A 72,089-nucleotide genomic window follows, 5' to 3' on the forward strand; every position below is an offset into this window, starting at 1 on the left:
TGCAAAAACTATAACTAATAAAGTGTCAGTATCTTGCTTGTCATATTAACCTTAAACTTCTCCTTGTTTATTTCTAAAGAACAATAACCTAAATTAACCAAAGCAGAATTATTAGGAGCATATATATCAGAGACATCTTACAACATTTATTTTAAAATTAAGCATCTTGAGCTTGTTGAATGTATTTTCATTAAGCTTGCAAAGAAAAAAAAATAAAACAAAAAATTTAAAAAATGTTACCTACATTTTCTAAAAATTTCTAACACCCCCCTTTTTCAAATTTTTTTTAATTTTTTTTTTATATACTCTTTAAACCTTCTAACAGTTTTTCTTCGACCTAATGTCACAAATTAATTTTTCAGCTAACAGAATTTCTTCAACCTTGTGTCATCTAACAAGATTTCTTCAGCCTTATGCCAAAAACAGAAAACCCTAAAAAAATTCAACAGGTATGTACTTCAATCATTGTCACTATTCTTTTCAATCTCCTTCTGACTTTCATCATTTACCTCCATTACAGGTATCACTTCTATTTTCTTTCCTACCTCACTTTTCTTTTCAGAATCCTTTTGATTTGATGTTTCATCAATCTGTTCCTTTGATCTGTATCTCAATTTCAATTTTAGGCCTTCATTTTCTTCTGGCCAGTTATCACTTTTTCTTGGTAATTTCTTCTTTTGCTTGGTCACATTACATTCTGTTTTCCAAGCTCCTTTTCTGAATTTTCTTATTTGAGAATCTTCATCACTGTCATCAGTTTCAGTGTCAGAAATTTTCATTCTGGACTCAGGTACTTCTTTACTCAGCAACTTCACTCCGTTTGGAATTTCATCTTCATAGCTGGTACTTGGCAATTCATCTTATTCTTCTTCAATTACCTTCAACTTCCCAGTTTCAGAATTCTTGTTCCTACTTTCAGAGCTACTTTTCTGCTTTTCAATACTCTCCTGGTCTTGAATCACAATCTGATCACATTCTTCTTCTGCTTCTTTTTCTGGCAGATTTCCATCATTTTCTGAGTCTTCAGTCACAACTTTCAAGTCTTCTTCAATCAAGGCTTGTTTTCTTTTCGTGTTCTCCAGATATCGACCAACTTGTCGATCTTCAAGATCTGGATTCTCTTCAGGCTCTTCTTCAGAATCTGAATCAGCAGTTGTGACACTATCCCCATCAGGATTTTCAGGTGTAGATACACAGAAAGTATGGCCAGTGTCAATCCACCTCTTCAGTCTTTTGCACTTCTCTGCATTTGTTGTGACAAGACTGACTGACCTCCTTTTCTGCCACCTTGGCACTAGACAATTTCTTTTTAGACGAACCTTTTTCCTGATCCTTTTTCCTGGTAACAGATCAAGTACTTGCTCTTTTTCTCTTGTTTGCACTTCAGTTTCATCTTCATCAAACACGGAAATCATTTCATCTGATAAATTCATGCAGTTCTCCAAATTGATGCTATCATTGATAGTCATCTTTCTTTTCTCTGGTATGAATGTCTGTCTCATGACCTTGTCCATCATAATATCATGTGGTCTTAATTTTGTCTTTTTATCAGTAGTGTTTCTCAGAAACATCAAAACAAGTGGAAGGATATCTGTCCACTTTGTACCTGCAGCTAGGCACATTTTTGCATCTCTGTCTTTTATAGTAACATTCTCATGCTCCGCAACACCTGAAATTTCTATTATATCTGTACAATGGAGCAGTCTGTTTTCAATATGTCTTTTGCCATCTGATAACTTTTCAACAGTAATTTCATCATTATCTCGCATCTGAAATGTTTCAACCCAATTTGAAATCAAACAGATAATCACAAAAATGTAGCACAGTTTGTCATGCAGTGCCATCTCACAGAAATCCATTTGTGATCTAGTCAATGAATCACTCTCTTGTCCTTCTGTTCCCAATCTCACAACTGTTCTCTTAATTGAGTTCACTTGCTGGCAAGCCAGACACCTCTGGTAAAGAAATTCTGCAATTTTATGGTACATTCTGTCCATGTCAGTAATCATGCTATTCAGCAAAACTACTCTGTCATCTTTGTGTATCCAAATCTCATCCTCATCTCGTGGTCTAAAATCTGCACTCAACCATGTGTTTCTCTCCTCATGAATTGCATCATCTTGTAAGTCTTAGACTACCTGCCATGTTTCAACTACAGATGTTAGTATTAGTGAACTCAAAACATGTTCATCATTCATTTTGTATGCTGCACATATCACGACAGCAAACCTTTCTGCCAATTGAATATCATCAATCAACCTTTTAATTAAATTTGCATTTCTGAAAAGTGAACCTGCAGAAGTCAATGTTTCAATCTGTTGATCAATTGTATCCTTTACTTTCATGTCTTCACTCAAAAGACCATCATTTTCATTCCAAAATACTGGAAGTGCATTTATTTTTTTCGGACTGTTTTCTTGTTCTTTATTTAATCCTGTATCTGTTTTGTCTGTCTGTTCATTAACAAAAATTTGCAATGGCAATGAAGCCATCTCAATATGCTGAATCATTACCTGTCGCTGTATTTGTAGCTCCTTATTTAGCTCATTTATTTCAGTTTCCTTTCTCTTTGACCATAATTTTGACTCATCAGGCTGTGTTAATTCAATTAGGTCAATGTCAGACTTCTCACTTACTAAAACTGAAGTCATCTCTGTTTCTTGCTGAGTTGCAATCCCTACTAGTTCAATTTCAAGTATAATAGAATAAACCCTTTCAGTAAATGGGACCTTTAAAACTGCGGAACTAATTTCATCTTTTCCAAGCACATGGACTATCTCTGTTTCCATAATTTTCATGGACTCCTTTATATCATTTGATAAATTCACATGATCAGGAATATTAATTCCAGAAGTACTAGGCATTTCATCATGCTTTTCTGTTGCATCACTTTTAGTAGAAGTCTGAGCTGGAACTCTATCAATCTGATCTGGAACTTTTGACGTTACCTGCTCTGGGGGTCTTCTTGAATTTCTGTTCGGATCCATATTTACAACATCAATTTTACACTGATCAATATTTTCTACTCTGACACTTTTATTATTCACATTCGCTAATTTTGGAATCTTTAATTTACTCTCACATTTAGCAACAACCTTTTTCATTTTCTTATACAAGGAAGACATTTTCTTTAATTAATTTGGTAAATGTACTCTCTAAATTTGCCTTGCAACGCTTGCTGATCAATTAATTAATTAATTTAACACTATCAGGTGTAGAAAACTTTATAACTCGGTCAATTTAATATATTTCCTAATTTACCTGCATCACTAAATTTTTATAAACCTGGAAAGGAAAATATTAATTTGCAAAAACACAATGTAAAATATTTAATTTACAACAACAAAACACCTAAATGTCATTAGCTATTTTCAAATTGTATTTATTTGCACTTACACACCTTCTGCATCTACACCTGTGAAAAAAGAAATCCTAATCTAATTGCTTTTAATTTAAATAAAATGTCTAGCTACAAAAACCTTCAAACTCCTTTTGTAAATTTCTTTAAACCAATAATTTAATATTTTATATAGAAATCATAAATCACAAATTTTTATTTATGAAAAATGTTTGTTTGATACTATAACATACATCAACAACACAGGGAATAACATTTAGCGTGTTAATATCACTTCTTTATAACACACTCAGTTTTCAAATTAAAGCTCTGGGCATTAGCGCTAATAAGATGAAAGTTAATTTAGTTTCTTTAAGAAACTCTAAACACAAACAGCGTCAGACCATTTAAAACCTGACACTCGAAGCACAACAAACGTTTGAGCCAATCATTGCACGTCTGCCAAAACACTTAGCCAACCACAATACCCACTGAGCCTCAACCAATCCGGTCGCGGCCTTTCTATGATGCTGTGGCGTCCCCAACCAACCAGGACACAGCTCTTCTCGAGCAATAAACAAATCAACCTCAATTAAGCCAGCTCCCCTAATCAGAAATTAAACATTCTTGAAGTGTAGCGCAATTTCACTATCACTCCAAAGCCAGCGCTCGGCACCAAGTCCAACAATAACACGAAGCTTTGACCAATCAGGTCGCGGCTCCTCTTGTGACACCACGCGTCACCAACCAATAGGTGCACAGCTCCTCCGTGACACTCAGGACCAAGCAATTGAGCCTCGGCCAATCAGAGCGCAGCAATGAGTGCGCGTCACCAGCCAATGGGTGCGCAACTCGTGTATGACGCGACGGCGTTTTAGCCAATGGCAGCGCGGCGGCTGACGTAGACAGCCGCTGCAAGCAGCTTTCTCTCCCACTCGCTCTTTTGCAGCCCCCCTCCTTTCTCTACATAAATTTTGCTCAACACGTTGCTCCGCAAAGCTTAACTAATCACAGTGCTCTGTTACCAAAGCCTCAGACAATCAAAGCACGGCTTCGCTGTTATTCGCTGAACCTTTCAGCCAATTAGAGCTCTCCCTTCAATGCCTCCTCCAATCAGAGCGCGGTTCACGGAGCCTCGCCCAATCAGAGCGCGGCTCTGCTTATGACGCGCTGGTCACTTTCTACTAATCAGAGCGTAGCGACTCTAACACACCCTGCCGCTGTAGCTCCAAGCTCTCTCCCCTCGCGCTCTAATCAGTAGCCTCTCTTGTAAATTTAATTCAGCCCTCAAAGTTCGTCACACTAATCAGCTGTTACATACTTCAATTCCAACAACAGGACCACTATAGCGGGGAAAAACTAAATCGAGGTCTTAATTTTATTTTCAAGTATGTTCCTGCTAAGTATCGCAGATCAGTCCATGCAAACTATCAATCTACTAGGATGTACTATTTAATGTTTAATTTAATTTTTGGGGTTACTTACTAAAATTTAATTATTTCGGCAGGCAGTGACACGCATTATTTAATTGAAACGTAATCACTTTAATACAGAAACGCTGTCAGCGAATCACCGCGCAGCTCTGCTATGACACCACGGCTATTATAACCAATCATAGTGCAGCTCTGCTCTGACGCTGTAATACGATATTTCAGCCAACCAGAGAGCGGCTCTGCTCTTTTTCTCTGACACCTTGACCAATGAGAACGTGGCGATGAGGTAACATATAGAGCATCAGCCTTTAGCTTTCCCACTCGCTCAGAAATTGTCAAAATACAAACTTTTATTCAATAGCGAGGAAACAGGAACATGTACAACCTTGCATTACAGCGCAGCTCCGCTGTAACACACACTACGGCCCTTCAACCAATCAGGGAGCGGCCCTGCTATGATGCAGCGGCACCTGGACCAATGGGAGCGCGGCGGCTGACGTAGACAGCCGCTGCAGCTGGCAGCTCTCCCCTTCGCTCCTCACTCAGCAAACGGCCCCTCCCTCACCAAATTAGAACTTTTAATAAAGCGCACTATGCATTTCCTTTTAAATAATAACGTTTGGGAAGAAGTAATTTTAAAATAAAGCGGGCATTTATTTCGAGGACGCTTATTCAAACAAAAATTTCCGGCAGAAGACACTCCAAACACTTTAATTAATCGGAGTGTAACTTTGAATTTTATTACTTGACAGCTGTTTTTATTCTTTATTACAGCGCGCTTTTTACACCCATCAATGTTTCATTCAACAGTATTATTTAAACGAAGGGAACAAAAGTGGACGTTTAGCTTGTTACAGCATAGCGACGCCTCAGCCAATCAGGGGGCAGCTTTTCATTATTAAACCAGACGCTCTAGCCAATCCGAGCGCGGCAATTCTGACGTAAGCAGCTGCTGCAGCTTCTGTCTCTCCTCACACGCTCTCACTCTTAAAACAGCCCCTCCCTTACAATTTTCGATCGGGGCACTTTTCTAATTGTTTTAAACTACGGAGAACAATTTATTATTATATTTAATGCGAGGAATGTTTTTAAAATTAATACTGATCACTTTTTACTTACTTAAAAATGTTTAACAACGTTGAATTGAATTTTATTAGCGTGCAGAGCTTTTAAATGTATTTAAACACTGCACAACATCATAAAAAGTCTTAGAATGGTACAGACTTTATCCCGAACTTTCCTAAGTACCTTACTTCTGGTACAATTTAGTGAATACATAAAACGAACTCATCTGCCTGCTTCTTCTAATTAGGATAGTTTACATACATTCAAGTATTCACACCTCGGAATAGTCGGCGCTATTGTCATAAGAATAATTTCCAATTGCCAGTAGAGCAACTCTTACTCTACCCTTCTAACAAGTAACATATGAACTCATTTCCCTCAGAACGCACAACTAAGTGACTGTTCGAAAGTTCCACTTGAACATACCTTACAAAACAATCACGCACTTTCACACGGAAAAAATCCCTAAATTCAAATACACATGAAACGCCTACAGGACTCTCACCTGTTTATAGATATCATGCACCGTTAGCAAAATAACGACGTTATCCGTACAGGACTCTCACCTGTTTATAGATATAAAACATGTACCCCTACAGGACTCTCACCTGTTTATAGATAATCATGCACCGACATTACCCTACCCTTCACTCAAGCTCGAATATAACTAATACTCTTATCACAGTGAGTTTTACAACAGGCGCTTTGTCCCTATTCTCATGCTGTTCAAATTTCTTAGATAATCCTCACTATACAAGATTCACACCTAGCCCTAAAACTGTGTTGCACGACCACAACACTGTGTTGCACGACCACAACACGTGATACACGGCGATATCACTTGTGATACACGACGATATCACAAACAGATCAGATGTCTTGCGTGACTACCTTCTCATCACACAATCTGTACCGGTACAACTCACATATAGCACAAAACAAACAAACTTAACATGTGTTAAAATTGAATCCTATGAATGTACCAACATATATGTATCATGCATGTAACATGTATGTCAAAAACAGCATATATAAACCGTCCGATGGCTACCATGAAATTGATCCAGCGCTCTCACCAAAATATTGCACAAATGACACTATCTACTACCACCAAACTTACATTACAACACTAGGCCCATATCAACAATAGAGCGACTGAATCATGAGGCGATAAGATCTAAATATGTTGTTTAAACTATCCACAATAATCAAGACCAGCTTGTCATTTTAGAAAGTTTATTTAAACACATCTAGAAAAACTTAGGTTTTGGTATTTTATTAAACAAGCATTAGAAAATGTCATAAAGAAAGATTTATTCAGTATTAATAAAAAGAGCATAAATCAAGAATTATTATTCATTAGCAGGAATAAGTAAAATTAAGCATTTCCAAAATCCTAACTATCTCTCTGTCTCTACCCTCATCACCTAGTAATAAAGTAATTAATAAAAAACTCCTTTCCTCACGTGTAAAGTCCATCAGCATAACACGTCCTCCAGAATTTCTCGAGCGTAAGCCAACTATCTGTTCTCTGAACCCATTCTTATACCCTAAATTAAGCTGAGCTAACTATTTTTCACATTCCAGCAGACGAGTTCTAGTTCTCCATTGGCTGAGCCACCTCGTACCACAGTAAACTGTGACACCTCCTTCTTACATGCCCGGGCAAATTCACTAGTTCATTGTTCATGTAGAAGTCTTGGCAGCTCTTCCTTAGGCTGCTACATTTTGTAGCGAAAGCACGATTCTTCCTTTCAACCTTGAGCCTGTCCGCTCTGAACTACCGTGGCACGTTAGCAAACGTTAGCAAATTTCTCCATAGAGTCATCTTTTTAGCAGTTCATTCCAAAACCTTTCAAAATAAAAGCTCAGAGGCCTTTTCCATCCTTCTCAGAATTATTTTCACTTGAGCCATTTTCATCAATAGGCCTCTTTTCAAAGAGCGTCAATTTTCTGCGCCACTTCTCCTGCGCCACTTTTAAAAGTGTACTATTTTCCTGCAGCCATCTCTAAGCTGCATTTGTAACACTATTATATAAACAAACACAAAGAATAATTAATGAAAGAAATACAGTTTGTTCTGTTGCCTCCCATCATTGCTAATAATTAACCCATTAGTCTAAATTACCTAGCAGTAAAGCACAAATAAAGCAGCATTTTATATCTACCATTCTTCATTGAATCCAGCAGGGTTCCTTATGCACCTATAAAGAATATAGTGACACCACATAGACAAGGGAAGCAAAATAAGCACACGCCATTATATAAAAACAGCTGCTATTAGTTATGACATGACAATAGACAAGATTAATTTATTATTTTCCACATACATGAGAATGCAACATAATGCACATTTATGAGCACACATGTTAGTTTCCCGCGTGTTCTGTGAAAATGCAACTTTAAACTAGATTGAATTAGTACACACACAGCACAAATTGTTAGCATTATTAATTTATTTATGGAAGTGTGACTTCACAAGTTTAAACAGATTTCTGTTTTCTATCTCACTCCATCACCTCCTACCTGAACACTGTGCATCCCTCATTCCCCTGCCTCCCTGCTGCCCTTGATTCCTCCTACCTGAACCCCATGCATCCCTCACTCCCCTGCCTCCCTGCTGCCCTTGATGCCTCCTACCTGAACCCCATGCATCCCTCACTCCCCTGCCTCCCTGCTGCCCTTGATGCCTCCTACCTGAACCCCATGCATCCCTCACTCCCCTGCCTCCCTGCTGCCCTTGACGCCTCCTACATGAACCCTGTGCATCCCTCACTCCCCTGCCTCCCTGCTGCCCTTGATGCCTCCTACCTGAACCCCGTGCATCCCTCACTCCCCTGCCTCCCTGCTGCCCTTGATGCTTCATACCTGAAACCTGTGCATCCCTCACTCCCCTGCCTCCCTGCTGCTCTTGATGCCTCCTACCTGAACCTGTGCATCCCTCACTCCCCTGCCTCCCTGCTGCTCTTGATGCTTCATACCTGAAACCTGTGCATCCCTCACTCCCCTGCTTCCCTGCTGCCATTGATGCCTCCTACCTGAACCCCGTGCATCCCTCACCCCCTGCCTCCCTGCTGCCATTGATGCCTCCTACCTGAACCCCATGCATCCCTCACTCCCCTGCCTCCCTGCTGCCCTTGATGCCTCCTACCGGAACCCCATGCATCCCTCACTCCCCTGCCTCCCTGCTGCCCTTGATGCCTCCGACCTGAACCCCATGCATCCTTGACGCCTCCTACCTGAACCCTGTGCCTCCCTCACTCCCCTGCCTCCCTGCTGCCCTTGATGCCTCCTACCTGAACCCCGTGCATCCCTCACTCCCCTGCCTCCCTGCTGTCATTGATGCCTCCTACCTGAACCCAGTGCTTACCTCACTCCCCTGCCTCCCTGCTGCCCTTGACGCCTCCTACCTGAACCCCGTGCATCCCTCACTCCCCTGCCTCCCTGCTGCCCTTGACGCCTCGTACCTGAACCCTGTGCATCCCTCACTCCCCTGCCTCCCTGCTGCCCTTGATGCCTCCTACCTGAACGCCGTGCATCCCTCACTCCCCTGCCTCCCTACTGCCCTTGATGCCTCCTACTTAACCCCGTACATCCCTCACCCCTGCCTCCCTGCTGCCATTGATTCCTCCTACCTGAACCCCGTGATCCCTCACTCCCCTGCCTCCCTGCTGCCCTTAATACCTCCTACCTGAACCCGTGCATCCCTCACTCCCCTGCCTCCCTGCTGCCCTTAATGCCTCCTACCTGAACCCTGTGCATCCCTCACTCCCCTGCCTCCCTGCTGCCCTTGATGCCTCCTACCTGAACCCCGTGCATCCCTCACTCCCCTGCCTCCCTGCTGCCCTTGATGCCTCCTACTTAAACCCCGTACATCCCTCACCCCTGCCTCCCTGCTGCCATTGATTCCTCCTACCTGAACCCCGTGCATCCCTCACTCCCCTGCCTCCCTGCTGCCCTTAATACCTCCTACCTGAACCCCGTGCATCCCCCACTCCCCGCTGCCATTGATGCCTCCTACCTGAACCTCGTGCATCCCCCACTCCCCGCTGCCCTTCATGCCTCCTACCTGAACCCAGTGCTTACCTCACTCCCCTGCCTCCCTGCTGCCCTTGACGCCTCCTACCTGAACCCCGTGCATCCCTCACTCCCCTGCCTCCCTGCTGCCCTTGACGCCTCCTACCTGAACCCTGTGCATCCCTCACTCCCCTGTCTCCCTGCTGCCCTTGATGCCTCCTACCTGAACCCCTTGCATCCCTCACTCCCCTGCCTCCCCGCTGCCCTTGATGCCTCCTACTTAAACCCCGTGCATCCCTCACCCCAGCCTCCCTGCTGCCCTTGATGCCTCCTACCTGAACCCCGTGCATCCCTCACTCCCCTGCCTCCCTGGTGCCCTTGATGCCTCCTACTTAAACCCTCTGCATCCCTCACCCCTGCCTCCCAGCTGCCATTGATTCCTCCTACCTGAACCCCGTGCATCCCTCACTCCCCTGCCTCCCTGCTGCCCTTAATACCTCCTACCTGAACCTGTGCATCCCTCACTCCCCTGCCTCCCTGCTGCCCTTAATGCCTCCTACCTGAACCCCGTGCATCCCCCACTCCCCGCTGCCATTGATGCCTCCTACCTGAACCCCCTGCATCCCCCACTCCCCGCTGCCCTTCATGCCTCCTACCTGAACCCTGTGCATCCCTCACTCCACTGCCTCCCTGCTGCCCTTGACGCCTCCTACCTGAACCCCGTGCATCCCTCACTCCCCTGCCTCCCTGCTGCCCTTGACGCCTCCTACCTGAACCCTGTGCATCCCTCACTCCCCTGCCTCCCTGCTGCCCTTGATGCCTCCTACCTGAACCCCGTGCATCCCTCACTCCCCTGCCTCCCTGCTGCCCTTGATGCCTCCTACCTGAACCCCGTGCATCCCTCACTCCCCTGCCTCCCTGCTGCCCTTAATACCTCCTACCTGAACCCGTGCATCCCTCACTCCACTGCCTCCATGCTGCCATTGATGCTTCGTACCTGAACCCCGTGCATACCTCACTGCCCTGCCTCCCTGCTGCCATTGTTGCCTCATACCTAAACCCCATGCATCCCTCACTCCCCTGCCTCCCTGCTGCCCTTGATGCCTCATACCTAAACCCCGTGCATCCCTCACTCCCCTGCCTCCCTGCTGCCATTGATGCCTCCTACCTGAACCCCATGCATCCCTCACTCCCCTGCCTCCCTGCTGCCATTGATGCCTCATACCTAAACCCCGTGCATCCCTCACTCCCCTGCCTCCCTGCTGCCCTTGATGGCTCATACCTAAACCCCGTGCATCCCTCACTCCCCTGCCTCCCTGCTGCCCTTGATGCCTCCTACCTGAACCCCATGCATCCCTCGCTCCCCTGCCTCCCTGCTGCCCTTGATGCCTCCTACCTGAACCCCATACATCCCTCTCCCCCTGCCTCCCTGCTGCCATTGATGCCTCCTACCTGAACACTGTGCATCCCTCATTCCCCTGCCTCCCTGCTGCCCTTGATTCCTCCTACCTGAACCCCATGCAACCCTCACTCCCCTGCCTCCCTGCTGCCCTTGATGCCTCCTACCTGAACCCCATGCATCCCTCACTCCCCTGCCTCCCTGCTGCCCTTGATGCCTCCTACCTGAACCCCATGCATCCCTCACTCCCCTGCCTCCCTGCTGCCCTTGACGCCTCCTACATGAACCCTGTGCATCCCTCACTCCCCTGCCTCCTTGCTGCCCTTGATGCCTCCTACCTGAACCCCGTGCATCCCTCACTCCCCTGCCTCCCTGCTGCCCATGATGCTTCATACCTGAAACCTGTGCATCCCTCACTCCCCTGCCTCCCTGCTGCTCTTGATGCCTCCTACCTGAACCTGTGCATCCCTCACTCCCCTGCCTCCCTGCTGCTCTTGATGCTTCATACCTGAAACCTGTGCATCCCTCACTCCCCTGCTTCCCTGCTGCCATTGATGCCTCCTACCTGAACCCAGTGCTTACCTCACTCCCCTGCCTCCCTGCTGCCCTTGACGCCTCCTACCTGAACCCCGTGCATCCCTCACTCCCCTGCCTCCCTGCTGCCCTTGACGCCTCGTACCTGAACCCTGTGCATCCCTCACTCCCCTGCCTCCCTGCTGCCCTTGATGCCTCCTACCTGAACCCCATGCATCCCTCCCTCCCCTGCCTCCCTGCTGCCCTTGATGCCTCCTACCTGAACCCCATGCATCCCTCACTCCCCTGCCTCCCTGCTGCCCTTGATGCCTCCGACCTGAACCCCATGCATCCCTCACTCCCCTGCCTCCCTGCTGCCCTTGACGCCTCCTACCTGAACCCTGTGCCTCCCTCACTCCCCTGCCTCCCTGCTGCCCTTGATGCCTCCTACCTGAACCCCGTGCATCCCTCACTCCCCTGCCTCCCTGCTGTCATTGATGCCTCCTACCTGAACCCAGTGCTTACCTCACTCTCCTGCCTCCCTGCTGCCCTTGACGCCTCCTACCTGAACCCCGTTCATCCCTCACTCCCCTGCCTCCCTGCTGCCCTTGACGCCTCGTACCTGAACCCTGTGCATCCCTCACTCCCCTGCCTCCCTGCTACCCTTGATGCCTCCTACCTGAACCCCGTGCATCCCTCACTCCCCTGCCTCCCTACTGCCCTTGATGCCTCCTACTTAACCCCGTACATCCCTCACCCCTGCCTCCCTGCTGCCATTGATTCCTCCTACCTGAACCCCGTGCATCCCTCACTCCCCTGCCTCCCTGCTGCCCTTAATACCTCCTACCTGAACCCGTGCATCCCTCACTCCCCTGCCTCCCTGCTGCCCTTAATGCCTCCTACCTGAACCCTGTGCATCCCCCACTCCCCTGCCTCCCTGCTGCCCTTGATGCCTCCTACCTGAACCCCGTGCATCCCTCACTCCCCTGCCTCCCTGCTGCCCTTGATGCCTCCTACTTAAACCCCGTACATCCCTCACCCCTGCCTCCCTGCTGCCATTGATTCCTCCTACCTGAACCCCGTGCATCCCTCACTCCCCTGCCTCCCTGCTGCCCTTAATACCTCCTACCTGAACCCCATGCATCCCCCACTCCCCGCTGCCATTGATGCCTCCTACCTGAACCTCGTGCATCCCCCACTCCCTGCTGCCCTTGACGCCTCCTACCTGAACCCTGTGCCTCCCTCACTCCCCTGCCTCCCTGCTGCCCTTGACGCCTCCTACCTGAACCCCGTGCATCCCTCACTCCCCTGCCTCCCTGCTGCCCTTGACGCCTCCTACCTGAACCCTGTGCATCCCTCACTCCCCTGTCTCCCTGCTGCCCTTGATGCCTCCTACCTGAACCCCGTGCATCCCTCACTCCCCTGCCTCCCTGCTGCCCTTAATGCCTCCTACCTGAACCCTGTGCATCCCTCACTCCCCTGCCTCCCTGCTGCCCTTGATGCCTCCTACCTGAACCCCGTGCATCCCTCACTCCCCTGCCTCCCTGCCTCCCTTGATGCCTCCTACTTAACCCCGTACATCCCTCACCCCTGCCTCCCTGCTGCCATTGATTCCTCCTACCTGAACCCCGTGCATCCCTCACTCCCCTGCCTCCCTGCTGCCCTTAATACCTCCTACCTGAACCCGTGCATCCCTCACTCCCCTGCCTCCCTGCTGCCCTTAATGCCTCCTACCTGAACCCTGTGCATCCCTCACTCCCCTGCCTCCCTGTTGCCCTTGATGCCTCCTACCTGAACCCCGTGCATCCCTCACTCCCCTGCCTCCCTGCTGCCCTTGATGCCTCCTACTTAAACCCCGTACATCCCTCACCCCTGCCTCCCTGCTGCCATTGATTCCTCCTACCTGAACCCCGTGCATCCCTCACTCCCCTGCCTCCCTGCTGCCCTTAATACCTCCTACCTGAACCCCGTGCATCCCCCACTCCCCGCTGCCATTGATGCCTCCTACCTGAACCTCGTGCATCCCCCACTCCCCGCTGCCCTTCATGCCTCCTACCTGAACCCAGTGCTTACCTCACTCCCCTGCCTCCCTGCTGCCCTTGACGCCTCCTACCTGAACCCCGTGCATCCCTCACTCCCCTGCCTCCCTGCTGCCCTTGACGCCTCCTACCTGAACCCTGTGCATCCCTCACTCCCCTGTCTCCCTGCTGCCCTTGATGCCTCCTACCTGAACCCCCTGCATCCCTCACTCCCCTGCCTCCCTGCTGCCCTTGATGCCTCCTACTTAAACCCTGTGCATCCCTCACCCCTGCCTCCCTGCTGCCCTTGATTCCTCCTACCTGAACCCCGTGCATCCCTCACTCCCCTGCCTCCCTGCTGCCCTTAATACCTCCTACCTCAACCCGTGCATCCTCACTCCCCTGCCTCCCTGCTGCCCTTGACGTCTCCTACCTGAACCCCGTGCATCCCTCACTACCCTGCCTCCCTGCTGCCCTTGACGCCTCCTACCTGAACCCTGTGCATCCCTCACTCCCCTGCCTCCCTGCTGCCCTTGATGCCTCCTACCTGAACCCTGTGCATCCCTCACTCCCCTGCCTCCCTGCTGCCCTTGATGCCTTCTACTTAAACCCGTGCATCCCTCACCCCTGCCTCCCTGCTGCCATTGATTCCTCCTACCTGAACCCCGTGCATCCCTCACTCCCCTGCCTCCCTGCTGCCCTTAATACCTCCTACCTGAACCCGTGCATCCCTCACTCCACTGCCTCCATGCTGCCATTGATGCTTCATACCTGAACCTGTGCATCCCTCACTCCCCTGCCTCCCTGCTGCTCTTGATGCTTCATAGCTGAAACCTGTGCATCCCTCACTCCCCTGCCTCCCTACTCCCATTGAGGCCTCATACCAGAACCCCGTGCATCCCTCACCCCCTGCCTCCCTGCTGCCATTGATGCCTCCTACCTGAACCCCATGCATCCCTCACTCCCCTGCCTCCCTGCTGCCCTTGATGCCTCCTACCTGAACCCCATGTATCCCTCACTCTCCTGCCTCCCTGCTGCCCTTGATGCCTCCTACCTGAACCCCATGCATCCCTCACTCCCCTGCCTCCCTGCTGCCCTTGATGCCTCCTATCTGAACCCCATGCATCCCTCACTCCCCTGCCTCCCTGCTGTCATTGATGCCTCCTACCTGAACCCCATGCATCCCTCACTCACCTGCCTCCCTGCTGCTCTTGATGCCTCCTACCTGAACCCCATGCATACCTCACTGCCCTGCCTCCCTGCTGCCATTGATGCCTCATACCTAAACCCCGTGCATCCCTCACTCCCCTGCCTCCCTGCTGCCATTGATGCCTCATACCTAAACCCCGTGCATCCCTCACTCCCCTGCCTCCCTGCTGCCATTGATGCCTCCTACCTGAACCCCATGCATCCCTCACTCCCCTGCCTCCCTGCTGCCCTTGATGCCTCCTACCTGAACCCTATGCATCCCTCACTCCCCTGCCTCCCTGCTGCCATTGATGCCTCATACCTAAACCCCGTGCATCCCTCACTCCCCTGCCTCCCTGCTGCCCTTGATGCCTCATACCAAAAACCCAGTGCATCCCTCACTCCCCTGCCTCCCTGCTGCCATTGATGCCTCCTACCTGAACCCCATGCATCCCTCACTCCCCTGCCTCCCTGCTGCCCTTGATGCCTCCTACCTGAACCCCATGCATCCCTCACTCCCCTGCCTCCCTGCTGCCATTGATGCCTCATACCTAAACCCTGTGCATCCCTCACTCCCCTGCCTCCCTGCTGCCATTGATGCCTCATACCTAAACCCCGTGCAGCCCTCACTCCCCTGCCTCCCTGCTGCCATTGATGCCTCCTACCTGAACCCCATGCATCCCTCACTCCCCTGCCTCCCTGCTGCCCTTGATGCCTCCTACCTGAACCCCATGCATCCCTCACTCCCCTGCTTCCCTGCTGTCATTGATGCCTCCTACCTTAACCCCATGCATCCCTCACTCACCTGCCTCCCTGCTGCTCTTGATGCCTCCTACCTGAACCCCATGCATACCTCATTGCCCTGCCTCCCTGCTGCCATTGATGCCTCATACCTAAACCCCGTGCATCCCTCACTCCCCTGCCTCCCTGCTGCCATTGATGCCTCATACCTGAACCCAGTGCATCCCTCACTCCCCTGCCTCCCTGCTGCCATTGATGCCTCCTACCTGAACACTGTGCATCCCTCACTCCCCTGCCTCCTTGATACCTCCTACCTGAACCCCGTGCATCCCTCACTCCCCTGCCTCCCTGCTGCCCTTGATGCCTCCTACCTGAACCCCATGCATCCCTCACTCCCCTGCCTCCCTGCTGCCCTTGATGCCTCCTACCTGAACCCCATGCATCCCTCACTCCCCTGCCTCCCTGCTGCCCTTGATGCCTCCTACCTGAACCCCGTGCATCCCTCACCCCTGTTCCTCCCTGTCCATGATTTTGCCTTCTTATACCTCGTGCATCCTTCACCCCTGTGCCCCCCTGCTGCCCTTGATGGCTCCATGCTGTACCCCATGCATCCTTCACTTCCATGCCCCCCTGCTGCCCTTCATACCTCCTTGTAGTACCTCATAGATCCTTCACCCCAGTGCCTCCCTGCTGCCCTTCTTCTTCATTCCTGTACCCCTTGCATCCCTGTACTCTAATGCTTCCTTGCTGCTCTTGAAGCCTCCTTCCTTGCAACACTTACATCCTTTCATCCTGTGCGCCTCTACAGCCCTTGATGAGTTCTTCCTTGTACCCCATGCATCCTTGCACCCTTGTGCCTCCCTGCTGCCATTAATGCCTCTTTCCTGTACCCTCTACTACCCTTGATGCTTCTTTCCTGTTCCTCGTGCATCCTTCATCTCCATGCATCCCTGCGGCCCTTGATGCCTCCTTCCTGCATCATTTCACCCAGTTTCTCCCTGCTGCCCTTAATGCCTCCTTGCTGTACCCCCTGCATGCTTTCACCATTGTGCTTCCCTGCTGCCCTTGATGCTTCCTTCCTCTACCCCGTGCATCATTTCACTCTTGTGCCTCCCTGCTGCCATTGATGCCTCCTTCCTCTACCAAGTTCGTCCTTTCTGCCCTGTCCCTCCCTGCTGCCCTTGGTGCCTCCTTCCTGTCCCCCTTTCATCCTTTCACCCTGTCCGTGATGCGCTTGATGTTGCTTTCCTGTACCCCCTGCATCCTGACACCCATGTGCCTCCTTGCGGCCTTGGTGCCTCCTTCCGGAACCCCCTGCATCCTGAAAACCCTGTACCCCCCCCTGCTGCCCTTGGTGCTCCCTTCCTGCACCCTGTGCATCCCTTCACCATGTGCCCCCCAATTGCCCTTGGAGCCTCCTTCCTGCCCCCTCTGCATCTTTCACCCATGTGCCTCTCTTCTGCCCTTGGTGCCTCCTTCCTGTACCCCCTGCATCCTGACTCCCCTGTACCTCCCTGCTGCCATTGGGGCCTTCTTCCCGCACCCCATGCATCCTTCTCCCCTGTGCCTCCCTGCTGCCCTTTGTGCCTGTATCCTCTGCATCCTGACACCCCATGCCTCCCTTCTGCCCTTGGTGCACCATGCCTGTACACCCTGCATCCTGACACCCCTGTGCCTCTCTTCTACCCTTGGTGCCTTCTTCCAGCCAAGGACCCTCCATCAGGCCAGTGCCTGGCAAACATGAAAAGCCAGCAGCACATGGCATCCCCAGACGGTCCCATATCCAGGTAGAAACCAAGCCAGACGCTGCTTAACATTGGAGATCAGACAAGACCAGGTGCCACCAGGGTGGAATGGCCGCAATGCAGGAAAGACCACACTGGTCAGCCAGGAACTCCAGGGGCACCACCAAGACCGTCCCGAGTCGCCTCACAGCATCAATAACACGTCCTCCTGATCAGCCCAGCAACAGGAAGATGGGCCGGGACGACCGGTGCCCCAGCCACAAGGGGTCATCTGCCAACAAACGCGGCTCCCAGCAGGCCAGGAGACTGCGCAGCCGGACGTTGGACAGAGGACAGCCCAGTAGCCCGACTGTATCCAGAGAACACTGCAGCAAGCAGCAGCAGGTAAGTCAACCAGCACCCACGTCCCATTCTGTCAGCAGACAAAAACAAGCATTAAAAATGCAATAGGTCTCTGCTTTCATTAAGTTAAAGCTATTTGCTTTGCTATACAATACCATTAGCAAAGCAAATGGCTTTAACTTAATCAAAGGCGAGACCTATTGCATTTTCAATGCTTGTTCTAAATAGGTGTGGGATTTTTCTTGTGCTATGTTTTCACTTTATTACTGTTTGAAGTGCTACCTAAATACCTTACACATTGCCTCCAAAGTAAGCTTTACTGCCTTTGTGCCAAGATATCAGCGGGTTCGATCAGCAACGCCCCCCCCAGCGCCTTGAGACCCTTGTGGATATGTAGTGTGCTTTACAAATGATTGATTGATTTGGTTAATATGCAGTTTGCCTGTGTTTCACCCCGACAGAGATTATGGTTGCTATTTGAGTAGAGTTCAATCTCCCTCAACCAGAAGCCCAATTCCATACAGAAGGTAAAAACACATGTTTTTGGGGGGGAAGATCCATATCAAGGATGTCAGGTCTAATAGTCATAAACAAACATCTATAATTCTATTTACCATTGTATCACTCATAAGTACAATGTAGAGGCACACTATATTTGTTTATAAATCCAAAATTAGTGGATTATCCTCTTATATGAAGGTTCCATGTACACTTCGCCCAAACTTGAGTTTATATGAGTGGCAAAATATGGTTCATACCTTAAAAATTCAATAAAGTGCTTCCTTGTTAAATCACATCAAGGTCATTTGTTTGAATTTCAAATCAATGTATGATGTATTTGATGTCATTTGATGGTCGTCTTGGATATAATTCCGACATGAATTATTTCACTGATTTGGACACAATGTGAGTTTTCTCCCTGCAGCCATTGAACATGTTAATGCTCTCTGGTCGGTGACTTTCAATGTGTGCATCTCAGCTCCAGGCTTGAAAAAACATGATTGGAAAATTGAGAAGAACATCAAAGGGGACTTCCCTAATGGAAGTCCCCTCCATCGCCATTATAATCGGCAGAACATAAGAAGTGATGATGTTTACGACAGTGGGGCCAGCAGCAGCTCACATCCCTTCTTGCATCCCTGCCACCTTATGCCTCCCTATTAATGTGTCACTTTGCGTCAGTCATCCCCTTGTGTCACCTTACCCATGACATATTTTCCTCCTGTGGTCCTATTGTCCCCAGTGTCCCCATACCACCCTTACTTCCAGATATCTATTACATCAGCATCTCCCTGCTCTTTGGTCCCCCTGTATATTCATGCCCCCTGGGATCAAGACATCTTTTCTTACAGCTCCTGTGCTCTCGAACCCTTGTCCTGTCTCCTGGCCTCCTGTGCATCCCCGCTTGAAGTTTCCAGCCATGCTCCCTGAATTTCTGTGCCCTCTGAGTCTTTTTGCCAATACCTTCGAACATCGTCTGCACCTCCTGTGTCTCTGGCGTATCTTGCCCAACATCCTGCATCTGCGTGTCCCCTGCACATTCCTTGCCCAGGCAGGGCGCGTGAAAGTCACGTTTGAACAAGTACGTTTTCCTCAACATTAACTGAAGCAAGTGTCCCACTTATTCCGTTTGTATGGTTAAAACTTGCCTTGCTACTGGCAATGGCGCAAATAGTGTGATGTTGTTGAAACTTCAATCGCCACTACCATCTGATACCTTATCTGCGTGTCTTACTAGCTAAAATGATTGCCAGTGCTTGTTGTGTTACCTCCGGGTCATTTAGCACTGAAGACCACACGAATGCAAGTGTGGCTAAACGTCCGTTCTTGGGGATATATGCCGACATTCATATAGGGCACGCCCACTCCAAATATTTCCTGCATTTTACAGGCCGGAGTCATCTAAGAAAACTTAATTAATTGCATAAGAGCACTCAATCTCATGAAGTGAGAAGAAGTTACAGAGTCTGTTTACTCCCCCCCCACCCCCCCACCACCATACACCACTCTGCCCTGCACCAGCCGTCACTGGACTCCACACATAAAAAGATAAGTAGTCGTAAAGATACTACTTGTAAAATGTCTTTGTGAATTGCAAAAAATCTTTATCTTTCAGGAATGCTTAAGTTTACCTTTGTGAACCAGACCCAAAGTGTTTAGTCAATGGAGCAGTTATGCCTCTTTATTTTGGGAATCCAACATAAAGGGCTAAGAGCAAAATTACATTATAAATTAACCTAACATATACAGAAAGGCGATTAATATTGCTCCAACTAAACCCGACTACAGAAGTATGTGCAGATAACTGGTGAACAACTTTGATAGGTCAAAGTGGTACAAAGGACCTAATCTACAAATGCAAATACCTCAACCAGCAGTAGACCGTAACAGTGCATATTGGGAGATTAGGGGACTGAATTACAAACTTTTGACTCACAGCAGCGCAGCAGGCCTTCCTGCTGCGCTCCTGTGCGTGAAAGGAAAAGGGCAGGAATGCGCCAAATCTACAAGATCCAGGGCATTTTTGTCCTCCCTGCGCTCACTCACAAACAGCAGCAGTGTGCCAGTGCAGACACCCATGTGTCATGTGCAAGGGTGATTGAGTTGCGGGGATTGAACCTTCCTGCACAAAAACAATAATTGGTGGCATTTTCCTCTTTCTATGTGTGCTGCAAAAATGAGGAAAAAAGGAGGAGGAGTAAAAATATATCTCCTCGTTACGCTAATCCTTCGCCTCTGCCAGGGAGGACTACGAATCTGACATAGTCCCAGGTTTATGATTCCTCCTAAATCTGGAATAGCTGCAGATTCCATGGGTGTTGCGTGGGAACACCCACAGTAACACCCGTGGAATACCCTTCTCACACAGTGTTCTGCGTGAAAGGAGCACCTATTTACAAGGACATGAAAAGCCATGTAAAGTGGCTTTGCATGGCCCTGTAAATATGGTGCGGCACAATGCACCACCGGAGCATCAAAAAAAGGGACGCTAGGGCCTCGTAAATGAGACCCTACATTTCTGGCTACATTTGTTATACATATCATATTGCAAAGAATGTCACAAAGGCAGACTATTGTGTGTTTCTAGAATAGCTCAAAATATGCATTTTGAGAGACGGTGTGCATTTTGAGACTTTTAATTGAAGAATACTGCTATATTATTGCACAGCAACTGTGTTGGGAAATTGTTAGTTACGATTATTAAGATGATTAACAATATGAAGGAGTGATTTAAGGAGGATCATTAGAATAGGGAATGACATTGGTGTAATAATTGACTAGTTACATTTATAGATGCTTTATATTGATACTGGCTTTCTTTGTAGTTATCTTTTGCTTTCTCTGCATAGATTCTCCTGAATTTTCGTGCCGCTTTTATACACTGCGTTTTATGTTCTCAAAACTCTTTAGGAATACTAAGGGGCAGTGTGTTGTCTCTTAAAGGTAACTGCTTTAAGCAGGACACTTCTGTTTAAAGTTTCAGTGATCCAATTGTTGAAATTAGAAATGTCCGTTTCCGGGCCAGACTGGAAACTGAAAGCAGTCCAGGCAATTTTGTTTGACCAGACCAAGAGAGGGGTGGCGGGGGAGGGGGGAGGGGGGAGAGACTTCATGGTGCAAGTTGAAGCACTGCTGCTTTTGTTACTGGGGGCTGACATTGCAGCACTGCTGCAAAACCAGCCCCCACCTCTGCAAAACGGGCCCAACTCTTCCCTGCCTCCTGGGGAAACGCCCATGGCCTCTACAGCCACTCCGGCCCTGATCCATTTCTATGTTTGTAACATTAGGAGGGTGATTCAAGGCTGAGGAAAGGATGGTTTGGGTTACATTCACCTAAGGTCTGACACATTCTGTTTTCAAGGGGGTAGTGTTTGGTAGGTTTCACGTGGTAGCTGGAGATCAAATGGAATGGCCATATGATCAGACCAGACTAATAGAATGGGAGGTAAAGAGTAAGGGGAAAGCATATTGCGGTTCACAAATGTCGCATAGAATGTAAATCCTGCCTTGTGTGGGTCCCTATCTTTTGCTTCGAGAATAGCATGCTTAAAGAGTTAAGGTGTTTGACTTTTTCAGAAATGGAATAGTCATCCAGATGGAAGGTGAAGTCACCTAACAGCATATAATTGGCAGCTTTTAAAGAAAAATGTGCTAGAGTGGAGTAGTGCAAAGTCCCCAAATAGGATTATGGATTACATACCTTAAGCTTTCATAAATTGCTCAGAGGTCCAGTGGCAATACTTTAAGTATAGAGGTCATGTGTCAGTAGAATTGTGTCGCTGTATCTGCATTTTCAAATTGCTAAAATGTTGAAATTCCCTCATTATGAGTGGTAGAATGCTGCACCTGATAACATCGGACTTTAAAGATTTAGGAGTTTATGTGGTTTAATAAATAGCTCTTATTTCAAGCTTTTGGGGAATACCATGTGGAATATGGTCCTTGTCAATCCAAAATCCACATGTTCTGGTAATTTGTGATCAATTTCCCCTTCAAATTTCAGCAAGTTTAACCTGCTGAAGTCAACCTGAGGAAAGTTGAAGGTATGCAGTGCTAGACGTTAAACTTTTAATTCCAGTTTGAGTGGTAACAGAATTTAACATTCCACTAGTAATGAGGACCTATGCATTCACCATGTTTTTCAAATGAGTGGGTGTACAAAATGGGGTCATTGGTGGAGGAGGGTGAACCACAATCCTTGTCAGTGTGAATTTACAAGCAAATTAACTTGTGTTCAACCCTCGGGTAGCTTGGCACAGAGCAGTAATGCTTACCTCACGGCAATGTGTAATGTATTTGTGCACACTACAAACAGTAACAAATTGAAAGCACACCACAAAAAAGGTCCCGCACAAGATTAGAAAAAGAGTAAACTTTAATAAATAAAACAAAACCAAAATGACTAAAACCTTATCAGAATAACCAAGATTTCAGTGAAAACAGCACCAAAAAGCACTAAACGCCAACCTTGGACATCTGATTGCACCAGACCGGGACAAAGTCACAAGTTCAGCTCGACAGTGATGGCACATGAGCCACTTAAAGAGACCCAGTTAGACCCAATGAAACAGTACCTTAAAACCTTGCAGAGTGTTGTGAGGTTCCATGTCGAGACTGCATTGTTCAGTTAGATCAATGCATCATTTTCAAGGAGCTGCGAGGTTGCGATGCAAGGTCCTGTGTCATCATCAATGATCCCATCAACAAGGGCTGGTGATGTGAAGCTCGGCATTGAGGATGCATGGGAAACATCCTTTACATCTCGGTGATTACACCGTGATGCATTTAGAACGCAGCCGTTACAACGCAAGCGTTACATCGACTTGCGCTGGATGGCGCTATACCCTAAGGAATAGTAAGATTTACTATTCCAACACCTTCCCTGCTGTACGTAGACTGGCGTTGGAATATTAAATTTTACTATTCCTAAGTCCGCCGCAAGTTGTCGTAATGACTTGCCAAGGTGATCCGTCGGTTCCGAGGAGCTGCAAGGGTGCAATGCGAGGTCCTCCATCATCCTCGAGGATTCCATCAACGAGGGCTTGCGATGTAAAGTCTGGCATTGAGGATGCATAACACAACAGCGGAGATCTGTCGGTTCTGATGGATTCACAGATGGACAGGCATTGCAACTTCAGTCCCATTTCCAAGGGTCCAGGAGTGGGGAGGCATCACTTGTCAGGGTAGGATTCACAGCTGTCCAGGTGCTGGTTACAAGAGAGAAGCCCATGGAGCTACTCTGGTGGTCCTGGGTCCAATTTTCAGGTCTAGCCCTTGTTCCCCAGTCAAGAGGTCAGTAGGCAGCAGGTCAGCACCGCAGTCCAGCTGAGTGGCAGTCCTTTCAGCAGCATAGCGGTCCTTCTTTTGGTAGAGTCTTCCACAAGTCCTGAAATGTACTGAAGAGTTGGTGTCTGAGGTCCAATGTTTATACCTGGTGGCTCCCTTGAAGTAAGAGAAGGTTCTTGAGCATGGGTGCTCACTATCATTTTCCCAGAGGCCAAAATGTTTTGTCTGTGATGTGACTGAGCGTCACATTGATGTCAGCAGGGTGCGTAGTTAGGAGGAGGGGGGTTGAGGGTCGTGCCAGTAAGTTGGATGTACAGGAAGGAAAGCATATACATCTGCTGAATTGCTCAATGTGAAACCAAAAAACCTGGATTTAATCCCAGCTTCTCCACTTTACCAAATTATGTGATCCTAGGCAATTGTTTTATTTCACTTTCCCTCATTTTTCCTGCATTATCACATATAAAAGGATGTCCAAATACATGACTTCAGGATGTGCAATGTGCAACACCTTCTCCTATGTTTGATTTAATAGGCTATCATGTTGTTCATGTATAATAGAAACCCATCCCAAAGAGTGCACTTAAAAACTGACTTACGTCTTAGTTCACTATTGACATCATTGTCAGGGTGTGTGAAGAATGAATGTAAATTTCATGTTTGAAAACTATTGCTTTAAAAAAAATGCTTCTCTATGCAATGATGTAATGTACTAAGGTGAAAAGGTTCTGTATGTTAATGAAACACACTTTTAGAATTTTGAAGAGATTCCATCATATTTTTACACTTTTGCTGCAAGATGTCTTTAAAAATAATGGTGATTCTAAAGTTAAGTAGTGCAAGATAACCTAGTTACTTCCTCTCTTTAACTTCAATTAACCTTTACATTAAAATATTGCCTGGTTATTTAACTTCTTAATCAGTGTTAGTGCAGAGTCGAGAAAACAGCTGCCCAGTTCTGCTTTTGAACAGGGGGATACATGTAAATGTCAGAAGGGCCGTATGCGGCCCCCGAGACATGCTTTGAGTATCACTGTTCTGAAGATTTCCCCTTGAAGTCCTCAGGTTTCCTGCCTTCCCTGCCCTGGCTCCAGACTAACTACAGGGTGTATGCAATCCTTTGTCTTAAGTCAGGACACAGCCTATTCAAGCGTAAGTAGGGCTGTGCACAGCGCCATCCTCCCATCCTGCCAGTGATGCCTATCCTGGCACATCTAAGCTCTCTATTGTGTGTGAATTTCTAGGAGGAATGCACAAAGTCCAACTATCAGCTGCACCCAGTCATGTGACCCAGGGACAGGTTAAAGTCACTAAGTGGCCAAGGCAGAAAAATACCAACTTTCCAAAAGTGGCATTTTCAAAATTGTAATTTAAAATCAGACTTTACCATACAATTGAAAGACACCAAACATTATCGTTTTACCCTCTCCCATTTGGAAGGTACACCTTATTAAATGTAATAAGGTGACTTCAATGTTATACTGTAGGAGAGGTAGGCTTGAAATAGTGAAACATGAATGTATGAGTGTATCACTATGAGGTTATGTGAAACTTAAAAGTACATGCCCTACTTTTTAAATATATTGCACCCTACCATTAGGGATGTTCAGGGCCTACAATAGAGGTACCTCATATGTACTAAAAAGAAAGGTTTAGGCCTTGCAAAAGGTTTATTTTGCAAGGTCGAACTGCCAGTTTAAAATTGCACACACAGGCTGCAATGGCAGGCCTGAGATATGCTTAACAGGCATACTTAAGTGGGTGGCAGAATCAGTGCTGCAGGCCCATTTCAAGCATTTAATTTACAGGCCTTTGGAAATGGGCTTTATCAGGTAAATAGGTCAATTAAATTTGCCAGTTGGGGACACACCGATGTTACCATGTTTTGAGGAGTAAGCACTTTAGCACCCTTAAGCAGTGGGAGAGAGTGCATCTAGTCTTAAGGTCAACGAGATCTGAAAAATATGGAGGAGTAAAGCAAAATGTTTGGGGGTAGACCACCCTAAGTTTGACAGGCCTAACAGTAGGCAATAGCAGAAATACTTGTTTCAGAATTATTGTCTAATCTCGTAGACAATGTTGTGATTTCTATTGACCAGGGCACCCATTTTATTGAGCATATGTGCTCATGTATGTAATGCTTTTGGAAGAAACGATCTAGATGGAGGCAATCAGAATCAAACAAGTCACCACCAGACTGAGCCAACAAGGGTTGGGCAATTGTAAGTAGCAAACTCAGAGGATAGCATTTCCTAATAGCTGATGATCATGCCAGTTCAGCATGGCGTTTGTACTGCAACTCAAAGTATGTAAATAATTTCCATTGCTTAATAAACATAATTTATTTGGGCCCACAAGGGGGGGGGTTACCATGTAGCCAGAGTTGGTATCAATTATGCATAAAACTCATACCTGCTGTCAGTGTTTGAACATGATTGATAAGATATATACACACTAAATGATAACCTGTGCTCACCCTCTGGTAGCTTGGCACAGAACAGTCAGACTTATCTAAAGAGGCAATGTGGAACACACACGCAGCAAACACAATGAAAACACCACAAAAAGACTCCACACCAGGAAAGAAAAATAGACAATAAATATATGAGTAAAACAAGACCAAAGCGATAAAAAATCCAATAAGTAGAAGTCGCATTATGAATTTCTAAAAGACTAAAAGAGACTCTAGCACTTAGAAGCAATAAGCGGCAATGGGGGTTATCTGGTCGCAATGGACCGGGACAAAGTCAATAATTCAGGCTGACTGCGATAGAGTGCAGGACCCACGCAGGCCCCAGTGAGCAAAGCACCTTATCCTGGTTGCAGCAGCAAGATGGGGGGCACATTCAACCAACGCGTCGCTCGATGGGTCGATGTCGATCCCTCAGAGGTGGTGATGCATCTGTTCCGTAGATGAGACATCAAAGTCGAGATGTGTTGGCTCCAAGTGTGATGTTCCAGGTTTCTCCATGCTGTCACAGGATGCATTGATCTCTGTAGACTGTTGTGGCAGCGATGTGGAGTTCCCATGTGTTGGTTTCTGGAGGTGCTGCAGCAGTTCTGATGTAATGCGCCAGGTTCTGCTCCTGCCACAGGGAAGATTCATCAAGCTCTTCTCACGTAGACAGCGGATGTGTCAGTGCTTCTAAAGCAAGTACCTGGGTCCACTTTCAGTGAACCAGGCACAAGAGCAGCGGTAGGGACTCTGATTTCACCGAGCTTCAACAACAGGGAGGAAGGCAACAAGCCCTTGGAGAACACTTTTGGGGTGCAAGGCAGAAGCCAGCTCTCCCCCAGCAGAGTAAGAGAGCTGCAGGCAGCAGGGCAGCACAGCAGAAAAGCAAGCCTTCCAGGTCAGCAGTCCAGCAGAGTGTCAATCCTTAATGCAGCACAGTAGTTCTTCTGACAAAGTCCAGTTGCAGGTCGAGAAGTGTCTGATTTTATGATGTCAGGGACCCAATACTTTCCCAGCCCTGGCTCCAAACTATCAGTAGGGGTTAATCTTCTCTTTGTGTGGTGACAGTCCCCAGCCTATTCAGCTGTAATTGTCAGCCCCTTTCTTCCCAGGAAGAGCCATCTGAATGCTGATGAATACTCAGGCACAACTAACCATACTGTGTTTTTGGCTATCTTGAGGGAATACACAAATTGTAGCTGTCACCCATCCCAGACGTGTTTTGGAGACATGCTGCAGGCACACACAGCAGTATGAACAAAGAAATGTCCACTTTCTAAAAGTTGCATTTCTTAAATAGTAATGTTAAATTCAACTTTACCAGTAAAGAGGATTTATCATTACCATTCCAAAGAATAAAACATGACAAGCTACTCCTTTCTAATCAAGAATTACAACTTAAAAGTGTATTAAGGAATTCCCAATGTTAACCTATGAGAGGAGTAGGCCTCACAGAAGTGAAAAAGAATTTAGCTGTTTTTACTACCAGGACATTGAAAACTTAAAAATACATTCCAACCTTTACTTACAAATTACACTGCCCTATGGGCTACCTAGGGCCCACCTTAGGGATGACATGTGAAATAAAAGGAGAGTTTAAGGCTTGGCAAAATGCTTTAAATGCCAAGTCGAAGTGGCAGTAAAACTGCACACAAAGGCTCTGCCCTGGCAGGCCTGAAACATGTTTAAAGGGCTACTGTGTTGGTGTTACAATAGGTGTAGCAGGCCCACGGGTAGCATTTCATTTACAGACCCTGTGTATGTGGTTGATCACATTACAAGGGACATACAAGTAAATGAAATATGTCAAAATTGTGCAAACCAATTATACCATGTTTAGATGAGAGAGAACATGAACTTTAACACTGGTCAGCAGTGGTAAAGTGCTCAGAGTCCTAAATCGAACAGAAAACATTCAGAAAAAGAGGAGGAGGCAGGCAAAAATTAGGTGTGACCCATCAGAAAGGACCAGTTTCCAACATAAGGCCATAAAGAATGGTAGATTATTTTCTGCTTTAAGTTTGAACAAAAAAAGCGACAGATAAACTGCAAAGGTTAAGATGTCAATTTTATTTAGAATATCCATTCATATAGTCATCCTATTCCCAAGCCAATCCCAGCAATGTTAGGGTCAGAATCATCGAAAATGTCTACCCCTAAACAACACCGATTTGTACATCAGCTTTGCCTTTGTTGGGGTATTGTCTGAGACTCACACTATTCCAATGAGTGACACTTGGCAATGTATGTAAATAAAAAAAAAATCTATATGTCAAGGTGTAGGCATGGTCCGTTATGCCTACTCAAATGGACTAATTCTAATAGACAAACTGCAAAACTGGTGAATTGTTGGCAGGATTACATTTAGTGTGCACCAAAAAAATGATGACTGGTTCAGGACATTTTCACCCAGGGGTCAGTTTTAGATATTAGATATGTATAAGCTGTGCTTATATTTGCAAACAAACACTGTAAACCAAGCCCTTATGTTCAGAATTTGGCATGATATAACTGCAGATTTTAGGTTAAGTATTTCAAAGACAACTTTCCCCACCAACTCCCCATCCCTCATCACACACTATCACATCCATGTGACATCCCTCTAATGGCATGATTACAGGTGCCTCAGTAAATTGTGATTCCTGGGCAAGCCCCTGTGTGAACACCAGGGATCACAATTACAAGTGATTGTTTATTGAACGCTGAAAATATTAGGTGCGATAAAGTCCGCACCCTGGTTAAATTTCAGTAGATGAAGCCTGTCAGAATTTAAACGTTGAAAAATGCACGGTGAATACATCTTGATGTCACGGTGGAAAGCACCAAAATCTCTATCTTAGTCCCTATTTTGTCAGCTAAACTCGGAATAAGCAATACATATTTCACCCTATAATTCTGAACACCTCTTTCTTGGATTTTCGCAGGTGAGATAATTATTGCTTCTGAAATGGGGGGGGAGGCACCTGTAACCAGGCCTTAAAAATCTGCTACATCAAACAAATAACAATTTTAACAAAACAACATCCCTAATCATTAACTTTCTTTACATCCGTAACTCTCCCCCTGTTCACCAGCATTTCTACGTCCTCTTACATTCAGTTAATTAGAATCTCCCCACTGCCTCCAGTTGTCACCTGTATATCATGCTGTATATCTACAGCATTTGACACAGTGCCCCACCAGAACCTCCTGGATCCTCTTTCCAATCTAGTTAACTGCAAATCAGCTCTCAAATGGCTTAATTGAATTCTATCTTATAGATCTGTGCCTATCTTCCTTCCTCCTTTCAGCTCAGGCCAAGCCCAGCTCCTCTATGTAGCACCCCAAGGCTTTTACCTGAGCCCTACCTTATATAATGTGCACTTTGCCCCCCTTGTATATCAAGTTTGGCTTTAACACTGCATTCTACACTCTTGATATGCAACTGATCATATCTGTCTTTAATAATATATTGATCACGCAAGAAAACGTCAGAACATCTTATGCCTGTTGTAGTTATCTGGATGCATGAAAGCTGTAGTGTATTGAACAGCTAAACAACGGAATTGATACTCTTTGGAAAACAACAAACCCAAGGGACAAGAAATGGTGCCCTGAGGATTCAGTAAGTTGCCCATTCCCTCGCCGTCTGCAAGTAACCTAGTGAGTAGATTTGACAATAACCTATCCTTTAGGATTCCATTTTTTTCGGTTGAGCCAAACGTTTCTCTATGCAGAGAGCTGTCTGAAAAATTCTTACTTTTGTTACACTGCATATGTGGAAAACTGTATCCCACCCTTTAATATAGCCTTATAGCCCATTATAGCAGGTTATACCGGCCATTAAAGGCCCGCCTCAGAAATAAAGGCCCAAGCCAAACTCAAAGGCCTTTAACAAGGGAGTGCCTTTAATGGGCAGTATATCCCAGCAACCTATAAGGCTATTAGTGCATCAGGGCAGAATATTCTAATTAGTAAAACAAAGGCCTCGCGAAGCCTGAGGGAGTTGAATCCTCCTCAAGCTCTGTGGGGTCCTTGTTCAAAGCTGTTGCTGTGAAAGACGAACGTTGGTATGTTAGAGATCCGGGCCTTTACCAGCCATTAGAAGCCTGTAGCTACTCCATTGTCTTCAGAGGAGCGCTCAACATTCCAATGTTCTAATAACTTGCGGTGGCAGACTGTGTCGAAGGCTGCTGATAGGTCCAGGAGGATGAGGGCGGCTGTTTCTCCTTTGTCCATCAGGGTCCTGATGTCGTCAGTGGCGGCGATGAGGTGCTCTGGTTGCTGCGAAAGCCGGATTGGGAGGGGTCCAGGATGTTGTTGTCTTCGAGGTAGCGGGTTAGCTGTTTGTTGACAATCTTCTCTGTCACTCTTGCCGGGAACGGGAGCAGGGAGATGGGTCGGAAGTTCTTGAGGTCCTTGGGGTCCGCCTTGGGCTTCTTCAGAAGGGCGTTGCTGTCTCGAAGGAGCTGTTGATTATTTTCCGGAGGTGGGGCGCGATGGTTGTGCTGGCTTTGTTGAAGATGTGGTGAGGGCAGGGGTCAGATGGGGATCCGGAGTGGATGGAGTTCATGGTTTTTATGGTGTCTTCGTCGCTGATGTAGGACAAGCGGTCAGGCGGTTGGTGCGGGTGGTGGTCGCAGGGGCGGTGGACTCGGTGGTGGGTGCGGGGTTGTCTGAGTTGAAGCTGTCGTGGATGTCGGTGATCTTGCGGTAAAAGAAGGTGGCCAGGGAGTCGCACAGGTCTTGTGATGGTGGGATGTCGTTGGTGTTGGAGCTGGGGTTGGAGAGTTCTTTCACGGTGCTGAAGAGCTCTTTGGTGTTGTGTGCGTTGTTGTCTAAGCGGTCCTTGAAGGCAGTCCTCTTGGCAGTTCTGATGAGTTGGTGGTGTCTGCGGGTGGCGCTCTTGTGGGCTGTATGGCTGTCTGGTGTTCGGTCGTGGAGCCATTTCTTCTCCAGTTTCCGACAGGTGCACTTGGAGATCCAGAGGTCTTCGGTGACCAGGCGGATTTCTTGTTGGTGTGGTTGGTTGTGGTGGTCTTGAGAGAAGTGAGGGTGTTGGCGCAGTCATTGATCCATTGTTTGAGATTGGTCACGGCGGTGTCTGGGTCGCAGGGGTCGGCGGGTGGTCTCAGGGCGAGGGTGGTTGTCAGTTGGTCCTTGGTGACCTTGCCCCAGCAGCGGTGCGGCAGCTGTTGGGTGCGGTGGTGTGTTGTGGGTTTCTTGAATGTGAAGTGGACGCATCTGTGGTCGGTCCAGTGGGGTTCAGTGGTGTGGTTGAAGGAGACGTGGGGGCTTGTGGAGAAGATGGGGTCCAGCGTGTGTCCAGCGGCGTGGGTGGGTGTTTTCACAAGCTGTTTGAGTCCGAGGTTGGCGAGGTTGTCGATCAGGGCGGTGGAGTTGGCGTCGTTGTTGTTCTCGAGGTGGAAGTTCAGGTCCCCGAGGAGGATGTAGTCCGTGGAGGTGAGGGCATGGGTGCTGATGAGGTCGGCGATGGTGTCGCTGAACTGTAAGCATGAGCGCAAAATCCGCTCCGCTCGCGGATTTTGCGGATTTTCGGTAAATCCGCGATCCGCGAACTCTCGCGAATTTACCGAAAATTCGCAATTCGCGAGCGGCGGATTCCTCGGTCAAAAGTTCAAGCCTTGCTGGTCTGTAACTAATTTACGATGGCACCGGCAAGCTGCCAGCGCCATCCTAAAGTTACTTAATTAGCTTCAACAGGAAGCTCTAATAGATAAGATAAAGCAGGGGCTCGAGCGCCTGCTTTATTTTACCAATTAGAGCTTCCTGTTGAAGCTAATTTAGTAACTATTTTAGGATGGCGCTGGCAGCTTGCCGGCGCCATCGTAAATTAGTTACAACAGGCACAAAACGGTGGTGTCTTCTTGAATAAATATGAAGGGCAGGGTTCATTCTGGCACGCTTTTTAATGTGCTTTCTTTTAATCGGCATTTGCCTGGCTTCGCGGCACTTGTAGGTATTAGCAACCTTTCTGTCAAAAATGAAAAAGAAGGGTGCAGTTTTTACATGTTTTCAAGATAAGAACGTAGTTTGACAAACAGTTGGGATGCGTAAGCAGAAATATTTAATGAGAGAAACAGCCATGGTTGTTTGTCTCGAAGTAAGCAAGCCTGACCCACTTCCATCGTCGACAAATCACGTGGGTGCTGCAGGAGATGTGACGCAAGGGACTGAGAGCTAAGGTACAATTTCAGATGCGAACATGAAGTGGGGCGGTGCACTCTGGGGAAGACAATATTGATTCGCGGTGAAGAGGAGGCGCCAGGGTTCAATCTGGCACGATGGTCCTGGCATGGAAGCCCCGCCCCCAAATCCGCCGATGCACAAATCCGCCGATCCGCGGATTTTGAGGATACACGATCCGTGAATACGCAAATTCGTGAATCGTGGATCCGCAAAATCCGCCCATGCTTACTGAACTGCGGTCGGGGTCCGGGTAATCTGTAGATGACTGTTCTCTGAGGTTGGTGTTGGGGTCGGTGTGGATCTGGAAGTGCATTTGTTCGGCGGTGGTGAGGGTGTCGTCGGTGGTGGTCGAGACTCTGAGGGTGTCCTTGTGGATGATGGCGATTCCTCCTCCCACTCCGTTGGTGCGGTCTCTGCAGAAGATCTTGTAGCCCTGTGGGATGGCTATGGCGATGTCTGGTGCTGAGGTGGCGTTCAGCCAGGTCTCCGTCAGGAAGGCGACATCGGGGGCGGTGGAGTCTAGGAGGTCCCAGAGTTCGACGGCGTGCTTGCGAGCGGAGCGGGTGTTGAGGAGGATGCAACTGAGGTGGTTGGGTTCTCTGGCTGGTGGTTTGGAGGGCTGGATGCTGGTGAATCTGCAGTTCCGGCAGGAAAAGGGTCCTTGGGTGCGCCCCGGGGTGGACCGGTAGCAGGGGTGGTCTCGTCCGGTGTTGAGTGCGTGGAGGGTGCTGGGGTTGTAGTGCAGTCTGGCGTTGCGGGGGGCGTGGGGTCCAGGGGTCCTGGTGCTGGGCGCAGACAAGGCGCAGACGGGCTTGCCTTTGGCGCGCCCTCGGCATGCCAGGGCGCGCCTGCTGCACGCGTCCACTGCGCTTCCACGCAGCGACCTTCATAAGTGGGAGGGAGGGGCAGCTGGGAGGGGGGGAGCGGGGCAACCAATGGGCGAGGGGACGGGCACAGAAGGAAAAAAGGGGCGGGCCGCAGGGGAGCAGCGGCGGGAAGCAGGGGGCGGGGGGGCACAGAAAGGCAGAGGCATAAGAATGAGCTCCTGAGTGAAATCAGAAATGCAAAAATACAATAGACAAAAGGGGAAAGAAACAAGATTAGCAGTAGCAATATAACAGACAGTCACCAACAGTTCACCAGGGCGGCGAACCCTCGTCAGCAGCGGGGGAGAGGCACGGGCACTCGGGAGGAGCCGTGTGGCGTGGGGAGCGACCCGAGGACGGGTCACACTCACTGCTGCGCGGCGACCTCCATAAGAGGCCACCTTTGTCTAGTTGGCGCCTGATGTCGTCTGTGGCGGCGATGAGGGCTTAAAGAAAAGTCAGAGGAGTCCCACTCGAGATACCACGCTGCAAGGTTCTTAGGACCACAAGATCACACCTGGCTCATCGGTACTCAGACCGGGTGGGCTTGGTGCGGAGTAACGGTGGGCAGAGAACTCCGCTCCTCCAGCGGAGTGTGCGGAGATTTGCATACTCTGTGCTCCACTGGGAACGTGGAGGAAAGGGCACAACTCTGACTCCGCAGCGGAGCGGAGTTAGCCCGCCGCCAACCCCTGCTAAATAGGCTCCCCGCCTCCATCCCCCTTATAAAAAATATTTACAAACTAATTTAAAATGAAATAAACACACTTACCTATATCGAGGTGTCCCTTGGCTGCTCTTCTCCTCCTCACTGTCTCTATCCTACGTCGGACATACATCTTGCGAGAACTGCACATGCATGCACATGCGCACATGCAGAGATCTTGCGAAATGTACGCCCAACATAGGAGAGAAACCGCAAGGAGGAGAAGGGCAGCCTGGAGACACCTCAGTACAGGTAAGTTTGATTTTATTTCTTTTTTAATTAATTTGTAAATATTTTTTATTAGGAGGGTGGAGGCGGGTTGTGGAGTGGAGTTCCACAGAGCTTTTCCCCAACTCCATGGACCTCTGCGTAGTCTCACTACACCAGCACCGCCTGGGGTTAGTGCAGAGTAGGCCTTGGGCAGAGTTCGCGAATTTCCACTATGCGGAACAACGCAAACTGGCTAAAAAACTCTGCCACACTACATGCAGTTCCGCAAGCTGCAGAGTGCATTACATTTTGCTGTGTGTGCTGTTTTTTTGTGGCAGTGCTTGTCCTGCGCTGAAAATCAGGACGAACAGCACCATGCACATCGCGAGAGGGTGCTGCTTCTTTTTGCAGCTCGAGTAAATGTTCTACTCATGCAACAGCTTTCTCAACGCAAATGGAAGGTTTATAAATGTGAGTGGTAGGAAGTGTCTACATTGCGAAATTTTTCCGGGAGGTGGTCCAGAGTAAGATTTCCATTGCAAGCGAGGAAAAAACTCAGTTTTTTTGGAACTCCGCGCTCTAGGCGGAGTGCAGAGTGTAAAATACTCTGCAAATTGAGTGGAATTTAATGCCCTGTTCTAGTGCAGGGTACATAGGTCAGCCGGTCAGCGTGCGTCAGGAAGTCCTTGTGGTCAGGAGCAGGCAGCTTGAAGTGGTGATTTCTGTACAGCTGTGCCACACACAAAGTGGTGCTTTGGGGTTTTAAAGTCCCTCAATGGATGTTTTGCATCCTGGGCAGTTGGAGTCTGGATTGGACTCTTTGTCCTGATAAAGGCTGCAGAGGGTCCTGTAACATGGGTATTAGTGCAGCATAGCTCCGCTAGGTTCAGGTGTCTCCAAACCTGGTGGGGAGACAGATCTAACCCTCCATAGCTGGTGTACGACATTTGGTTTGGGTGCTATATTGGACTCAACAGGGGGCAGCAAGTCGATAAAACTGGATTCTGCTGTTTGGTGCCTGCAGGCTTTAGGGGAGAGATACCTTCACTCCAAGAGAGTTCTTTGGAAATTTGTAGAAGGTTTTAGGAGTACTGGGACTGCTGGAGGCCTTACAGTTGCAGTACGAGACAGCACACCATGATTGTCAACTCCTTGAGGCAGCAGGCAAGGTTTGGCACCAATTTTCTGCAACAGGGCTGCCGTCCTCATTTCATGAGCTCTGCTTGTCCTTTTTACCTTTTTGTCCTTCAAAACTGAGCTCAGGGTCCAGGGATGCCACCTAAATACTAATTTTAAGGGAGTTAAAGTGGGAGTCAGTAGTAGCCAATAGGTTACCTACACAGAAAGTGTCTACTTCTTGTGCGAAGGGGCACTACCCTGACCCTGATTGGCTACTTTCCCTCAAAACAAGATGAAAGGAATTGAAAAGTGGGGTCCACATCATCTGTCCTACCTTCGGGGTGGTGTTGGCTGAATGGGGATCCAACTCTAATTTACCTAATTTCCTACCTGTCCTCCTACCAAATGTGGAGCAGGAAAGGGGGGTTGCATCCTTCACTAGCTGGAGCTGCCTGGTGTTATTTCAAAGTCAGCATCATCTTTGAAGCTTACCACCTTGGAAGGCCATCCTGTCCTTTAGAAGGTGTGAAGCACCTCATCCCAGAGCCAGCTTTGCTCCTGGCTTCTGAGAGCGCTGGCCCACACCCCATGAGGTCAGAAACATGTCTGCTGGTATCAGACTGGGAAAGACTAGTCAGAGACCACACCAGTGCTTGGTAGGTTTTCGGAGGATACTCTAAAGGAGTATCCTCCTAGGGAGAGGTGTGGCGCCGCGGCCAGGGCGACTGACGCTGGAATCTGGGGACCACGGTTCGATCCCCGGCTCCGGCGGCAGGTTAGCCCAGCACCATGTGACTCTGGGCAATAGCTCGCTTAATCTTCCCGACGGCCCCCAGCGCCTAGAGACCCTTACGGGTGATTTTGCGCTTTACAAATGTGGACTTTAAAGGGTCTCCTGTGTGCATTTATTAGGAAATCAAAAACTGGCATCAGTGAGGATTCATTAGGATAAGATATTTGGTAACACACATCTTAGGGACCGCTCCTATCTCATGTTAAGAGGCATCTGTCTGCACTATGGACTGCTTAGTATCATCTGGAGCTTTTAGAATGGGTGCTGACTGCACATTGCTACCTTCAGGGTGTCAAAGGCCTTTTGACAGCCCTTTGTACGGCTAAGCTTTTTAGGCATTTTTTTTAGCTAAGTTCTTTGAGGGGGGCGGGCACAATTGATCCATATTCTTTCACAAACATCCTTTGGTACCCAGTCAAGCCAAGGAATGCCCTGACTTGAATCTAGGGGGTTGGAAATACACAGTCCAGAAAACTCTGGATCTTGGGCGGTAGGTGTTGTACTTGGCTTCTACCTTGGCCCAAGTAGACAACTTCTCCCTGCCCTATCTAGCTCTTGCTTGCCTTGATAGTGATGCCTGCACAGTTCAGCGCCTTCAAGACCTCCCCAAGGTGGATCAGTTGATCCTGTCAAGTGGAGCTAAAGACACCAATGTCATAAGGATTTGCTGCACTAAAGGACTCCATTCCAGCAAGGACTTTGTTCACCAGCCTTTGGAAGGTGACAGGCACATTCTTTAGTCCAAACGGCACCATAGTAAACTGGCAGTGCCCCTCTGGGGTTGAAAATGCAGATTTTTCTTTGGATGCAGGGGTCAGACTTACCTACCAGTAACCTGATGTGAGATCAAAAGTACAGAGATACTTGGCTGAACCTCACCTGTCAATCAATTCATCAGCCCTAATAATTGAGTACGCATCAGTTTTTGTCACAGCATTAAGGCCCCTGTAGTCCACACCAAAACCTGATTTATTTCTTGCCACCCTGGCAGTGCGGTTTGGGGGCAAAAACAATTGGGCTGACCTAGGGACTTTTTGGCGGTTCAATGACCCCCAATTGCAGCATCGTGCTTACTTCACCCTTGGTGCTCTCTTTGACATGATCAGAATGCCTGTAGTTTTTATTTTTCACAGGAAGGCTGTTATCAGTGACAATATCATGTGTATACCAGTTAGTCCGACCAGGGGTCAAAGAGAAGAGCTTAGCAAACTGAGTTAAAGACTTGCCTGCAATCAGTGTCCTGTTGGGCAGTAAGGGTGTTTGACAAGACCACTTCTTCAACTGACCCATCTTTAGGGTTGTTTGAGAGAGGGTCAGGGAGAGGTTCACTCTCTGCTTCCTGATCCTCTTCTGTGACAATGAGCATTGTCATTTCAGCCCTATCAGTACAGGGTTTAAGGTGATGTACATGTATGATACTCTTGGGGTTCTGCATGTGCCAAGGTCCTCTAAGTAAGTGACCTCCCTTTTTCTTACATTGATAGGGTAGGCCCCAGTCTATTGGCTCCTAGGGAGGGCCCAAGGAGCCACAGGCTCCAAACCCCATACCTTCTGCCCTGGTTAGAACTCCACCATTGCAGCCTTTTTGTAATACCAGAGATTCAGGAGCTTCTGGCTGGCCTCAAGGATTGTGCTAGCTTTTTCCATGTCCTCGGCCATTCTGGAACAAAGGCCAAACACTTAATTCACAATATCCTGCTTGTGTCCTTTGAGAGGTATCTCCCATCCTTACTTCACAAGACACAGTGGTCCCCTTACAAGGTGTCAAAAGAAAAGTTCATTGGGGAAAATCCTAATCTCTTTAGTGGCACCTCTCTGTAAGTAAAAAGCAGGCATGGTAGTGATCCAGCGCTCTCACCAAAATATTGCACAAATGACACTATCTACTACCACAAAACTTACACTACAACACTAGGCCCATATCAACAATAGAGCGCTTGAATCATGAGGCGATAAGATCTAAATATAGTTGTTTAAACCATCTGCAATAATCAAGACCAGCTTGTCATTTTAGAAAGTTTATTTTAACACATCTAGAAAAACTTAGGTTTTGGTATTTTATTAAACAAGCATTAGAAAATGTCATAAAGAAAGATTTATTCAGTATTAATAAAAAGAGCATAAATCAAGAATTATTATTCATTAGCAGGAATAAGTAAAAATAAGCATTTTCCAAAATCCTAACTATATCTCTGTCTCTACCCTCATCACCTAGTAATAAAGTAATTAATAAAAACTCCTGTCCTCACGTGTAAAGTCCATCAGCATAACATCGTCCTCCAGAATTCTCGAGCGTAAGCCAACTATGTGTTCTCTGAACCTATTCTTATACCCTAAATTGAGCTGAGCTAACTATTTTTCACATTCCAGCAGACGAATTCTAGTTCTCCATTGGCTGAGCCACCTCGTACCACAGTAAACTGTGACACCTCCTTCTTACATGCCCGGGCAAATTCACTAGTCCATTGTTCATTTAGAAGTCTTGGCAGTTCTTCCTTAGTCTGCTACATTTTTTAGCGACAGCTTCCTTTTAACCTTGAGCCTGTCAACTCTAAACTCCCGTGGCACGTTAGCAAACGTTAGCAAATTTCTCCAAAAAGTCATCTTTTTAGCAGTTCATTCCAAAACCTTTCAAAATAAAAGCTCAGAGGCCTTTTCCATTCTTCTCAGAATTATTTTCACTTGAGCCATTTTCATCATTAGGCCTCTTTTCAAAGAGCGTCAATTTTCTGCGCCACTGTCCCTGCGCCACTTTTAAAAGGGTACTATTTTCCTGCAGCCATCTCTAAGCTTCATTTGTAAAACTATTATATAAACAAACACAAAGAATAATTAATGAAAGAATTACAGTTTGTTCTGTTGCCTCCCATCATTGCTAATAATTAACCCATTAGTCTAAATTACCTAGCAGTAAAGCACAAATAAAGCAGCATTTTATATCTACCAGTCTTCATAAATCCATAAAACCTTATGTGCACCTAGAATAGTAGAAATGACATCACATAGACAAGGGAAGCAAAATAAGCACATGCCATTATTTCAAAAACAGCTGCTATTAGTTATGACATGACAATAGACAAGATTAATTTATTATTTTCCACATACATAAGAATGCAACATAATGCACATTTATGAGCACATATGTTAGTTTCCCGCGTGTTCTGTGAAAATGCAACTTTAAACTAGGTTGAATTATTATACACACAGCACAAATTGTTAACATTATTAATTTATTTATGGAAGTGTGACTTCACGGGTTTAAACAGATTTCTGTTTTCTATCCCGCTCCATCAACTCCCTCATCTGGTGATTAACAAATCACCACACCACCACCCAAAATTTAGCAAAGATTTTATCTAAGATGAACATGATTCAATTTCACCTGTGTTAGTAATTCTAAAGACTTATCTCATCAGTTTATCTACAATTCTCATATTGAGTTTTAAGAAACCCCTCTAGTTCTATTTCTTTCTCTTGTGTAACATACAACTGAAAAGTGTTGCAAAAAACTATAACTAATAAAATGTCAGTATCTTGCTTGTCATATTAACCTAAAACTTCTCCTTGTTAATTTCTAAAAGAACAATAACCTAAATTAACCAAAGCAGAATTATATTTTCATTAAGCTTGCAAAGAAAAATAAAACAAAAATTTTAAAAATTTTACCTAAATTTTCTAAAAATTTCTAACACCCCCCTTTTTCAATTTTTTTTAATTTTTTTTTTTATACTCTTTAAACCTTCTAACAGTTTTTCTTCGACCTAATGTCACAAATTAATTTTTCAGCTAACAGAATTTCTTCGACCTTGTGTCATCTAACAAGATTTCTTCAGCCTTATGCCAAAAACAGAAAACCTAAAAATTTAACAGGTATGTACTTCAATCATTGTCACTTTTGTTTTCAATCTCTTTCTGACTCTCATTATTTACCTCCACTACAGGTATTACTTCTATTTTCTTTCCTGCCTCACTTTTCTTTTCAGAATCTTTTTGACTTGATATCTCATCAATCTGTTTCTTTGATCTGTATCTCAATTTGAATTTTAGGCCTTCATTTTCTCCTGGCCAGTTATCACTTTTTCTTAGTAATTTCTTCTTTTGCTTGGTCACTTTACATTCTGTTCTCCAAGCTCCTTTTTTGAATTTTCTTATTTCAGAATCTTCATCACTCTCATCAGTTTCAGTGTCAGAAATTTTCATTCTGGACTCAGGTACTTCTTTACTCAGCAGCTTCACTCCGTTAGGAACGTCATCTTTGTAGCTGGTACTTGGCAATTCATTTTCTTCTTCCATTACCTTCAACTTCCCAGTTTCAGAATTCTTGTTCCTGCTTTCAGAGCTACTTTTCTGCTTTTCAATACTCTCCTGGTCTTGAATCACAATCTGATCACATTCTTCTTCTGCTTCTTTTTCTGGCAGATTTCCATCATTTTCTGAGTCTTCAGTCACAACTTTCAAGTCTTCTTCAATCAAGGCTTGTTTTCTATTTATGTTCTCCAGATGTCGACCAACTTGTCGATCTTCAAGATCTGGATTCTCTTCAGGCTCTTCTTCAGAATCTGAATTATCAATTGTGACACTATTCTCATCAGGATTTTCAGGTGTAGTTACACGAAAAGTATGGCCAGTGTTAATCCACCTCTTCAGTCTTTTGCACTTCTCTGCATTTGTTGTGACAAGACTGACTAGCCTCCTTTTCTGCCACCTTGGCACTAGACAATTTCCTTTTAGACGAACCTTTTTCCTGATTCTTTTACCTGGTAACAGATCAAATACTTGCTCTTTTTCTCTTGTTTGCACTTCAGTTTCATTTTCATCAGACACAGAAATCATTTCATCTGATAAATTCCTGCAGTTCTCCAAATTGATGCTATCATTGATAGTCATCATTCTTTTCTCTGGTATGAATGTCTGTCTCATGACTTTGTCCATCATAATCTCACGTGGACTTAAATCTGTCTTTTTATCAGTAGTACTTCTCAGAAACATCAAAACAAGTGGAAGGGTATCTGTCCACTTTGTACCTGCAGTTAGGCACATTTTTGCATCTCTGTCTTTTATAGTACCGTTCTCTTGCTCCTCAACATCTGAAATTTCTGTTCTATCTGTACAATGGAGCAATCTGTTTTCAATATGTTTTCTGTTATCTGATAACGTTGCAACAGTAATTTCATCATCATGTCGCATCTGAAATGTTTCAACCCATTTTGTAAACAAACAGTAAATCACAAAAATGTAGCACAGTTTATCATGCAGTGCTCTCTCACAAAAATCTATTTGTAATCTGGTCAATGAACTACTCTCCTGTAATTCTGTTCCCAATCTCACAATTGTTCTCTTAATTGTGTTCACTTGCTGATATGTCAGACACCTCTGGTAAAGAAATTCTACGATTTTATGGTACATATTATCCATGTCAGTAATTATGCTATTTGGTAAAACTACTCTGTCATCTCTGTGTAACCAAATCTCATCCTCATCTCGCTGTTTAAATTCTGCACTCAACCATGTGTTTCTCAACCATGTGTTTTTCTCCTCATGAGTTGCATCATCTTGAAAGTCTTTGACTACCTGCCATGTTTCAACTACAGATGTTAGTATTAGTGAACTCAAAGCATGTTCATCATTCTTTTTGTATGCTGCACATATCACGACAGCAAACTTTTCTGCCAATTGAATATCATCAATCAATCTTTTAATTAAATTTGCATTTCTGAAAAGTGAACCTGCAGAAGTCAATGTTTCAATCTGTTGATCAATTGTGTCCTTTACTTTGATGTCTTCACTTAAAAGAACATCAATTTTATTCCAACAATTTGGAAGTGCATTTAATCTTTTTGGACTGTTTTCCTGTTCTTTATTTAATCCTGTATCTGTATTCTCTATCTGCTCATTAACAAAATTTTGTAATGGCAATGAAGCCATGTCAATCTGTTGAACCATTACCTGTCGCTGTATTTGTAGCTGTTCATTCAGCTCATTTATCTCAATCTCCTTTTCCTTTGACCATAAATTTGACTCGTCTGACTGTGTCAATTCAATTAGGTCAATGTCAGACTTCTCACTTACCAGAACTGAAGTCATCTCTGTTTCTTGCTCGGTTGCAATCCCTACTAATTCAATCTCAAATACAATAGAATAAACCTTTTCAGTTAATGGGACCTTTAAAATTGCGGAATTCATTTCATCTTTTCTAAGTACATGGACTATCTCTGTTTCCAAAATTTTCATGGACTCCTTCAAATCATTTGATGAATTTATATGATCAGGAATATTAATTCCAGAAGTACTAAGCATTTCATCATGCTTTTCTGTCACATCAATTTTAAAAGAAGTTTGAACTGGGACTATGTCAATCTGATCTTGGACTTTTGGCGTTACATCAATCTGTTCTGGGGGTCTTCTTGTATTTCTGTTCTGATCCATATTTACAACATCAATTGTACACTGATCAACATTTTCTACTCTGACACTTTTATTATTTATTTTCGCTAATTTTGGAATCTTTAATTTATTCTCACATTTAGTTACAACCTTTTTCATTTTCTTATACAAGGAAGACATTTTCTTTAATTAATTTGGTAAACGTACTCTCTTAATTTGCCTTGCAGCGTTTGCTGATCAATTAATTAATTAATTTAATACTATCAGGTGTATAATTTGGTCAATTTAATATTTCTCCTAATTTACCTGTATCACTAATTATAATTAACCTGGAAAGAAAAACATTAATTTGCAAAAAACAATAGCAACGCAAAATTTTTTATTTATAATAATAATACCAACATATAATCACATGTGTTTCAATTGTATGTATTTTTCACTTACACACCTTCTGCAACGTATACCTGTGGAAAAAGAAAACCTGACTTGTTTTGCCTTAAATTTACATATAATGTCTTGCTTGTAAATAACCTTTGACCCCTTCTTATTAATTTATTTAAACTAATAATTTAATTTGACTTGGAAATCACCAATCACCAAATGTAATACAATGTTGCTGTTGAAGACAATTTTAACAGTTATTCTGAACACCTCTGCTACTATTGTCCCCACCAGGGAGGCTGCTGTGCTATCTACTATTCTAAAGCAGTAACTCCCTCCTCCCCAAAGTACATTTAAATCATAATTGAAGGGAACAATTTTAATATTACTAAAACTCCAGATAACAGCGCTAAGAAAATCAAGTCAAAACATTTTTAAATTGAAAATCTGGGCACTAGCGCTAATAATTTCAAAGCCCAATCACTCGGCAGAAGTAAACAATTGGTATTAGCTCAACAAATGCTTGAGCCAATCAGCGCGGCTATCACAACGCACAGCCAATCACAGTGCTCACCCGAGTCACGGCCAATCAGAATACAGCAAGCCTCTCCTCGAGGTATAATCAAATCAATCTTCAACTTAAGGCAGATACTCTACAAAGTGTAGCGCTATTCCGCTATGTAGCGCTCACCAACACTCCCTCTGTAATAAGAAAAGGAAGTCTTAATTATATAGAGCTCTGACCAATCAGGTCACAGCTCATGACAACACACGTCACAGCCAGCTCCTTGTTTACACTTTGGAGAACCTCGCCCAATCCCAGCGCTGCTCACTGAGCCCCACCCAATGGCTCACGAAGCCTTCCTTAACCTCCTAAACAACACTGATACTAAAATCCAACCTGCTTCTTAATTATTAAAATCTCCAAACAGCAGGCACATGTGTAGCATAATATTTGTACAAAAATAAACAATCTCGAGGCTCACGAAGCCTCAACCAATGAGGTCGCGGCCTTTGTGTGACGCTACGCGTCAACAACCAATGGGTGCACAACCTTTCTAAGCTGCACCGGGAACCAGGGGTGTGCGCGTCACCAACCAATGGGTGCGCGACCTGCCGGGACTTTAACTAATCACAGCGCTACTTCGCTGTCATTTCGCCAGGCCTTTCAGCAAATCAGAGCCTGTCCTTGCTCAAATCTGTCATTCGCCAGTCCTCTCAGCAAATCAGAGCCTGTCCTTGCTCAATTGCTTTAAACTTTTAGTAAATTTCAGCGCGGCTCTACAATGACGCGCGCCAGACATTGGAATCAATTAGAGCGCGGCCGCCCACACAGCCATTACGGCTCTCAGCTCCTCACTGCTGCTCTTAGCTCCTCTCGCCAATGGGTGTACAACTCCTTAAAGACGCGCTGAAACAAGGGTTATCTCTCTCTCTATGAAGCGCGCTCTTCACAGCCACAGACAGTTTCCCTCCACACGAGCTATTATATAGAATACCCAGGGCCAATATACATTCAAACCACCCGCCAGAAGCAATAATAAATATTTATTATTCTTACATCCATCCACGAAGCCTCATCCAATCAGAGCACAGCTCACGGAGCCTCGCCCAATCACAGCGCGGGTTTGCCTATGACGCGACGGCGTTCTAGCCAATGGCAGCGCGGCGGCTGACGCAAGCAGCCGCTGCAGCTGGCAGCTCTCCCCTTCGCTCCTCTCTCTCGGCAAACAGCCCCTCCCTATCAAAATTTATTTATTTCACGATAGCGCCGTTATGAAAAAGAAAGAAATTACATCGGGGACAATTTAAAATAGAAGCAATTTATCCAGTTGTAACACACACTTTATTTATTAGTGTTGCTTCATTTAGGAAAATAATTTAAAACGGGGACTTTTAATTTTATAACTAATTTTAATAACTGTAGTGACGCGCATTAATCATTAACACGCACCTACTTCTTAATATTTTAAACGCTCTCTAGTGATTATTGTTCAACACTCCAGCCCAATCAGAGCGCGGATTTACTCTGACTTTCCTGATATCTAATCCAATCAGAGAGCAGCTCTGCTCGGGCACCCCTGACGTTTTAGCCAATCAAAACGTCTTTTCCCTATGACGAGCCTTAGGCTTCAGCGAATCAGAGCGCGGTTGTTCTGACGTAAGCAGCTGCTGCAGCTGCAGGCTCTCTCCTCACACGTTCTCACTCCTAAAACAGCCCCTCCCTTACAATTTTCGATCGGGGCACTCTTAAATGATTTAAAATAGCGCGCAGTGCTTTTAAGTTTATTTAAACAACGCGCAACACTTTATAAAGTCTTAGAATGGTACAGACTTTACCTAGAACATTCCTAAGTACCTTAGAATTACTTTTGGTACATTTTAGTGAATACATAAAAACGAAACTCATCTGTCTGCTTCTCTAATTAGGATAGTTTACATACATTCAAGTATCCACACTTCGGAATAGTCGGCGCTATTCACACTAAGGATAATTTCCATTTGCCAGTAGAGCAACTCTTACCCTACCCTTCTAACACGTAAGAATATGAACTCATTTTCCTCTGAACGCACCGCGAAGTGACAGTATCTAAGAGTTCCACTTGAACATACCTTACAAAACAATCACGCACTTTCACACTGAAAATTCCCTAACTTCAGACACACATGAAATCCGTACAGGACTCTCACCTGTTTATAGAAATCATGCACCGTTAGCAAAATAACACCGTTATCCGTACAGGGCTCTCACCTGTTTATAGATATAAAACATGTACCCGTACAGGACTCTAACCTGTTTATAGATAATCATGCACCGACATTACCCTGCCCTTCACTCAAGCTCGAATATAACTAATACTCTTATCACAGTGAGTTTTATGGAAGGCGCTTTGTCCCTATTCTCATGCTGCTCTAATTTCTTAGAAAACCCTCACTATTACAAGATTCACACCTAGCCCTAAAACTGTGTTGCACGGCGACAACACTGTATTGCACGGCGACAATACTTCTGGTACACGGCGATACCAACAGTGATACTCGGCGATATCACAGAAACAGATCAGATATTCTGCATGACTACCTTCTCATCACACAGTTTTTGTACCAGTACACACATAGCACAAAATAAACAAACTCAACATGTGTTAAAACTTAATCCTATGATTTTACCAACATATATGTATCATGCATGTAACATGTATGTCAAAAACAACATATATAAACCGTCCGATGGCTACCAGAAATTGATCCAGCGCTCTCACCAAAATATTGCACAAATGACACTATCTACTACCACAAAACTTACACTACAACACTAGGCCCATATCAACAATAGAGCGCTTGAATCATGAGGCGATAAGATCTAAATATAGTTGTTTAAACCATCTGCAATAATCAAGACCAGCTTGTCATTTTAGAAAGTTTATTTTAACACATCTAGAAAAACTTAGGTTTTGGTATTTTATTAAACAAGCATTAGAAAATGTCATAAAGAAAGATTTATTCAGTATTAATAAAAAGAGCATAAATCAAGAATTATTATTCATTAGCAGGAATAAGTAAAAATAAGCATTTTCCAAAATCCTAACTATATCTCTGTCTCTACCCTCATCACCTAGTAATAAAGTAATTAATAAAAACTCCTGTCCTCACGTGTAAAGTCCATCAGCATAACATCGTCCTCCAGAATTCTCGAGCGTAAGCCAACTATGTGTTCTCTGAACCTATTCTTATACCCTAAATTGAGCTGAGCTAACTATTTTTCACATTCCAGCAGACGAATTCTAGTTCTCCATTGGCTGAGCCACCTCGTACCACAGTAAACTGTGACACCTCCTTCTTACATGCCCGGGCAAATTCACTAGTCCATTGTTCATTTAGAAGTCTTGGCAGTTCTTCCTTAGTCTGCTACATTTTGTAGCGACAGCTTCCTTTTAACCTTGAGCCTGTCAACTCTAAACTCCCGTGGCACGTTAGCAAACGTTAGCAAATTTCTCCAAAAAGTCATCTTTTTAGCAGTTCATTCCAAAACCTTTCAAAATAAAAGCTCAGAGGCCTTTTCCATTCTTCTCAGAATTATTTTCACTTGAGCCATTTTCATCATTAGGCCTCTTTTCAAAGAGCGTCAATTTTCTGCGCCACTGTCCCTGCGCCACTTTTAAAAGGGTACTATTTTCCTGCAGCCATCTCTAAGCTTCATTTGTAAAACTATTATATAAACAAACACAAAGAATAATTAATGAAAGAATTACAGTTTGTTCTGTTGCCTCCCATCATTGCTAATAATTAACCCATTAGTCTAAATTACCTAGCAGTAAAGCACAAATAAAGCAGCATTTTATATCTACCAGTCTTCATAAATCCATAAAACCTTATGTGCACCTAGAATAGTAGAAATGACATCACATAGACAAGGGAAGCAAAATAAGCACATGCCATTATTTCAAAAACAGCTGCTATTAGTTATGACATGACAATAGACAAGATTAATTTATTATTTTCCACATACATAAGAATGCAACATAATGCACATTTATGAGCACATATGTTAGTTTCCCGCGTGTTCTGTGAAAATGCAACTTTAAACTAGGTTGAATTATTATACACACAGCACAAATTGTTAACATTATTAATTTATTTATGGAAGTGTGACTTCACGGGTTTAAACAGATTTCTGTTTTCTATCCCGCTCCATCAGTAGGAAGACATCCCATCTCCTTCTCAGCGTTACAAGGAGTCCACTAATTATACCTTTTAGGGTCTTATTAAATCTTTCAAAAGGCCCATTTGTCTGCTGGATGGTATGAGGTAGTGAACTAATAAGGCACCTAACACACAGTCGACAAACACTTTAAGTATGTAGACATGAAGTGTGTACCTCTATCGGAAACTACCTCCTTTGGAAACCCAATCCTATTCAAAATTCTAAGGACAGATTTTTCAACTGCAGGAGCAGCTGTAGTCCTCACGGGAATGGCCTCAGGATTCCTAGTGTCATGATTCACTACCACTAGTATTAATCAGTTTCATGATGCTGCGTGCCGATCAAGGGGACCAACAATGTCAATCCCAACCTTCTGAAAGGGTACCCCAACCACTGGAAGTTGTATTAAGGTGGTCTTTAGGTAGAAACATGTCTTGCCAATGGCTTGACAGGTAACACAGGAGTTATAAAAATCCTTCCCCTTCTGGAATACTCCTGGCCAGTAGAAGTGGTTCACCAACCTACTCCAAGTTTTGGTCTGGCCAAGAAGCCCAACTAGGGAAATGTCATGGGCCAATGTTAGAAGAAACTCTCTAAACTGCTGATGCACTACCACACTCCTACTGACACCAGGTTTGTGGTCCCTGGCCTCAATGTAAAGGAGTCCCTCCTTCCAATAGGTCCTGTGGGAACCATTGACACTTTTCTTTTCCTGATCACAACTTGCTGCCTCAGACTTTCAAGAGAAGGACAGGTTACCTGCCCTTGCCACGGATCTTCCCTAGGGGGTCCCCCTGAGCCCAAAAGCTCTGCCGTTTTAGGCCCAAGCTCCTGGGGCTCGGTTCAGTCTGGGGCTGACAAGTCTTCTCCCTGAGGAGAGGGGACTTGATCTTGTGTCTCAATAGAAGTTGGTTTTCCAGACATTTTTCCCTTCCTTTTGGAAGGTTGGTCCATAATTTTAGGCTCTAACACTTCTTTTTTCACCACTGTGCTCTTGTTTTTACACATATCCATTCCGGCATACCTGCCATTGCTGCATGAGCTTTCTTTTTTACATCAGCCCATGCTGAGGACTCCAAATCATTGCCAAACAAACACTGGACAGGAATTTCAGAAGATACCGCCAGCCTTTTGTGGCCAGTAACCCCTCCTCATTCTAAGGACACCAAAGTCATTGGAGGTACCTTAGTCTCCTTGAATTTGATTCTGTATTCTTCAGTGGTGAGTCCAATTTTCTCAATCAGGGTATCATTTATGAGGTCATAAAACTCATCATCTTCATCTTTCAATGTAACAAGTCTCTCCCTGCATTTACCTGAGAAAAGTTCCCACAAAAGAGGGCGCCCCAGAGCTTTTTGGCTGACCTTCTTCTAACGCAGGTTCTCTCAAAAACAGGAAACCATTTGGTTATGTCATCACCCTCTGCATATTTCGGAACAAATCCTTTGTGGAGTTTAGGGACAAAAGATTCCTCCCTCCCCCTAGGTATTATGATATTGCTGCCATCAGAGATAGGTCATAGGCCCTTCTCTTTCCTTTGCTTTTCTATTTCTAGGAGTTGAGTTTCTATGTTCAACCTCCTGGCCAATCTTTCTAGGGCACGCTCTTCCTCTGGGGAGCTTCCACTTCTGTGGCACCACCTCTCAGCATCTTCTTCTGTTGTATGATTCTACTGTGAATCATTTTCACTCCCTGGATGATCTCATGTTCTACCCAAATCTTCATAAGCTTTTCTTTGGTTGCATGAGCTCTATATTTGACACCATAACCCCTACAGAAGGCCCATAACTGGGAGTATGACAAACCCATGTATGGTGTCAGGTCAATCTCCTGAGCTTGCTCCTGTGGGGTAGTCATTTTTCCACTAAATCTGGGACCTTTTTATAAAGGGGAAAAAATGAAACCCTCTTCGTTTAGCCTAACAAGTGTAATATTTTTAAATTCTAACAACCGAATACAGTGACTTAACCAAGGCCCTTACAGGTAATTTAGAAGAATAAATGAATCGCAGAGGGTGTGGTACCCTTGGCATTGGTGCAGCATGGCTCCAGTAGGTTTTGGTATCTCCAAACCTGGTGGGGAGACAGATCTTACTCCCTTGAGCCGGTGTACCAGTTTTGGTTTGGGTGCTGCATTAGAGTAACAGCGGAGCAGCAAGTGGGCTACAGGAGAGCGATGCCTTTAATCCAAGGGAGTTCTTTGGCAATTTGTAGAAGGCTTTAGGAACAATGGGGTTCTTGGAGGCCTCACAGTTGCAGGATGAGACAGCACACCATGTTTGTCAAGTACTTAGGCAGCAGGCAGGGTTTGGCACCAATTGTCTGCAACAGGGCTTCAGTCCTCATTTCAGCAGCTCTTTGTTGTCCTTTTCTTCTTTGTGTCCATCAGATCTGAGTTCAGGGTCCAGGGATGCCACCTAAACACTAAAATTAGGGTAGATAAAGTGGGAGAAAAATAGTAGCCAATGTGCTGCCTACTCTCTAAGGGCCCGATTCACAAAAGCAGTCTGAGACAAAATCCTACCTTTACAACTTTTGGAATTCACAGAAGACATTTCGGAGTAATAAAGTTAGGATTTTATCTCAAATAAACTTAAGTTTTGGTTTTAACTTTAAGTGAGACAAAATCCTATTTGTAAAGTTAGGATTTTCTCTCAGTTAAACTTAAGTTTGTCTTAAATTTAACTTAAGACCAAAATTTAAGATTAACTGAGACAAAATCCTAACTTTAGTACTCCTAGATGCCTTCTGTGAATACCGAAAGTCATAAAGTTAGGATTTTGTCTCAGATTACTTTTGTGACTCAAGCCCCAAGTGACCAGTACAGTGGGAAGGTGCACTGCCCTGACCCTAATTGGCTAATTTCCTCTCAAACCAAGATGGAGGGAAATGAAAAGTGGAGTCCACATTGCCTGCCCCACCTTAGGGATGGTGCTGGTGGAATTGGGACCCACCTCCTAATTTGCCTAATTTTCTCACCTGTCCTACCACCAAATGTGAAGCAGGAAAAGGGGGTTGGCATTCTCCTCTTGCTGGAGGTGGCTGGTGGCATTTCAAAGGCGACATAGCCCTTGAAGCTTACCACCTTGGAAAGCCATCTTGTCCTTGGGGAGGTGTGAAGCACCTCAGCCGAGAGCAGGCTTTGTTCCTGACTTCTAAGAGCACTGGCCCTCACCCCATGAGGTCAGAATCATGTCTGGAGGCGGCAGACTGGCCAAGACTAGTCAGAGACCACACCAGTGCTTGTTCGGTTTCAGGGGACCCTCTAAAGGTTCTCCTGTGTGCATTTACTAAGAATTCAAACTCTGGCATCAGTGAGGATTTATTTGGACAAGTTATTTGGTGACACACTTCTTCGGGTACAGTGAAGCTATCATGGAGCTAGGGCACTTGTAATGACATGTAAAGATCCCATATACTCTCTATGGGTTCTCTGCGCACTTACATTACCCAAGAATGGGATTGATAATGTAGGGTCATATCTGCTCATGCATATTATCCAAACATGGGATCCAGTCTAACGTGCCTTAGGGCTGTAAGGCCTGAAAAGGGGTGTCTTACCTTTACCTCGTGCAGTGTATGGGGTCATGGCACACAGGGTGCCATGTCGACTCTTCGATTTTCTCTGCACCAAGACACACAGCATGCAATGGCAGCTTGCATAGTCTCTGAGGTGGCACAATTGGTGTTGCAACCCCAGTGAACCCTTTTCAGTCCCATTGCCCTAGGTACCAAGGGTACCATTCATTAGGGAACTACAGGGGTGACTGAAGTTGAGCTAATCATGGTACACTTTTAGGAAAGAGATCTGGTGCTTGACGCAGAGGCCCCTGACATTGTTTCATGTCTGAAACCTGGCTGCACGATAGTGCTACCCCTGACCTCCATATAGCTTTTCCTCCACAATATAGTCTAATACGTTAGGATAGGAAGGATTCTAGAGGGGGAGGCCTACTAATTGCAGCTATTCATAACATCAATATAAGCTGCGTGGAAAGCCTGGTGTTTGACCGTACGGAAATTATTGTATTTAAAATGAACGGCCCTCAAAGGAGGTCTGGAAGGGGGCCCTACTTTATCGTCCCCCTGGCGTTAAGGGTGAGTTTGCCAACTCACTGTTAGAAATTATCGCCCCTCATGTTCTGACCTCGGATAACTTTTTGCTGATTGGGGACTTTAATCATCATGCAGAAGAACTATCCAATGCAGATACTGAGAAATTAATCTCCAACATGTGTACCCTGAACCTCACTCAGAAGATCGCCGGTCCGGTCCGACCCACCTGGCCGGCCACACTCTTGACCTTCTTTTTTCCAACTCTTCTGATATCAGGGTTGATCCCCCCACTCCATTGCTCTGGACCGATCATTATTTAGTGAAGCTCACTGTTCCCACGCCTAAAATAGAGTCAGCCTCTAAAGTGGAATTTATATCTCGCAGATCCCTGAAAAAAATTACTTTACCTTCTTTTTCTGAGCACTTTCAATCCGAGTCCATGAGTTCCGTCAGAAGTGTCAGTGCAGCTGCACAGCACTTAGACGAAACCATTGAAAGAGCTCTTAATAAAATTGCCCCCTGACGTAAAATCAAGTATAAGACCAGGACCGCTCTATGGTTCACCGAACAGTTAAAAATCACAAATTCTCTAACAAGAACCGCCGAGAAAAAATGGCGGCATAATAAAGATCAAACAAATCGGAATGCATATAAAACTCTGCACACCAGATATATGCGAGAGATAAGGGTGGCCAAACGATCATACTTGATGGATCGTATAAACACAGCAGACAATTCCTCGAAAGAATTATATCAAATCCTGAGAGAATTTACCATTCCTAATAACCCATCGTCAACTCCTAATTCTAGTGAATGGGCGGAAGCACTTTCGGGGTTTTTTGAGGATAAAATAACTGCGATACATGCTTCCTTTCCTCCCTGTCAAATTCCATTGCAGCCCACTGGACCGATACCTATTTCAAGGGACCCATCATACATCTGGGACAAATTTGAAATGATTGATAATGATAAGACCTTATCTACTTGCATAAAAATCAAGTCGGGCTCTCCCACTGATCAGGCCTCTCCAAAACTGTTCACCATACTTGCCCTGGCCCTAGTAGAATGTCTTACTAGTCTCTTCAACAGATCCCTTCTGGAGGCAGACTTTCCTATATTATGGAAGGCAGCCAGAATCAGGCCAATATTAAAAAAACCTTCAGCCGACCCTAATGTTCTCCCAAATTACCGCCCAATTTCTCTGTTGCCATACTTTGGAAAGATACTGGAGAGCCATGTCAATGGACAGCTGGTGAGCCATCTAGAGAATCATGGGCTCTTAGATCCCTCCCAGTCGGGCTTCCGTGCCGCCCATAGCACGGAGACGGATGCATGACGTTACAACGCATACCATTACAACGCATAATGCTTTTGGGCGCTGGATAGTGAATAGTTTAATTTACTATTCCAACTCCAGTCCCCGTGGATAGTAGGGAAGGTGTTGGATAGTACATTAAACCTATTCCCTATCCTAGAGCGCCCCCAAGCGCTATGCGTTGTAATAGTTTGCGTTGTAAAAGTTTCATTGTAATGGTAGTTCGTTGTAAAAGTTTAGTTGTAAAGGTTGTTCACCCACGGAGACGGCATTAGTAGAGGTCGCGGATAATATCAGGCTGGCTCTGGATAAGCATCAATCTACGATCCTTATCCTACTTGATCTATCCGCGGCTTTTGACACCATCTCCCATCGCATTCTTATCCAACGGCTGAGGGAGATTGGTGTCAGAGGGAAAGTCCTAAAATGGTTCACCAGCTACTTATCCAGTCGCACAACTGCTGTCCAAATTGGCAACAATATTGCAAACACACGCCCGGTTAAGATGGGTGTTCCGCAGGGCTCTATTTTGAGCCCTACGCTTTTTAACGTCTACATGACACCCTTGGCGAGAGTAATTAGAGCGTTTGTTTTTGAGGTTTTATCGTACGCTGATGACACCCAAATCCTAGTCCCCTTAGGCCCGGACCTTAACGAAACTAAACTGCGCTTCAAAAACTGCATGGTCGAGGCTAAGAATTGGATGAGCACTAATCACCTGCAGCTCAATGGCGACAAAACAGAGATCTTGCTTTTTGGGAAAGCTGCTGAATACTGGGCCCACGACTGGTGGCCGCAACAGCTGGGCGACTACCCATCCCTAAAGAATCCGTACGGAATTTGGGTTTTTACATGGACAATAAGTTGTCCATGAGAACCCAAACAAACCATATCGTGGGAACCTGTTTCGGACTTATGCGCAGTTTGAGCAAAGTCTTTAAGTGGTTTCCAGCGGAGGCACGAAAACCCCTAGTACAGGGTCTAATTATAAATAGGCTGGACTACGGGAACTCGCTCCTCCTGGCAATAAACGAACACCACTTGAGAAGACTGCAGGTTCTCCAGAACACCGCGGCCCGGCTGGTTTTGGAGCTTCCTCGGAGATCTCCGTCTGCCCCATGTCTCAGAGGCCTTCATTGGCTTCCGGTCAAGAAGCGAATCATGTTCAAGACCATATGCTTGGTTCACAAGCACATGTACGGCAGCGGCCCAAAATATTGGTCTCAGAAGCTGACGTGGTACACACCCCTAAACAAACTTAGATCTAGCTCTGCGTCACTTCTTACCCCTTTGAGAATACAAACTTGCAGAAATGGGGGTCGAGCTTTTTCCTTTCTTGCCCCTTCCATTTGGAGCAAGATGCCCCTGAATCTGCGCACCACTCCAGAACATCACTGCTTCCGTAAGAAGTTAAAGACCTGGCTTTTTGCAAACTAAGTTGTCTTCTCATATCAGAGCCGTCTGCAAGCACCGTGAAACTCTTTGGAGTGATATGTGCGCGATACAAATGCACCTGACTTGACTACCCGGTTGGCAGGAACCCAGAACACTGTCTTAGGGGTGAGCGGTGAACTCCGCTCCGCTTGGAACGCGGAGTTAGGCAAAACTCCGACAACTGCCGTGGAGCGAAGTTTACGGATGCATGCTTGCCCCTAGTATGCATGGCCTCAGGAAGTATTGTTCTGTCTTGCGCTGTGCTAGTATGGCAGACCTGGGCATACACTGACTCACAAGGTCAGGGCTAGTGTAGCACGTTACCTCACTTTGCTGGGATAGCACTGAGCCAGGTGTACTGCCTCGAAGAAGCCCAGTCCTGGAGTGCAGGCACCTCATGGACCCAGCTTTTGGTCTCTCTTGCGATGGCACCTACCACCATCTTTGGCTCCATGGGCACGAGGCTCAGATGTCACAGCTGTTGATGATTTTCTGAGCGCTGCATGGAGCTCATGCATAGACAGAGTGGGTGCTGCAATCCGCACACAGCAGAGTGGAGACACGAGGAACCTGCTGCATGGACAACTCACCCGTGCAGGTGAGTGAGGGTCGAGGGAGGAGGGTAAGGAGGGTCCCTGTCCTTGCACTTATTTTGTCATGCACTTGGCTTCTGATGGGTGGTGGGGGAAGGACCCCTGACCCCTCCTCACACACTCTTAGATCCTGATTAATATGTTGGGGGGACTCATGTCTGCCGGACATCGCCACGGTCTCAGTATCGACCGACCTCTGGTCAGCGGTCCCTACACCGCCATTACAATGCGATCACAAACCGGCTGTAGCACAAGCTCCTATGGAGCCTACCACGCGGTGCAGGGATTAACAGATGGGCACCTCCTTGGCCCCCAACCCGAGGCTGTGGAGGAATGGTGGACCTGCCCCCAAAGTCACTTTCTGACAGGCTTTCCAAGTCGGAAAGCCCAACATGGAAAGCCTGTTGGAAACTGACAACGTAATCCCGAAGGCGGAAATCCAAACCTCAGAGAAAACGTTAGGGCCTCCGACTGGCTGATTGGCTCCTTAGCCTGTCGAATCCAGCCAGAATGACCGTCCAGTTTCAATTCCGTTCCCCTTCATTGTTATTAGAAATTGTTATTGAAACCGGAGATGTGGGTTGGAAAGCCTCAGACCTACATCATATTCGGCCCCTTTATGCCTAAAGAGCGAGATTTTGTTTTCTTTTGTGTTTTATAAGGGCCACCCACAACTCTGTTTTTAAGAAGTGTGATGTTGCATGCCATACACATTCTGTCGGGAAGAGGACCACAACTAAACTTTACTGTCATAAAAACCCTGTAAAAGAGCCCTGAACAGCTTCTCGTGGCCCTCCTTGACAACCATGTGAGGTGTCCATTAGTGATTACTAATTGGTGCATCTATGGCCTGGTTGCCACATGACCACATGAGGTCCATGTAGAACCTCTGTTCGTCACACCCTGTAGCTCACTGTGAAGCAATCCTCTTGTTCTGTGGTGGTTTCGTTGCTTTTCATACAGTGAACATTTTTGCTGTGGGAGAAATACCACTGCACCCCCTTTCTCTCATACACTTAATACACGCTGCGCTGTTTGCTTTGAAGTTTAGTGTTTGACTGCTTCTCATACAGTTGTTACCAGTCACTGTTCGATGGCATGTGTTTTCGGCACGTGTGACTAATCCTAGCTCTAGAAGCAGACACGAATAAATTGATAATTAGGGCAAGCAACTCTGCCTGCTCGCTGCGGAATTTTTCTGAGTTTTTCTGTAACTCCGTGGAATTCCTGCTCAGTCCTACTTTCAATTCAAAATCACATTGTACACCAGGCAAATAGTGGGGGCTGATCATGTCAAAAGAGACACTTTCCTTCAAACTTTAACATCTCAGGGAATTTCACTGGCTCCCAATACCAAGTGCTCTATTTTCAAAACCAGGGGCCTCATTTATGAGAAATGACGCATCGCTGCGTGAAAGCAGCGATGCGTCACTTCTCAGTGCGCACTCCTTGCGACATTCCTGATGCGTCATATTTAATGTATGACGCATCATGTCGCAAGGAGTTCCAGATACGTCAGTATTTCTGACGTATCTGTAGGCGCAAAAGGGACGCATTGCTGGAGTGTGTCACAAAAGTGACGCAACTCCAGCAATGCGTCCTTTCACATGGGGTAAGCCCCATGTGAAAGGGCCTGCGTCAGTCTTACGCCTGCTGTGAGGCAGGCGCAAGATTTTGACGCAACGGCATCCTAAAAGTGACGCAGTGAAATCTCAGAGATTTCACTGCGTCACTTATTCGACCCTCCTTGCGTCAATACGCCCCCCTTGCATATATTATACCTGGTGCAGGTATAATGTGGCGCAGGGGTGTACAAAGTGACACATCTACCTAGATGCGTCACTTTGTAAATATGGCGCAACAAGGCGCATTTTTTACGCCACTGGTGCGTCACAAAAAGTGACGCACCGGCGGCGCAAAAGTGACGCAAGGCCTCATAAATGAGGCCCATCCTTTTTGCTTTCCAAGCACTACAGGACGGTGGTTTAACCTATCTGTGGAATGTAATCCACTCTTACAAGCGAAGTGATAGACTCAGACTTTCTCTAGCCCATCTGACCCACCTGTCTTATATCCGCAATTTGGTACGGGGGCTGCGTTTATTAGATGTAGCTGAGAAAAAAATCTGAGTCTGCACAGCTTCTTTTTAGTGAGACATAATATTTAGTAATTTCTCATCTTGGTTGTTTTGTATTTTCAGTTTTTTAAAATAGAGCGACATACATGGAAATAATCGCAAAACTGTCAGCTCATACATTGTTAGTGCCTGTAAGGCAGTTTTAAAATCAGTATGAGGATACAAAAGAGAAAAGAATGCACCTAGGGCACAAAGCTCTTCGGCTGCGCTTGTTTTGTATGGTTTGACCTTCCGCTTCTTTCTCTACTATTGTTTTACACTCCTTGTACACAGACCTTTGTAGTCTAACAAGTTAGAATGTACATGCTTGCTATTGTGTAACAGGATTTTCAGGAATTGCTTTGGACTGTTTTGCTTGAAGCATTTTGAAGGCCATCAGGTGGTTAATTGACGTTTAAAGTGAAAGCCTACTGGAATTTAAAAACAAATACCAGGCATATGCACGCTATCGGTCAATCATCAACCAATCCGCTCCAAAACAAAGTACTTGGAAGTTTTCACACTACTGGATGCTGTTTTCTGAGCGTTATTCTTGAAAGAAAGAAGGCATGCGAGAATCTTTCACTCTGAACTAGTTAAAGACATGCCAAATGCGCAAACATTTTCACATACTTTTTCATCAGCATTGCACAATAGGTGATGTTTTTTCCTTCGATTTTTCAATATTTTTTTAATTGAATAAATCCCATATATACTTGTATATGCTTTTACAAATTGTATTAGAATCAAAGAAATAAGAACGAAAGGGGTTCAAAATAAATGATAACAAATAGTACATTGACAATGTGTTGTCCACAGCACATCTTGAATCTAGAAGCTTTGTAACATATGACAATGTACTAATAGCTCACTTTCTCAGTACAACAAAAGAATGTCCATTTTAGTACTCAGACAAGACCTGTTGGGGTGATGTAAATCATCCAAGGGAAAGATGGGTTGTATGTCGATGTTTCAGTCTCATACAGTAAGTAGCTATAACACCATCTTCAGGACTGTAATGTTTATGTGAAGATGAATAAAGGACCCCACTAATGACCGGCTTGATAGCGAATGGTCTCCTCAAAGGTATGAGTGCCTTTTATGGGTGCATCTTATAAAGAGATTGGATTGGTACCAAGACGGTGCTTGGCAGAGGTTTTCATAGCCTGTAGTAGGCAGAGATTCGAGTGGTAAGGATTGTGTCTATAATCAGCTGTCAGAGCAAGACTTGGAATGTAGAGATTATTAATCTAAATGTTTTCAGGGTAATTGATTGAGCCGCAATGAATGGTACCAAGTCAGAGGGAGTCATGGGATTTAGAGAAACTGGTCCCAGAGTAAATATGTAAAGTCATGGGTATTACTTAGCAGAGGACAGTTAGCCTGGAGTACCGGGCACTTCCAGCACTAAAGAGTATTTCTTTGGTCTGTTGTAATCACAATTGATCATATTTTTAGAACTCAAACTAAAGGGCACCTAAGACAAAATTGGATGAGTCAATATTTGAACAGAAGTGATGCTCAGCTCCTGGGGGTTCAATGGGCTAGCATTATTCAGACACAGGTGCGTTGGTTCTGAATTGATTAGATAGGTCTCCCCATGATGTGAAGGCGATGCGTCAATCTTCGCCACGCAGTGGCAGCGATGCATCAGTCCTGAAGTGGCAATGTGGCAATTCCAAGTGTGATGCGTAGATCTGGTTCCTGCAACAGCGGCGATGCGCCAGTTACGATTAGGGCAATGGTGTTGATGTGTGAGTTCTGGAAGATGCAGCACTTTAAGCTCAAGTGCTTCCAAGTGCCCAGGACTATATTGGCACCACTGGACAGAGCAGGGTTCACAACAGGCAGAGTCCAGGTGCTGTTTGCAGGTTGAAGAGAGAAGTCTTTGACATCCCTAAGACTTCAGAAAGCAGGAGGCAAGCCAAAAAGTCCTTGTAGATACTTTAGTTCTGGGATGTTGATATGCGGGTCCAATCCTTCTCACTCCCAGGCAAGAGTGCAGCAGACCAACACAAGAAAGCAGATGCCTTTGAAGTGCTCAAGTCCCTCTCCTGCCATGGCTCCAGACATCTCACTAAAAGGGTGTAGGCAACCCAATGTGTAGGGACAGGACACAACCCTTTCAGGTGTAAATGTCAGCTTCTCCCTCCAATTCTGCCCAGGTTGGCCCATCAGGATATGGATGGCCCATCAGTCACACGTAACCTCCCTTTCTGTGTGGCTGTCTAGAGGGAATGCACAACGGCAGCTATCACCCACCTCAGATATACATTCAGAGACAGGCAGAAGGCACCAAATGGTTACAGTAAGAAAATGCAGGTGTCACTTTCAGAATTGCAATATAAAATCTAACTTACCAAAAGTGGTGTTTTTAAATTATGATTCCAATATGGGGGTTCTATTGCTTCCCAATTGGTATTTACACTTAGAACATGTAATAAGGAAACCTCATTGTTATCCTATGGGAGAGACAGGCCTTGCAGTGGGGAAAAACGATTTTCACTATCAGGACAGGTATAACTCAAAAGTACATGTCCTACTTGTTAAATACACTGTACCTTGCGCATGGCCTGTCAAGGGTCTACATTAGAAGTGACCTACATGTCATAAAAAGGAAGGTTTGGGCCTGGCAAATAGGTCACCTTGCTAGGTCAAAAAGGCAGTTTAAAACTGCAAACACAGGTGCTGTAGTGGCAGGCTTGAGAAATGTTTAAAGGGCTGCTCATGTGGGTGGCAAAATTAGTTTTGCAGACCCACTAATAGCATTTAATATACAGGCCCTGTGAACGTGTAGTGCACTTTAATAAGGACTTATAGGTAACTTAAATATGTCAATTGTGGATAAGCCAATGTTACCATGTTTAAGTATAGAGCACTTGCACTTTAGCACTGGCTAGCAGTGGTAAAGTGCCCATATTCCTAAAGCCAGCGAAAAACAACTCAGAAAAAACTGTAAAATCAGGAGGTCTGAAGGCAAAAGTCAGGGAAAAACCCACCAAAGATGCCATGTCTAAAATGTATAGTACACCTTCAACATACCAGCAATACACCCAATTTAGGGCCACAATGCCTTAAGTAGCCAACAGTAGTCAAGAGTAAGCCTGCACATGAAGAACTGAGGACAATGAGACTGCTGACCAACTCAGGATGCTGATCAATAGAGGTGTGTCATTATGCTGACAAAATGTTTTCTGTAAAAAATGTAATTGCAGCTTTAAATTGGGACACATTTTGAAACAGCTGTCTAAAGCTACCCCTAACTAACAGACAAATGGTACACATGCTAATGGCCGGCACCATTTGTAGCAGCAGTCTAAAGCAACCCCTAAAAAAAGCTAAACAGCTTAGTGGAGTGAATACACACAATTTACATCTGCAATCCTCTGTGCTTATTTACTAGCAGCTTGAATTATGTCTCCATATTAATCATTGTATGTGGTTGTAATACAATATCACTGGTTTTGGATTTCTAGTTGATGTGTATAGAACTGAGTGAGAACAGCAAGCTCTGCCCGTTCCCCAGTCAGTTCTGGACCTCTGTCAGAAGAACTGCTGACTGCTTAAAGAGCTCCTCTTTGGACCATAGACTTGGAAGGCCTGCCTTTTGCTTGTGTTGCTCTGCTGCTCTCTGACTCTGATGAACGAAAGCTGGACTGTGCCTTCACTCGAAGTGATCGGCAAGGGCTTTTTGGCTTGCCTTCTGTTGCTTGAGACTCAGGGAAATCAAATTGTATACCTCTGTTCAGGTGCCTAGATCAGTGGAAGTAGCCCAGATACTTGCAACACAGATTGCAAAACACCTCCTGTCTGTGTGTAACAGAACTGGTGCATCGTATCAGTTGCAAGAGTAAAATTGGAGCATCGCATCGGAACCAGTGCTCTGCCTCTAGAGACCAATGCATCGCACTGCGTATCTCCGCCGTTGCAGCTTAGTGAAATCCACGCATCCCCTCAACTACATGGCAAAAACTGGCACATCACTCAACGCCTCTCAACTCCAGCACCTGACTTCTGAACTGACACATCGCCTTCACTGCAAGGAGAACATCAATGCCGAAGTGGCTCTTGACCACTTGTCTGGTCCTGATCTCCACTCCCGACACCACTGCAGCAGCACTGAGGTACCACTCTTGGCCCTCCAACTGCAGAGTATGTGGTTTGAGCCCAGTTCCCCTGAATAGTCGATGCCATCTTTTCTTCTCTTTTTTCTCTTTGGCTGTACCATACACTTTTTGCTTTATTTTTTGCTTTAGCTTGGCTCTCCTGGGTAGTCAGCGCTAGTTTTTCTTTCCTTTATTTTTTTACTCTTCTTGCTTGCAATTTGCTCCTTTTGTTTGTTCATTTGCTGCTCTAGCATCACCACCTCCATGGCCAACCATTCCGTTTTGGCTCACCACTTCCAGCCGCATCAGCCCCTGCCCTCCGGCATCCCGGTCTGCCACTTCCACCTTCCAGGGCTACTTACTGGCACTGAGTGCACCGCACCAAAGGCAAACCTGCCTGTGCCCATCTGCACCTGGACTGCACCCAGCAACCCTGGTTACATCGCCCCCAACAACTACTCCCAGCAGGACATCTCTGACAAGCCCCGAGCGATTAACCCCATGAGCTGGGACTTTAACTGTAGCATTGCTTCATCATGCTCCATTGAAGGACCCTTCACCTGCCACCGCTGAAAGGGCCCCTACCCAGCCAATACATGACTAGAGATCGCTGCTCCACTGCACACTGCTCAACTCCCGATCCCTCTGCAAGCACACAATGAAAATCTGGGACACTATAACTACCCTTGCCCAGACATGATGATCATCACTGAAACCTGGTTCACCCCCTCATCAACACCCAACATCGCCACCGCTATGCCCCACAGATACAAGATGATCCACATCAACCGCTCAGGCAAACATGGCGGAGGCATCGCCATAATCAACAATTACAACCTCCATTGCGCCACCTCGGATGACAACACTATGCAGAGCATCGACCACCTCAACTTTCAGATCAGATTAGACGTCAAAACAACCATTAGACAAAACCTAGCATACAGACCCCCTGACCCCCGTCCAAGCTTCTGCAACTCCATCCCTGACTTCTTCACCCACCTGACTTTCGACTCCAATCATTTTGAAGGCCCCAACGATGCCAACTCTTCCCGCCTGCAGGAGAACATGAGCAACATCAGCTTCTCACAGCTTGCTACCACCCCCACACACAGCGCAGGAAACACATTTGACAGTTCCTCACTACCAGCAACAGAGTCAAGTCCTCCCATGCAACTAAGCTGACCTAGACAGACCACAGCATCATCCTCTTCACTAAGCATGGGTGAATTTTGCGAATTCGCGATTCGCAAATTTGTGGATTTGCGAATTCGTGATTCGCAAAATTCGCGAATTTGTGCGAATTTGAGGATTTTTATATTTTTGCGTGTTCGCGGGGCGCTTTGCGTGTTCGTGGGGCGTTTTGGTAGTTCGCGGGGTGCTTTGCGTGTTTGTGGGTTTTTTTTTGGGCGAGACCGTGATGCGCCCTCTGGTTCATCACTGCCACCCTCTCGTTTTTTATGCCCTTCTGCCCTCTGTACCACTCGTTTTTGTGCCTTTCTGCCCTCTGCCCCACTCGTGTTTGTGCCCTTTTGCCCTCTGCCCCACTCGTTTTTGTGGTCTTCTGCCCTCTGCCCAACTCGTTTTTGTGGTCTTCTGCCCTCTGCCCCACTCGTTTCTGCCCTCTGTCCCACTCGTTTTTGTGCTCTTCTGTCCTCTGCCCAACTCGTTTTTGTGGTCTTCTGCCCTCTGCCCCACTCGTTTCTGCCCTCTGCCCAACTCGTTTTTGTGGTCTTCTGCCCTCTGCCCCACTCGGGGGGGAGGTCTTCTGTGCGAGTTCAAGTGCCTCTTGTGTGTATAAATGGTCAGAGACCGATCAGAGCAGCAGATGAAGAGAAAGAAGCTCCTGGTCACAGGAACAGCACGAGGATTGCGCTCGTGAAAGTCAAGGATACAAAGGCCTCTATCCAGCATCACAGCTGAATTCTGATGGTAGATTTGGGAAGGAAGCACACCTGCCCAGCCTCCTCAACGCTCACAATTGTTTTTGGGCTGATGAATGCGTCACTGAATTGAGCTTCAACTAGTTCCAGCGACTATGTGTGTGTTACTATGCAATCGCGCCCAAGGGCGCAGGGGTCCCTTGAGTGAGCTGTCCATCATAGTGGGTAAATGGCGGGAAGACTGGGCACACCGCGAGTGTATTGGCGGGGCTTCCATGCGAGTTCACATGCCTCTTCTGTGTATAAAAGGTCAGAGAAAGATCAGAGCAGCAGATGAAGAGAAAGAAGCTCCTGGTCACAGGAACAGCACGGGGATTGCGCTCGTGAAAGTCAAGGATGCAAAGGCCTCTATCCAGCATCACAGCTGATTTCCGACGGTAGATTTGTGAAGGAAGCACACCTGCCCAGCCTCCTCAACGCTCACGATTGTTTTTGGGCTGATGAATGCGTCACTGAATTGAGCTTCAACTAGTTCCAGCGACCATGTGTGTGTTACTATGCAATCACGCCCAAGGGCGCAGGGGTCCCTTGAGTGAGCTGTCCATCATCCTGTAACTATTTCAGGATGGCGCCGGCAAGCTGCCAGCGCCATCCTAAAATAGTTACTAAATTAGCTTCATCAGGAAGAACTAATAGATAAAATAAAGCAGGTGCTCGAGCACCTGCTTTATTTTATCTATTAGTGCTTCCTGTTGAAGCTAACTTAGTAACTATTTTAGGATGGCGCTGGCAGCTTGCCGGCGCCATCCTAAAATAGTTACACAACAACTTCAAGCTTGAAGGCTTGAACTTTTGCCCCCCGGATCCGCCGCTCGCGGATTTGCGGATTTTCGGTAAATTCGCGGGAGTTCGCGGATTGCGAATTTACCGAAAATCCGCAAAATCCGCGAGCGGAACGGATTTTGTGCTCATGCTTACACTTCACCCTCGATGGCTCAATAGAACCCTCGACTAAACCCCCCACCCACCGACACCGAAACTGGAGCAGAGTCGAGAAAACCCTCTGGAACGCCACCCTCAAAGAAACCAGGCCAGTCACCTCCAACACCCTCAAACTCAGCATCCAGAACTTTTCCAATTGGTTCTCCACAGCCGCCGACACCATTGCCTCCTTAAAGAACACCACCAGCAGCAGACTCGCCAAGCACACTAGCTAGTTTATAACCAAACTACTGACCTTCAATTGCCACTGCAAGAAATTTGAGGGACGCTAGAATTCCAGAAAAAACCCCACTGACCTCAGCCCCTTCAGATCTGCCCTCAACAGTTACCACCACCACCTCAGTGAAGCCAAGAAGGAAGCCCTCACCAACCGCATCGAGGCATGTGCCAACCACACTGGAGAACCTGACCTTATGGGCCAGGCGGCGCAGGGCACGCCTAGGATCTCCGGGTTCACCTCCCTCGACAGACAGAGACACGAGACACTCTGTTAGGCGTAGAAAAGTAGATTTATTAGCTGCAGCTAAGTACAGTTATCTAAGAAGTACCACACAGGTAGGTTCTCAAGAGACTTCCACTTCAATCCGTGGCGCACAGTCTATTATACAGAACAAGTTTACAATGACAACTCCCAATACACACAAAACTGACAAATAGGAATAGTTCAAAAACAAGCTATCGGATGTCTAAAACACACCCTCCTTTCAGACCCCGTGTGCTCTCCTCTCCTCAGGTTAATCAACACTAGTGCCCGTAATTCAATTTGCAGGTGGCAAAACATGTGTAGAATGCTTCAAAAGAAGGGCTATGTAACAAGAGAACACACAAAGAGAATGGTGAAGGCCAGTTAAACAAGATAAAGTAGAGAAGAATGGTGGGACCCAAACAGAGGAGTAAGACATGGATTAATCAGTCTAGACATGGCTTTGCGAACTCGGCCAGACCCTAACATCAGTGTCGTACACAAGGACAAGGGTTGTTCTTTAACAGAAAGACACGGAGCAGCTGAAAAGGCAGAAAGACCATATTTACAGCGTTAGCCGTGCTGCCTGAGTGAGGCAACACAAAATGGCGGCTAAACACAAAATGGCGGCTGTATTCGAAGCGAAGCTGAAAACCTACGTAACCTCAGACCCTCCTTTTGCCATACTCAGGCAATGCACAAAGGGACCCATGTTAGTCTGAGTCGATGTCAATAGTCATAAGGTCTTTGAGGTGTTGTTGCACCATCATCTTAATATTTTCTGTCTGCTGTGCTACTGGTTTGGAGACACAGATCGTGGCACAAAGTCCACAAATGGCTGGGCCACACTGTAAGCAGAGACAACAGGAAAAGATGATTGCTAAAACCATTCCAAGGAAAGTTAGCACTTTCCATTCCCATGTGGACAGTAGTCCCCAAAACCATCTCATCACCGACCAATCTCCAGTATCTTGGTGAATAGACTCAGAGATGACATGTAGCTTAGAGATGGCTTGGTATACTGTAGGGGCATTGTCAGGAATATAAATGCAACAACTAGATCTAATCAGTTTACAGACTCCTCCTTTATCTGCAAGAACTATGTCTAAAACCATTCTATTCTGTAAAGTCATAAGTCGATCCGCCTGAAGTTCGGCGGTCAAATTCTTTAATGCTCCGGAAGTTACATTGATTGTGGCATCAACCACGCACACTAACTGTCTGATATTTCTGCTATTGACCATCGGACCCAAAAGGGAAGAAACCCTTTCAGAAAATCCCCTCCTTCTTGTCCTGCTGTATCTTCCGAATCTACAACTCCTCTACCAACTCTCTTTATGTGATAATCAGCAGGAGCAGTATATGTAGGGGGAAGGAGAAAAGCTATATAACACGTTCCCGAGAAATATGTGGGAAGCCATGTATAAGCTTTGTCATGACAGATAAAATATGTACCTTGAGATGCCACCAATGGTGCAGGAGTAGAAGGAGTATAAACATACGTATGGGAGCAATTACTCCTCTCTTGCTTAGTTTTGGTATTCTGGCCATTTATTTGTAAGCACAAATGACCTCTTTGGGGTGGAACCCAAATCGGTGTAAAACTCTGCTGCTTAACCTTGTCAGTGAGGCTGAGAGTATAACGAGTTATATTCCACCCATCGTATGCTCTCTTCTCATCTTTGGGAATCTTGCTAATGTCAGCAATCTTTGCCATGGTTACAATACCCTTTATCAAAGGACTGTGACTGAAATCCACTCCACCATTATAGGACCCACCAGGAGGATATCGAAGTTGATTCTGGTATGCATTGGAAAACATAGCCAGATAGGCCCAAGCAGAACCTTCATATGAAAATGGGAGAACTAGATACGGCATTCCTCTCTGTGTATTATGTGGTATGAGACCACAAACCCAACAATCAGTAACATTTACTATCAATTGATGCTGGTGTAACAATTGAATGAACGAATTGTTAAGATATTCCATTCTTCTCATTTGCTCGTGGTCTGGGAGTGAGTAAAATTTATGCGGAGAAACAGTAGTAGAGGGAGTTAGAAGGACAGAAGTGGGAACAGGTACTAACTGTAGGACATGTATAAGCCATCCTATGCATGCTAATAAACTACATAAACATACTAAAACACACAATGCTACGCCATAACGACTGAATAATCATTTCTTATAATGAGCTCTTTTCATCATTTTAATATCACTCCCTTTTCCTGTACTATCCATTACTCTAAAGGCGTTGCTCACGATAATCTTCCTTAATCACTTGGCTGTGATTGTTAGCCGTCCTATGACACTGCAAGTCCTGTTGACCTAGTCACTATTCAGGTCACAGCTCAAGACTCCTACCGTGACACTGCAACTTGATGGATAAAGGAAAAAGGACGTTATCTTTTTTTAAACAAAATTAAAAAACCCAAAATTAATTGTCTTTAGGCAATCTCCTTCTCAGATTGTATTGTCTCTTTCCAGGTATCGTTTGGTCCCTAAATAAATCTTCAGGATCTGTTGTATTGAGTCTTAAATGTACAGGTACAGCTTCCTGTAAGACGTCATCGTCTTCCTTCTCTGAGCTAGTCCAATCCAGGCGTGCACTGCTGAGCGGTACGAATCTGGGTACCTTCTCACCTTCGCTATCACCAACACCTTCTCGGACCCATTGGTCAAAAGGTAAAGGCAATGGTACCCGTTTGCAATGCACGCCGTGGATCCAGTTTTTCTTCCCCAGGACCTTGACAGCTGTACGAGTTGTGAGTAACACTTGTCTCGGCGGCCCCCAACGAGGTTCCAAGTTCTTTTTCCTCTAAAAGTTCTTCAGACACACCCAGTCCCCAGGCTGGATGGAGTGTCCGGGATCTGAGGAGGCCTCCGGCAAAGCGTTTTGGACCTGTTGACGAATAACATGCAATTTAGTGGTGAGATCATGCAAGTAGTCAACCAACAACGGATACGGAATGTCTGAGTACTTTTTGGGTCTGGGGACTCCCCAAACATTGGCTGGGAGTCCAAAAACAATCTCGTATGGGCTAAGTCACAAACGAGAATGAACGGTTGTTCTTGTTGAAAGAAGTGCCAAAGGCAAGGCATCAGGCCAGGATAGCCCTGTGCTGGCCTGAATCTTTGCTAACTTAAGTTTGAGAGTGCCATTATAGCACTCTACCAGACCCGCTGACTGAGGATGGTTTGCCGCATGGAATTTCCGTCTAATGCCTAGGCCCACACACACCTTTTGCATAATTTGACCTAAAATTCACTTGCATTGTCACTCCAGACAATGCGCGGCAAACCAAACCTCGGGAAAAATTCCTTCAAAAGTATTTTTGCAGTGGACAAGGCAGTGTTGTCCTTTAGGGGGTAGGCCTCTATCCATCTGGAAAAGGCACAAACCACCACCAGGACATACTTGAGATTGTTAAAGCGTTCCATATGGATATAGTCTATTTGCAGTACCCCGAATGGGTACGTAGGGGGTGCAAAGTGACCTGCTGGAGTTGGAGTTCCCTTTCCTGGATTGTGAATCAAACAAACAATGCAATGTTTCACCACATTTTCTGCACATTTAGGAATACCTTCATTTTGCCATACTGAAGCTAAAAGCTTGCATATACCCCTTGCATTAATATGATCTGGTCCATGAGCCATAGTAACTACAGGCAGTACATACGCATCTGGTAACAACCATCGTTGATGCTCTGACAATTCTGTCCAACATCCCATACTATCCAACATTCCCGTACTTTCTCTCCACGTACTCAATTCTTTCTCAGTGGCCTCCTTCTGAATCGCTTTCACGCTTTCAACTGTGTCTTCACACATACCACTAACCCTGGGCGGCCAGATACGCTCCGTGCACGGAGTGCACGGAGTGCCGTCTCCTACGCATTTTGCGTAGCCGGCGTAGCCAGGCGGCACTACGGGCGCTCCGCACACGGGGCGTAGCCGGCCGCCACCCGCCTCCCTCCCGCCCTCCCTAAATACATAAATGAAGGCATAAAAAGCTTTTAAAAACACTTACCTTGTCTGCCGCGTCCCCGGGGCTCCCTCTCGCCGTCCCGCGATGCGCGCCGCCATTTCGGATTCTAATGCGCATGCGCGGGCGGCCGCGCATGCGCATTTCTCGTGAGGAATGCGCATGCGCGGCCGCCCGCGCATGCGCACTAGGATCCGATGCGGTGGCGGCGCGAATCGCGGGACGGCGAGAGGGAGCCCCGGGGACGCGGCAGACAAGGTAAGTGTTTTTAAAAGCTTTTTATGCCTTTATTTATGTACTTAGGGCGGGCGGGAGGGAGGCGGGCGGCGCGGAGTGGGGCTACGCGGAGTGCGTGGGTGGGCGTAGTTGTGCGCCCACTTCACGTAGCTCCACGGAGCCCCACTCCGCCCACTCCGCCCAGGGTTACATACCACCTTCTGCGACCCATCTTGCAGGGCCCGCAACGTACATGCGACTTTCAACATTCCTCGCTGTCTCCCTCGCTATTTCATCCGCAAATGCATTTCCTTGACCCACGTCGTCAGTAATCTTTTTATGTGCACTGCACTTCACAATCGCTATTTGAGTAGGCAAAGCAGGTGATTCAAGAAGGTCAGTTACCAACTGACCATGCTGTATCTTGGTGCCGTGGGAGGTAAAGAATGCATTATGGAACTTCTCATTGCACCAGTATCCAAGAGAAATGGTTCTGTAACACCTAATGCCATAACATTGACATAAGGTCCTTCCTGATCTACTGGAACTGATACGACTCCCTTACTTTGCCTATGGCTGTCCTAGCTAGTATGAAAATCAACGTCCTCATTATCGAGACGATAGTCATCATTGTAATATTGTGCAGATTGAGAAGTCTGCTGATCAAAGTAATTCGTAGAATCCTGAGCGGGAGAGGGACCTCGTTCCTGAGTCGACGCACCACATCCCCTACCTCTGGATATGGACCGAGAATCACCACGACCCCGTGGTGCCAATGGTCCACCATAACGCTGCAATAAAATCGGACAAGCATTCTTGAAATGACCATCTTCCTTACAGTAGGCACACTGATTAGGACCCAATGGAACTCGCGGAGTTGAGGGTACCGGTTTCTGCAACACCATCTGAAACTGCGGGGGTTGTTGGAATTGGGGCTGAGCAGAACGAGGGTGATAAGCCTGTTGCAGAAGAACCTTCGTTTTTAATTCTTTAGTCTTTTTCTCCACTTTTTCCTTTTCTTCCTTATCCCTATTCTCATAATATTGAGCAGTAGCCAATATCTGGGCAGTGGAAGAAACAGCCCACAAACTCTCTGATTGTTTTAATTTATGTGATAATTCTGGAAGTAAATTAAAAACAAATGTATCAACGAACAATCGCTATCCACCTTCAGTACTCATGTCTTGACCAATATGGTCGATGAAAGTCTCTTCGAAACGAGTAAAGAAGTCGGAGACACTTTCATCCGTCTTTTGCTTACACGCCGCTAACTTATCCAAGTTAACGCGCACCGCAGGCATCATAGTTTTCATCAAATCTATTATTTTTCCAGGTAATTCCGTAATTAAGTCATCAGGTTTGGCACCACCAATTTGTCCTGCATCTGCAGCTGTAATAGCAGTCCAATTACCGCCTAAAGCTGCATCATGATCTGTTTACGAATTTTGGTCCATATCGCTTGTGGGACTACATTTCCCATAAGTAAATCAATATCTGCCAAATTCATAATACAAGCGTCAACAGTCTGGGACAACTCTTTATAATACCCAGCAGGATTCTTACGAGGGTCCGGCAAAGACTGTTTAAGTGCCAATACTTCTGACCTTTTCCAAGGATCATGTACCCATATACGCTGAAAATGAGCAGGGACAGGCGGATTAGCACCTGCATCTCCATCCCTCCATATCGGAGGAACTTCTCGCATCGGATATTGTGCCATCTTACGACGAACCGAGGGATCAGGCTCAAGAGAATTTTGAGAGAAAAAGGCGGATCGAAAAGTAACAAGCTTTTGAATAGCATGTTCTACAGCAGGACCCACAATAAGTCCTTTATCAAATTGATCCTGTATTTCGAATAAATCCTGAGGAGGTGAATCCAGATCCACATCTCCCCATCCGTTAATCAGAGTATTGCACATAGCATTAAACACTTATCTCTGTGTAGGCGCGTTCCATTGACGGAAAGTATCTAAAATATCACGTATACTGTACTGTACACTACTCATAATCCAATTACGAGCAAGAGAATCTAATTTAGTCCGTTCTTCCAAATCTGGAAACTGACTACGGGATTGTCTCCTAGATGACGCAGGAGAAAAGTAAAGAGGCCCAAGAAAAGGCGACAAAAGACCTGTAACAGTGTCGACTAAACGTTGTCGAGCGGTAGGGGAATCTGACACTAAAACAAGAGACAACGTGTTCTGTAAAACAGAAGAAGAATCCGTAGCAAAGGAAACGACAGATGGAGGAGGCTGAGGCACAGAAGATTGGGGTACAAAAGTCGCTGGCAAAGGGGGCGGAGCTGGAATCACAGGAATAGGCAATTGTTTAGGAACCAAAACAGCTGGATTAACAGCAGGTTGTAATGGCGGTGCATTAGCACCTAACACATAAGGTGGAGGTAATGTCAACAAATGGGACATAAAAGAATCGTCATCGGGGGTTTTACTCTTCGATACAGTAGGTAACACAGGATAACATCTATCTATTGCCATACGATGTTGTCTTCCCGACACCTCAATGACCTGATCAGCTTCGTCATTTTTAAACTGTTGGGCAGCCTGTAAAATCGTCATACTCTGCTCTTTCTTATCTTTCTTCATTTGCTTAATTTCTTTCTGTTTGGCTTCCTTACGCCAGAGGCGAAAAGAGTCAAACATTGCCGGCCGGGCTTCTCTCTTGAATAGAATTGCTTCCAAATTATCTAATATATCAGGCTCAAAAGAACCATTTTGTGGCCACTGTAAAACACCATCCTTTTTAGTATATTGGATCCATGTTTCATTAAAAGCAATAGGGCCCAGACCATGTTTTGAGTAAAGCTCGTAAGTAGGAGTTCCAACTGGAGGTATCGGACAAGAATCCTCTAGCCGGGAATCCCTAGAACAACCAAAACAGCAACATTTCTTAAACTTACTAAATCCAGGCATTTCGTAACGAACTGGACTTCCTTACAAACGTCAAGGGATTTTTAGACAATAGAGTCACAGCACAAGCGTACTTACCCCTTGGCTCCGGTTAGCGCGCTAATTGAATAACAAAAACAAAAACAAAGAGTGGGCGCTACCCACAAATACTTAACTAAATGTTTTTCTCACACCAACAGATGTCCGTCTAACGTCTCGCGATACCAATCATCACCAAAGGGCCAAGGCAGGGCGACAGTCAGGGCAGCAGTCGTCAGCAGCCATCGGGAAAGAGTAGCCACGGTCCACTTCGACATGCAGGGGTCGCTCACGTGGTTCGCGAAATCCTCCGGAATTTTCTTGCGAAGCTCCTCACGACTCGCGGGCAAAAACTACTACCGCTGAAGTCGCCCACACGTTGGGCCGCCAATTGGAGAACCTGACCTTATGGGCCAGGCGGCGCAGGGCACGCCAAGGATCTCCGGGTTCACCTGCCTCGACAGACAGAGACACGAGACACTCTGTTAGGCGTAGAAAAGCAGATTTATTAGCTGCAGCTAAGTACAGTTATCTAAGAAGTACCACACGAGTAGGTTCTCAAGAGACTGCCACTTCAATCCGTGGC

Source organism: Lissotriton helveticus, chromosome 7 (assembly GCF_964261635.1).
Source record: "Lissotriton helveticus chromosome 7, aLisHel1.1, whole genome shotgun sequence".
Lineage (NCBI taxonomy): Eukaryota > Metazoa > Chordata > Amphibia > Caudata > Salamandridae > Lissotriton > Lissotriton helveticus.